The sequence below is a fragment of the Olea europaea genome, chromosome 4 (assembly GCF_002742605.1).
Source record: "Olea europaea var. sylvestris chromosome 4, O_europaea_v1, whole genome shotgun sequence".
NCBI lineage: Eukaryota > Viridiplantae > Streptophyta > Magnoliopsida > Lamiales > Oleaceae > Olea > Olea europaea.
In genome coordinates this window covers 1342213-1414129 of record NC_036240.1, presented here as the reverse complement: position 1 = coordinate 1414129, position 71917 = coordinate 1342213, and the positions used below count along the sequence as shown (strand labels likewise).

Below are 71917 nucleotides of genomic sequence, written 5' to 3'. Positions count from 1 at the left end.
TAAAATCTGCTCAATTATTAGGATTGTAATGGGATTTTATATTTCCAACTTTTCCGGTGCATCCTGGTTTTTACTGAATATCAAATTTGGATTTATCATATGGGAACAATGTGGTTGTTCAATGTGCAACAGATGCTAGTATGCAAAAAAAAAAAAATTAAAAAAAATTCAGTTTTGTTTTCACGTGTAGAATAATATCATAAACTTGGGGTATAATAAAGGGCAATTTTATCTAATAATTGTAAACTACAATGATTCGGTAGTCCACAAAATATTACCTGCATGAGAATTTTTGTCGAGGTATTTTGATATTTATGGATTAGATCAGTTCAGTAATCAGACGATAATATCATGGAAATGTCCTACAACAAAAAGAAATCATCAGAGACGGGAATTGTACATTATACTATTTTATGCCTGTAAAACTTATCATGAGATCTGAAAACATGTTGCGAGAAGTATCAAACCGACCTACATTCATGTAGGTGCAGTTCTGGTTCGTGGAGCACGTGAACCAGCCCATTCAAAATTGTAATTTGGCCTCGAATTGTCTACAGAATCGATAGACCAAACTGCCCGTAGCTCCACCTATAGTGCAGATGAGTCTAGCTTGGATTGAACAAGAAATGGTACAATGCTTGCCTGTCTCATAATAATTGGCAGGACGTGAACGAATTCGGAGCATGTTTCTAATGGGCTGGTGCCCCACTTATGTTAAACTCCACTGGGTTAGAACAGTCTTTACCCTTTTGGTAGGCCAAGTTGGGTGGGGATTAAACTGTCGCTTCTACACTCATGTGAGTGTATAAACACCCTTATGTACATCAAGCACATCCCAAAGGGGAAGGATTGGATTTAACCTTGATCACATTAGTCAGCAATCATAGTTGCATTTTTTCATGGAGTTGTTGATGTTGTTGATGGTTGATTATTAAGTAAGCCTAGTTTTTCGAAGTTCCTCCCACCTTACACTGATGGATGAGTTGTCGTGAAGATCTAGGGTGTACAATTTAAATTGAAAAAATAAAAATAAGAAATGAAGTGGGTTAGAGGACTTTCAAGTCGAGCATCACGTTCACAGTTTCCAACCCCTTCAGGAACGACAATGTGGGATGGGAAATGATGTCATTTCTACACCGGTGAGATTGTTTATTGTTGGAAATGTTGGAGGGATGAAAAAGAAACAAAAATAAAATTCACAAGTATGGCAACAATAAGAACAAAACCAGAAAATTGTAATAATAAATATGAAGGCTTGAACGTAGGATTATTGTTTTTAAATGTTATTTGCCCCCTCTTTGGTGTTTATGAGATGCTTAAGAATATTCCGACAAATTGTTTGAAGGATTTTAACAAGCCTTGTAAAGAATTTCACCAAAGTACAAAACGAAATTCTCCAAAACTTGAAGAACACGAAAATAGAATAAATATGAATGTAAGTCGGGACTTGATTGTTTTGAAACAAAGTATGGATTGCAAGATGTTTTTTTTAACATGTTTCCCTTGAACATGGCTCTCCTATATATAGCCTTGGACCAGAAGTACGAAATGGTGCTAAAAATTCAAGTGAAAAGTCACCAATTTCAAATTTGCAAAGGTCAAAAACGATCATAAATGGTAAAAAAATTGTACCATGTGGTCGCATGGTTCACACATGAAATGGTCTCAGCATACAGCTATGCGACCGCATGGCTATATATATTTTTTTATTTCTTTATTTTGATTGTTGTTTGTTTTGAACAACCAAATTCACAGCATTTATTTCGAAAGGCAGAGGGGTGATCATTTGTCCTTCTGCCCCCACCACCACCCGGCTGTCATGACACCAAACCTCCACCTTCTACAGCCACCTCTCATCTCCAGAGGCAGAGACACATGTCCATGCACATACAGAGGCCAAAAGAAAAAAAAAACAAGCACGTAGGTCACAAACTGCGTGTACGTTGTCCAAATTGATTATTGTAATATCGGGTAAATTATTTCACTGATATTTTATGGACAGGCGACGCCTAATTGTTGACGTATAGTCACTAACCATCTAAATATGCTACACTGTCAAGCTCCATCCACTTGAAAACGCATATTAAGGACACGATTTTTACGTATACATTCGCGAAACTCAATCAATTTGTTAATTTTATTCAAACTTGAGTGACAAAATAATTTCCCCTTCATAAAATGAAATGGTAAGTTTACGAATAAGTATTGTTCAGACTCTTCGATTGACTTGCTATTAAATGACGATATTAGTAATGCTAATTAAATCTATAAAACAGTTGGACCGTTTTCAAATTTTTAGATTTTTCTCTATTATGATAGTACGATTTAATTGTCGGTCCAAACATGTAATGAGTTTTTAGACGACGTTATTCGGAAAGAAGGGGTTAATTTAATGCATATGAAATGAAATACACGATGTCTACTTCTAACCATAAATGAAGTTTTAAAATTGGTAACAAGTCAATAGCATGAAATGTGGTGTGTCTCCCTTAATTAGGCCTAATCTATGTAAATTGAATAACAACTAAGTTTGGCATTAATATAAATTATATCATGGTGATTTTGAGTTTGATTTCAGGATATTATAATGAAATTTCATTTGAGTCACTAATCTTCAATTTATTTATTTATTTTGTTTAAATTTAGTTCATTGTTTTGTTTTAGTCACATCACCAACATCAATTCCGCTGTGCAACTGATTTGACCTTGACGGCTAAAATGGATAGGATCCGTCAAGGAGGACGGAGTCTACGAATTTCTTATAGGTTAGGGACTAAAAAAACAGAAAAATTAGTTAGGGACAACGTCACAACTTTCAGTGGCGAACAATGTTCTAAAAGACGTAATACGTGACGATGCCTTAAGGCCAAGATATGGGCTAAACGAGTTTAGGTGAGGCATATGTATAAAAATGTGTTTTCTTATTTTAATATTATTTTAGATTTTAATCAATCAAAAAAATTGTTTAATAATTAAAAATAATACCTACCAAATATCTAAAACAAATTATAGAAAATTTATACATTTTTTAAAGTTTCCAACAAAAATATAACTTTCAAATTTAAATACTAAATAGTAAATAAATAAGAATTTTTAGAAGTTTTCCTTTGTTCAAGGCTTCAAGCGACTGTTTTAAGTTTAAGACAGATAAAAGTGAAAAAAATCAGTCTTTAAATTTTAAACTAAAAGAATTGTAAAAAAAAAAAGTCAGTTTTCTTTCCAAAAAAAGGAGATAATAATGCCCACCCAAGCACACATAATCATGTCTAGGCATGCATTAGCGATCAACGGCAAAATCGTTGACTAATAAATAATGCGCAAAGCCACTTGGCTTGGCACAACACCTTGGCGTTATCTAGACGCGCCTTTTAAAACACTGGTTGTGAACAACATATACTTCATTTACCTTCTAGCAAATCTAGATCTCTACGTGAAGAAAAATGTCATGGTAAACATTTAGCGGTTTAACAATTTTGTCCTTCAATTTTAATTCTCGTGCCATTTTAAAATTCATATGAATAATATGTGGGATCCCGAATTCATAAATTTAAGTAGGTTCGTCGAAATCACACTTATTGAAAATGTTAAAAAAGCCCAAACATACTATGGACAAGTATTTTAGATCTTCTGCACAAAAGTCAAACAAAAAATAAGACTTCCACCCGCCATTAAGGCATGCAAATGCTATGTTTATTTCTTTGTATTATGTGTCTATCCAAATTTCCAAATTCTGCAAATATATATTTTATAAAAGTTCAAGCTAACTTATTTAAAACCCTCCCAGCACTCAAAATTTGAAGTTGTAACTCTAGAATGATATTCGTACAATTTCTAACCATATTTATTAGAAGTGTTTGGTAGGATATTTTGTTAGTACTTTTGAAAAAAAAAATAAAAAAAAAATCCCTATCTTTAAGCATACGTGTTCTTATTTTGATAGTTTGAGGATGATTAGATGTTCTTATTTGAAGGTTTGAAGCATTTTTTGCAAGTTTCACAATTCTGAGGATTTATTTGAGATTTTGCAAACTTGAGGGACTAAAGTAAATTTTTGATAAAAAAAAAAATACTATGAATTATGATTTTCGAGATAAATGTTATTTATAAGGTTCACGTTAAGAAAGAAAACATATTTGGTTAAGTTAAGAGAATTTTCACGAACCATTTAAATTTTTAGATCATATCTGGAACAATTCTAGTTAATTACTTGATGTTTTCGATTATTAAGCTATGCATTCTGATGTAGAAAAATAAATGATTTCAACGGTCTCAATTTCGTGATTATTCAATGACGAAAAATGGAGCAAATGATTTATTTTTACTTTAAGAGATAGTTGAGACATAACAAGATCATACGAACAAAGTTAGGGACTGTTAGGAAGCCTATGATCAATAAAAAACAGCAGAATTTAAAAAGTCATTATAATATTTTATATCCCCTTGTTATATTATAATATCATGGTTAATTTTTTGCATTTAAAATAAGTTGGAGGTTACAAACTCTTCATGTGGTCATTTTTGTGTATAATTAATCATTTTCCCCCTATAACATTACAAAAGTGTAAGTTATTAATTGTTTAATTTTATTAATCATTACAAAAGGTTATGGTAAGCACAATTTATTAATTGTTTAATTTTATTTCATAATGTAAATTTTAATGTGACATATGACTAGTGATACCCCAAATTTGAGATTATGACGATATGTAATGTGATTTTACGAACTAAAATTTTTTGTAGTACAACAATGAGTAATGATCTAAATGATATTGTAATTATCTTGCTTAAGAAATGATCGCTCTAATTGAGATTGAAATTATTGATCAACAATGTTATGTATGTCACATCATTAATATTCTAATTTTTAAAATGTGATCACAATTTATTAATTGTTTAATTTTATTTCATAATGTAAATTTTAATGTGACATATGACTAGTGATACCCCAAATTTGAGATTAAGATAATGTCTAATGTGATTTTATGAACTTAAATTTTTTGTAGTACTACAATGAGCAATGATCTAAATGAGATTGCAATTACCTTGCTTAAGAAATGATCGCTCTAATTGAGATTGAAATTATTGATCAACAATGTTATGTGAGTATTTCACATCATTAATATTCTAATTTTTAAAATGTGATATATAGTGTGTGGCTTACATGATATTTTTATACTCACTCAAGGTGATTTTATAATATTTAATGTGCATGATGTTGGGTAGGATTGAAACTATTGATCAATAATATTATTATGTCACATCATTATATTCTAGTTTTTAAAAGTGAAATATTATTTCCGTCTTACTTTATATTTTTATACTCATTCGAGTTAATTTTATAACATTTAATGTGCATTATTGTTGCGATGACATTGGTCGATGCGATGGAAGCTAGTGATTGTACTTTGTAAAACCGACAAATGATATTTTAATTTAATTAAATAAACTTTTGTTTTATTATGTTACAACGTTCATTTTCATGTTACAACATGTTATTTGATGAATATTATTTTAAAAAATTAGGTTCTGTCTTTACTATGTTGAAGCATGCTTGTTATCATGTTACGACAAGATATTTAAATGATTATATCATGTTTTAAAATATTCGTTTAGTTGTGTTACAGCAAATTACTTTAACACTTAAATTTTGTTTTACACTTATATTCAACTCTGTGTTGAAACAAAATATTTTCAGTATTGCAATATGTTAATGATCTGTATTAATTATATGTAAAACTATATTTAAATATATACGTTGCTTATTTCTTACTTTTGAAACAAGTTATAATTTACAAAACGATTAGCGAACTTAGCAAAGTAATGTTTGAGAAGAATATTATGTATGTATATTTTTGGAAATGTGTTAAGAATAATATGTTTTTAATAAGATGTAAGGATTTCATATTGTGATATGATATGACAAGACATAGTATTAAAATTCTATCTCGCAACATTATGGAAATAAATATATTGACGTGTGACTTTTAATGAAATATTTCTAAGTTTATATAAATGTTATAATTTGATAAATCACCTCAAGTATTTCCTAGATGAAGACTTTGAAATTTTAATTAAATCTTTATACAAATATGATTTAAAATATTGAAATTCAACAACAATTTAGGAATCAAAAAGAAATTATTACGACAAATTTCTAAATTTGTGTAAGAATTAAGAAGCATGAGTTTCTAGCAACAAATTTTTGAGTTATGAGTATTGTTTGCAACGCGATGAAACCCAAAACTTATAACTAAAAGTTTACTTATAAGTATAAATTACTTATGAGTAAATTTAGGTATAAGTACAATTTTTTTTTTATATTTTTCAATACTTATACGTTGTTTTTTCTAATACGATGTAACACCAGATGTCATATTAGAACAATATACCATAATCCACCTCAATCTTATCCTCTTTAATCTCTATCATCTCTAATCGTATCCCTGAAAATCCTATACAATGTACTAAATATGCCATAAATGTATGAAATTTAGGTAAATGCTGCTAATATTATTTTGCATATACTACATTAACATTGATATGTTGTGCTAGACGGTAATGTACAATAATTAGTAATTCACAAAGTTCCTTTTAATTCTTTTTCATTAATGTAATGCATTGTAACAGACATTTTATTAATGTCTTGTTAATAAAAAATTGAACGCTATCTTGCTTATTTAATTAATATTTGTATTTGTTTTATTATATTTTTCTTCAATCAGATCAATAAAACAATTGCCATTTTTCTTTAGATTACATTGTCCAGAATATTTAAATTTGATAAAATATTAAGCACGAATTATATTTATACTTTTTGCATTTATCACATTTTGACATTTAAGGGATGTATTTAATTTAAGAAGTTCTATTTAATGTAGACTTTATTACATTTAGATAAAAATTAATTTAATTTAATCTTTATCTTGCGTTTGGTGCAACTAATTTCCATATTAAATTCACCCACTAGTCAACCAGATGAAATTAATACGTTTTATGAGGTAGTTTAAACCGACTTATTTACCATGTTGTTAATTAGAAAAATATTAGTCGATTGAAATGCATAAATTTACTTTTAAGTAAAATATACGAGTTTAACTTTGGCGGTCAACCCAATTTGCTTCGTCGCACTCACCTTATTGAACGTAATGACTTTCTTATGTCATTTCAGCTATGGACATTTAATTGCGTTTTGATTTTGTTAAAAGTTATATTTTAATAAATTTTGATAGAACTGATGAAATGTATGATTGAAAGATAAAATTTGTGGATTTTATAAAATGTGTGGTTAAAATTAATTTCTGATTCTAACATAATTTTTTATCATATTTTTTTATTTAAATCAAAAGGGGGTTTGACAACTTTTATTTTAGTTTGTGACCATGCTTGCAGTGTATATTCCTTTTTTTTTTTTTTCAACTTGTAATCTAATAAAATTTTTACCAAAAATGCATTGAATCTCTTAAATGTAGAGATATGAGTCTCATTAATGACACCTAGAGTCACTTTTAAAATCTTCTAATAGTGAGCATTAGGTGACAATTAAGAGCATGCTTGGTAAAATTTATAAATTATAATTGCTTATACAATATCAAACTTTAATTTTATTTACACATTTAGTAGGTTCAACAACTTTTACCTACGCTTATTCACTTCTTTTCGAATGAGAATAATGTTATTTGATGGTCAATGGTTTAAGAGATAATTAAGTCATATAAAAAACTTTATTTTATAATTGCTCATAAACCGGTCAAATTCTGTCTTTATTTACATATTCGGTAGGACTCATAATTTTTACATACTTCTACTCACTTCTTATCTTCAAATTTTGTAAAACTTACAACTTATAATTTAATAAAAACTTTACGAAAATGCATTGACTCTCTTAAATGTGGGAATATGAGTCGCATTTAAGATGCTAATGACACCTATAATCACTTTTTCAAATCATCTGATGGTCAATAGTTAGGTGACAGTTAAGTGCACGCTTGACAAAATTTATAATTGCTTAAAAACTAATGAAACTCTATTCTATCCACACATTCACTAGGACCACCCTGCAACTTTTATATACATTTACTTATTTCTTATCCATACATTTTATAGGATCCACGTCTTATGATCTTATAAAAGCTTTACCATGCATGCTCTGAGTGATTAGACCTCTTACACATGAATATATAAGTTTCATTTAAGATATTCAATCTCTTAATTATTATCTAAATTGTAAATGGCCAACTATCTAAATAAATAACATTACTTTTTTGAAATTCATTTATCTCAATGTTTTTCAGGAGCTTTTTGATTAAATTATTAAGTGGTTAATTAAAATTTGTTATTTTATCAACTTTTTTGTCATGTAAATTCATAGACAGAAGGAAAATCACATCATTAACATGACATACACTTATAATAGACAATTTAAATAAAAGTGTATATATACCAAACTTAAAAAAATAAAAAATAAAAAATGAGATAAGATATTTGACAGTTGTCCATTATTGTGGAGCTCGTGTTGGGTGCAATAATAACTGGTCCATATAAAAAAATAAATATCTATCTTAAATTGTTATTAGGGAATGTATGTCGCTAACTGGTCCAATGTTAGCACGCCTTGGACTTTACTTCAATTGAAAAATCCTATCTAAAAGTTACGATATTTCCCGTATGTTAGAATTAACATTATTAGAGATAACAATAAATAAATATTTATGTACTTGTTTTTTAATCTCGTCGAATCTAGTAGATTGTCGTATTTAGGGCTTGTTTGATAGAATTTATTTGCAAATAATGAGTTATTGTCTAGTATTTTTTGAAGAATATGTAATTAAAAAGTAAGAAAACTTTATTGGTTTATGTGTAGAATATTTTATAGTATGAATGTATGGTGGAAAATGATACTGTAATAAATAACTTAAACTTTTAAAAGATGACAAACACGGGCTCAATATTGTCTTCTTGTTGTACTGAACAAATTACTACGACGATATACTTATTGAATAATATTGAACACATTAATGATGAATATTAAAATTTATCCGATTCAATAGTTTGTGTTGTTTGAAATTGTATAGCTTACCAAACCAAACTCCTATTATAACAAACTTGTACGTTAGATTAAATAATACTTCACGAAATTAACGGAAAAAAGAGTGAAAATCTTGTCCAATTCAATATATTATCTTGGCTAAAACTGTCTTGTTTCCGTAACAAATTAGACATTTTAATTATTGCATTGTCTTATGAGAGTTATGCATATTGATCACGTTCTTATAATATATTTGAGAATATGAATAGTATAAAATTAAAATCAATATTTTTAAAACTCTTGCTCTTATTGAATATTAGGTATCAAAGTTGAAACAATAGATATTGATTGGACACTTGCCATATATGTATATTAAATTTATATTTCCTCCAAAAAAGTCAAACCTACGTGACTTCTACCTGCCATTAAAGAGAGAAAATGAAGGTAGATTTTCTGACAAAAAGATTTTATATATATATATATATATATATACACATATATTATTAATTTTTTTTCTAAAGAGTGTATAATTAAAAAATAGAAAAAAAATTACTAATGTGCAAAATTATTTTACAAAAATGAGTTTGAGAAAAATTGAGTTATAAAAAATTTGTACCAAACATAGGCCTCATGTATACTTCTTATTCTATATTTTACCCATCATCATTGTTGCCTATCAAAATTTCCAATTTCTGCAAAGTTATTTATTTTTAAAAGTTTCCAATTTCTACAAAGATGTAATTTTCAAAATTTTCCAATTTCACTTCTTTATTACACTAACTCGCAATCCAATTGGTCCAAAATTTAAGATCAAGCCGGATTATTTGAAACCATATTGACTTCAAAATTTGGGTTGAATCGAAGTCGAATTGATGACAAATCGACATACATCAACTCGAAAAGAAAAAAAAAATATTTTTCCAATTAAACAAGTCGACTTAGTCCATCGTGACAATATTGTCACATAAAGAAAGCATAAAAGTAAAATATAAATATTTATATAGCAGTTAACACGTTATAATTTGTTATAAATCATAAATAGTATTGATCCCTTCTGAACTAATCTTGTTTGGTTTTTGCTATTAGTAGAATAAATTGATATTACTAGTAAAACATCGTGGTTTGTACTCAAGCCTCGATAAGAAAAGTCAAATTGGGTAAAAGGGAAACTCATGAGATTAGCCCCTGTTTGGTTGCGATTTTTTCCAAATTTTAATGATTGGAATAATGTTTTTTTGAAAAATATGTGATTGAAAAGGAATGAAAAGTTTTTTGTCTGTGCATAATATTATTTTATGAAAAATTGTGTGGTTGATAATAAGAGAGAAAAAAATGAGAATGCGGGTCAAACTAGAAAATTTCCCACAACGCATTTTAGTGCAAGTACATGTAATAATTATTTCAATACTGAATATGAGATCATTTTATTTGTAGATTGACATAATTCGTAATTGCATAAGGTCTAGTGTACAGGGCATTACTCAGAGGTGTTTTACAGAGCCCCTCACTGTGCAGGGACCTCACATGTATTAAAAAAAAATTTTACGTGGACCCCACGTATGTGTGGTGCCTGACATGGACTTGTGTACATGTAAGCCTAGCATTGTTCTTCGAAATTTTAAGCCCCTATTTGATTTCCATTGTTTCAAACTCTTTTTTCTACATAATCATTTTTAATCACATATTTATACAATAAAATATTTTACACGTAAACTCAAAATTTTTCCTTATTTTTTACCCACACATTTTCTCAAAAAAATGAGAAGTGCTATAAATACAGCACTTTTGACAGTTCTCTCACATGTATGAGTGGGGCTCATAATTATTTTAATCGCTGGCCCCACATTTTGTGAGTGTATTGTTTCCTCAAAAAATATTATTTAAAACTCTTTAAATTGAAAATAATGGTCACCAAACAAGACTAAGTTACCCACAATAGATTTAGAAAATCTTATTTGAAAAATCTCCATTCGATTTGCCACACGTGTATGCAATCTTTTGCCCACAAATTATGTTGACACCATGTCAACATTTTTCCACATGAAAATTTTATTTTCTTAAAATAAGTTGGGGACCAAAAAAATTTGTAGATAAAAAATCTATGGGACCCACATTGGTGTGGCACCATTTGTGGGTCCTCTGATAAAAACTAGTAATTTTGTGAGTGTATTGTTTCCTCAAAAAATATTATTTAAAACTCTTTAAATTGAAAATAATGGTCACCAAACAAGACTAAGTTTACCCACAATAGATTTAGAAAATCTTATTTGAAAAATCTCCATTCGATTTGCCACACGTGTATGCAATCTTTTGCCCACAAATTATGTTGACACCATGTCAACATTTTTGCACATGAAAATTTTATTTTCTTAAAATAAGTTGGGGACCAAAAAAATTTGTAGATAAAAAATCTATGGGACCCACATTGGTGTGGCACCATTTGTGGGTCCTCTGATAAAAACTAGTTTTTTTTTGTCGTACACGTCCTTCATTGACATACTATACGTGTAGAGCTAGGGTACGTTTGGCAAAAAATACTATAAATATAAATTCTGTTAAATCGTAAGATCATTTGTCGTTATCTAATTTATTATGTTACTTCTTCCGGTAACGCGTACTTCATTAACATATCATCTATGTAGATGTGTAGGTTGTCTGGCAAAGAATATGAGACAATATAAATTATATTTAACTCTAAGTTCACTTGTCAAGTTTGATCGATTTTCATCGGAAAAAAATCAAAACATTCGTTATTACGTGCTTAAATACTCAACACGTATAAGATTTTTTAAATTGTTAAAATGAGTGGATAAATATAAAGAAATTAATGTTGTGTGTGGGGTAGGGGGTGTGGGCCCGATCACAACGCGGTGACTTCCGTTTCAAATTGTTATTGTTTTTCTTCACTTTATTAATTACAAAATCCACAAAGCCGTAACCGAGCCCAATAAAATAATCTAAAACCCTTGGATCACCGCAAAAAACGACGACGTTTTTCTGTTCCCTATCCTCCTAGGAACAATTAAATATAGTTTTCTCATATCCTAAATCCCTTTCCCTCCCCTGTCTCCGCTTCCCTCTCGTCGCGTCCCGTCGACAAGAATTTCCATTCTTTTGCAGATATTTTTTGATTTAAACGAAAACCCAGAAATCTATATACAAAACTATATATATAATAATATTAATATGTAGACAGAGAGGAGAGAGAGAAAGGGGTAGGAGGATAAGGACAAACGAGTTCGCCTGCAATTAACTGAAGGAGGATGAGAGGTTTGGAGAAGAAGAATATAAATGCGAATAGCCCTTTTTGTCTTATCTCCGAATTTTTGGTTCTCTTTTTTCTCCTTTTTCCCTATAAAACTTATTTATTTTCTTCCCATATATGTATATGTATATGTCTAAGCAGCAGATTATTACAATTTGCAATAAATTCCGCATAAACCATTCACACAAACCCCAATTCTAAACCCCTTTTTCTCTCACTCTCTCTTCATTTCCTAGAATTCTGTTTTTTGTGTAACAACAATGGAAGCAACTTGATAAAAATGATGAACCAAGATAAAGCCCTGGAGTGAAATTTGTTTATAAATTATACATATAAATAAAAATAACATGGGTGATGTTGGAGGAGTGAGTTCGAACGGCGGCGTTTTGGTGGACGATGACCCTTTCAGCTCGTTTTCTGTGTCGGGTCGGAGGCAACCTGATCCGGCTTCAATTACCGATGAGTGTTTTGCAGCGGCAGAGGAAGCGGCAGAGCAAGTGATGAATTGCATACACCCAACTCTTGACTCAGAGGAGAAGAGAAAAGACGTAATTGATTATGTACAGAGGCTAATCAAGCGTCATCTTGACTGTGAGGTGATCACACGTTTTCTGATTTCAATTTACTACGTTTATTTATTTAATTTTTAAAACTTTTTACGATGATTTTTCTCTCTGGAGTGATTTGGTTAATTTCAGTTTGCTGAATCTTAATTGAATTTTGTGTGATTATTTATATACTTTACCGGTGCGTGGAATGTTGAAGTATATTCTTGAAAATGCGTTGCTTTTCAGGTGTACTGTGTAAAGTCTTATTTAGAGACCTTAAGGGCGTATTTGTCTTATGATCTATATAATTTGATGAGTTATTGAAGTTGTAGCAATATCTGATTGTTTGCCTTTCAGACTGGGACAAGGGGATTTTGAACTCGTTAGATTCTGCATTGTCTATTCACTTGTGCTAGATTCAAATAATTATACCTAATTTTGAATCACTAAACTTGCAACAAAATCATGAAGCGATAAAACTGCAGGTGCAGTAATGGTGTCGTGGCAACAAGAAGAATGTTAAGTTGTAAAGTTCGGAATTCTGTTTTAATTAATCGAAGATTGTCGTCTCTCTAAAGTCAAAGTCAACGTATGAGCAAAATCCCTAGATTCTGTACATGCTCATGGGTTGAAATATAGGGATTATTATTTTTTCTGCTCCTATTTACAATTCTGTTTATTTTAATTTCTCCATGGCATCCTATTAAACTTATGTGTTATGGAAGCCTCAAGGATCCTTACAACTAAATAATTCAAGATAATGGTTCATATGTATTAATTCTGAATAGTCTTATTCTTGTCATTCTTGCGTCCATCGTTGACTTATTGAAGTGCTTGGGGATTAATATCGTTAACTTGGATTTTATTTGTCATAGACTTTTCCCTATGGGTCTGTGCCTCTGAAGACATACTTACCTGATGGAGATATCGACTTGACTGCTCTTAAAAGTCTTAATGTCGAGGAATCTTTGGCACGCGATGTTCTTGGTATTCTGCAGGGGGAGCAGCTAAATGAAAATGCAGAGTATGAAGTGAAGGATGCGCAGTTTATAGACGCTGAGGTAGTCTTACTTGTCTGCTTATTTGCACCTTGATAAAGGCTGCATCTGATTTTTATTTTTTATTTTTATCGTCCAACTTGCATATTATTTTCTTTCTACATGTTTCCAAAAGCTGTCAGGAGGTGGCTCTTTCCTATTTACTTGTGTGGTACTCTGAGGTTTTGAACTGAGTGCATGTGCTTCCGATGGCAGGTGAAAATTGTGAAATGCCTTGTGCAGAACATTGTGATCGATATTTCCTTTAATCAGCTGGGAGGACTTTCTACACTTTGTTTCCTTGAGCAGGTAGAAATAAAGCCTTACTGCTAGTTCTGAAATGTATAAATATGCGAATTGGGGCACTTGGATGCCATTCATTTGAAGTACAATTAAACATTATTTCTTTTATATATACTAAACGTTTTGTATTTCTCTGTCACAAAGAAGCTGAAATTAGCTGAATGGAAAACCTTTCGTGCAGTTTCGTGGTGTACTTTTAATCGGTAAATTAAGTTTGGCACATATCGTTTATCTGTAACCCCATCAAAAATGATAAAAAGCGGTCTGTTTTCTTATTTTGTTTTAATTTCTTTCCTTTCTGATTTCTGGACTTAATCAATTCATATTGACCTATTAAATTTCTATAGTTATTCTCAAGTGAACCCCTTATTTTTTATTTATTTTTATTTTTTTTAATATGGTGGTTTGCAGATGGTATATATAATCTGGAACTTTAAATATGATGTTGTAATTTATTTTCTCTTCTTCATATTCCCAGATTTTAATTAGTGATATAAACTTGAAGTAGATGATAGATAAAACTTTCTAAGAGAGGACCAATTCCATTCATTTATTTCCTCATCAATTCTATAATAATTTTTTCCGAAAATAACTTAATACAATAAGAATGTTGGGTGATGCACAGCTTGAAACTTGTCAAGTTTCTCATGTGAGTAAAACTCTATAGGCACGCAGTAGTTAATGCTTGTTGAATATTTCATGATTCTGTTTCTAAATGCAGGTTGATCGTCTTGTCGGGAAAAATCATCTCTTTAAACGTAGCATTATTTTGGTAAAAGCTTGGTGCTACTACGAGAGCCGTATTCTTGGTGCACACCATGGTTTAATATCTACTTATGCCTTAGAAACACTTGTCCTCTATATATTCCATCTATTTTATTCATCCCTGAATGGCCCTCTAGCGGTAATTACCTTGACTATGAGATATTGACTCTGTATGCATATGTATTCATGAAGTTCAATTTATTAAAATTATGAGCATTTTTAGGTACTATATAAATTTTTGGAATATTTTAGCCAATTTGACTGGGAGAACTACTGCATAAGTTTGAAAGGGCCAGTTCGTATATCATCACTTCCAGATATAGTGGGTAAGCAATGCACTTGATTATTTAAAAATGTTTTCACTTCATCAATTACCCCTCTCTCTCTCATACACACACGCACGCACACCTACACCACATTTACTCCCTTAGGCACTAGCAATTTTCTTTTCTCTCCGTTAGTTTCAATCTTTTTCACAGCCTTCACTTTTCTGATTTGTTTGCAGTTATGATGCCAGAGGATGGACCGAAGGACCTGATGCTTAGTGAGGAATTTTTAGAAAAATGTATAGGAATGTTTTCAGGTTCAACTCAGAGTCTTGAGACAATCCCAAAAGCATTTCAGCCTAAAAATCTTAATATAATTGACCCGCTGAAGGAAAATAATAACCTTGGACGTAGTGTGCACAGAGGTAAGGAAAATTCTTGCTCAATTTGTTTAAGATTTTCCAGTGGGAAGTCTGATGAGATGTTATTAGGTAGAAATAATATATTTTTTCCTTTAATTTTTCAGTTTTCAGAACAATCCATTAAAAAAATAGAGGGATTATTAGTTTCACGTGCCAATGAAATGAAAACATTTCATTTGTCAATTTGACCCAATCTAGAGTAATACAAGATTGAACCGTGTTGGGTTTGCATTCTTTTGTTGGGAAATCCTTGCGCTCAAAGCATTGCTAAAATATGTTCTTCTGATGTCGAGGTGGAAAGTCTGAAAATTGAAATATTTATATGATAAATAGTTTCATAGTGAAAACATTCTGAGAAAAGCTCACTTTCACTTTACCGTTACTGCACTCTCCGACTTCAACATAGGTTCCTGAACCGCTTCTGTTTCAAGATACATATCTATGTCACATTTTCACTGCTGTGGTTGCTCTATTACCACAGTTGTCACTGCAAGAGCAGAAATTTTTCAAAACAAAGTTCATTGTTTCTTGAGCTCCACCTTCGCTTTCTCATTCTTGGTATGCATGAATCCTTAGTTTTTCTTTAATTAAGCTGCATGAAAAATTTTCACTTCTCTAGCTTCTAGAATTGCAGCACCCACACATCTTTGGAATTTGCTTGAATAACCAGAAGCCACAACAATGGCTGTTATCGTCATGCATTATTTTCTGATTGAAGAATCTGTTTAGTTCTTGGGGAAACATGAACACGTAATGTTGTAAGCATTAATTTCTTGTACTGCCTTCCTGTTATATTGGGACAAACTTTTGATTGTAAGAATGTGAAGAGTTATTCAGTTCAAGCTAATATTCTTGATTTTTCTCCCCTTAGGTAATTTCTACCGTATACGTAGCGCTTTCAAATATGGGGCTCGCAAGCTTGGTCAAGTTCTGTTGCAACCAAGAGATAAAGTTGTTGATGAAATATGTGAATTCTTCTCAAATACTCTTGCAAGACATGGGCAATATCACACTAGTGTTATCGAGCATTCAGCCTTAGTATTTGAAGATGAAGAGTCTTTGACGACGTCTTTAGTATCCTCGACCGAATTATACTCAGAGGATGACATGCTTCTAAAATCATCTATCAGTGATTTTGAGAATGATAGTCTAGGGGCTTCAGACAGATGCACTTTGGAGTTCAGAAATGAACTAGAGAGATGCACAATGAGAGACACTTCAGAGATGGAATCAGAAACATGCTCCTCAGCTGATGGACCCGCTTCAGGACACCACCTTGCAGGGGATGCATATGACCTTGCAACATCTAATTCAACTTTGAGGATTGAACATAACACATCAGATTATACATCAAGCAGCAATAATAGTGCATCCGTCTTGGGGAATCATTACCAGAAATCTCATTACTTCTCTTCCAAATCATCCGTAGAGAATGGAACCATGGCAAGTGGGAACTTGCACCAAGGTGACCTATCAAATAGTGTTCATCAGAAGTTCGGGTTAACTTCATGGTTGGAGAGCAGGGAGAATCATGTGGAAATGAATAATACATATAGATGGTGTATGGATAATTCTAAGGTCATCTATACAGTGCGTTCTGCTTCTTCTAGTCCAAAGATGAGTAATTTTGAGAATTTATCCAAGAGTTGTGCAGAAATTGATCTCTTTAGCATAGCAGGAGAGTCAGACGTACCTTTGAACCCTTTGGCAGACCTCAGTGGGGATTATGACTGCCAAATTAGGAATTTACTATATGGTCAGTTATGCAATGGGATTTATTTGTCTGCTTCTTTATCCCATCCTCCTTCACTGCCTTCTGGGATTCAAAATATGAAGTCATGGGATAATGCTTGGCAATCAATGCCCCTCAACAGGAGTCATATTCCCCAGATGAATTCAAACATGCTGTTTGTGGAACCACTCATGGGTTATGGTACCAATACTGCCTTAAACACTGCTGCTTTCGGTTATGAAGGAAAACAGAAAACACGAGGAACAGGAACTTACTTTCCCATAATGGTATACTTTTTAGCTAGTAATTTGAGTACATGTCCTGCTGTGCCTTTTGGTTTAGCATGATCTTACTTTCTGTCTTGCAGAATGGTTCTCCCAAGGAGAAACCTTCACATGGGAGGGGAAGGCATAAGTCACCCGGAAATCGCAATCATTTTCAGAAACAGAATCGCGGCAATGGAAATGTGTTAAGTTCTGCTGCTTGGAAGACAACTTCTTTTAAGAACGGTACTTATGAATTCCCACCAGCAAGCAACAGAGTTCTAGGCCAAGGGAAATCTGATGTGTGCTGTCAGTCTCCTCGTTTAGTGAAAGATGATAACCATACAAATGGTTTTGAAGATGCATCATTTAAAATCGAGTTTGGGTCTTTAGGGAGCCTGGCCGAGGAGGTGATTTCGGGTTTATCTTGTGCTTGGGACACGACTCTAGGCATCTCAACGGGACACCAGGATTCAACAGCAGCGACGAAGCACGAAAGGTATGTAAAGTTTTTTTCCTCATATTTTTCAACCATTTAAAATATGTGATGAATAGTTGTATCTGGTTTGGGCTTTCAGGGTTACTGAGCAGTCACTCCTCCACCTCAAGAATGAAGATGAGTTTCCCCCTCTATGCCAATAAAATGTCATGTAAAAAGAGAGAGAACTTTTAGATGTTAACAAACTACAGGACTTCAGGAATAGGGATAATGTAACTGGTTTTTATGGTTTTTGTGCCTTCCTTGGACACAAGGAGGTAGTAAAATAAAATAGCATTTTGCACATTTTTGGTTTTTGTTTTTACTTTCTTCTTCATCCGTGATTGATTTTTTAAATTGTTACTTTTTCCAAATGTTACTAAAATAGATTCATCCTCCTCATCATAAATAATCTCTGAATGTACACCCAATGGATTATTTGATTCATATTGATACAATGCGGCCAGATGAAACCTTGATCCACAAATAGATGGAATAACAACAAATAGCATTTTTCTAGCCTGCATATTCATGGAACTCAATCTCATTTTATCTTTCAGTTAGGAATTGATTGAAGTGTGAGAGCAGTCCAAGACTAAGGCCGAGCAACTAGTTGCGCTTTGCTTCTTTACTCTGTTTGCTTTGGCTAGATAAGTCCTTTAAAGGGCAGATCTTTCCTTTCCCTTTCCTTTCCCTTGGTGGCCTTGTGCCCTCAATCAACATTGATGAAGAGTTATATCTTCACTCTTGTTTGAAACTAGGTCTATATTCCATAGATACATCAGAATTTTTTATTTTTATTTTTTTTAAATGCTGTTCAACGTTTTTTATTAGAGAAATAGTGTCATATTTTTTAGTAACACGGTGTGTTACATACCATGTTAGGCTGTTGTCATCTTTGTCATCCCCACTATTAATGTCCATTGTTGGCAGCCACCTCTGCTAACACCATGATCACCTTCACCATCATCACTCGACCCATAATCCATCTCACCACCATCAACACGCCAAACCATCTCACCACTGACCCATCATCAATGCCACTAGCGCATGTCAACTACCATCACCGCCTACAGTAGAAATGCTATTGCAACCAGACCTGCACCAACAGCCACCAGATCTGTACCGCCATTGACATCTCATCTTCTTCATATGGCAATTACCACCAGCAGCCATGTACACGGGGGAACTAAGGGGTTTCTTCTCCTCTTGTTTTGGAGTTGGCCACTGTAAAGCACGCCGTTATAGCTACTCCTTCCATGACTGGTTCGTCGGTGAGATCGCGATGTCGTGGCTGTGAGATCGTTATGGATGGTGATATGCGATAAATAGAGTAGAACTGTCAATATTTATACTTAGTCGTAGCTCTTTTTTCTCTTTATTTTGTTTTCATTATCCCCCAAACCATACCACAATTCTTCATAACTATTCTTATTCTCATGATATAAGGACATTATCCTATCACTATTCCGACAATGTCATCATTCTAAACTTATAATTGTTAGTGTAATAATAAAATCTGAAACTTAGCATAGCATTATCTTAATATCGTATCTTTATGATATCAGTGACATTTATTTCTGTTATCAAATAGTGTCACAAAATCGTCTAGCACTTCCAAACCTATATCTTCTTGGAAGGAAATCCCTTTTTTGATGATTTTTTTAGCCCCATTTTTTTAAATGATGCGAACTCGTGAGAACAAATAACAAATAATATGGTGAGTTGTAATAGTTAAGAATTAATTTAATATGCATGTAGTAATGAAATGAATAGTAGTAAGAAAGAGAATTCACGTATTAATTCAAATTTATTAACAACAAGACTTAATTTATTTTAATTGTTGCATTTAAAAGTTGTTGAGCCACCTATTAGCAATGTTATTAGAACCACATTAGACCATTTAATTCGATTTTTAAAATTGGAAACAGTTTGAAATCTAGTTTGGTAATGTAAAATATAACAAAATTATAACTAGTTAAAATGACCTCGGAACAAGTTAATTCATCTAAGAATGGCCGTTTCATCCCAATTTTTTGTTTTTACAAAGAGATGATGAAACGTCTTAAAGGAATATTGTTAACTATGGAAATTGTCCCGTGAATACACGTCACTAACAAATGGCGTGAAGGTGATGCGCTCAATTGTAATTTGAATTTTAGAGTCACGTCATCGATATATACACGTTATTATTGAATGTCGTGAAGGTGATGTGATCAATTGCAACTTAACTTTTCGAGTCATATAGATCAACATCATCTCCTTCTAGTCATTATGACATATCTAAAACAATGTATAGACCATTTAATCAAGATCAAATTATTTTTCCTTGTTTCTTCATATTTGGCGTCTTGAGGCTGACCACTGATATTAACATTAACATTAACTAAAAATAAAATAAAATAAATGTATGGGTTCGATGCATTGTGTATTGCAATAATTGTTATTCAATAATGCACGTAATCCACCGAGAGTTGAAGATGTTGTACACCAACCCATTAAGTAGTTGGCAAAGAAAATAATAATGATAAAATAATGACAGCAAGAGCACGTGTAGAAGTAGGTTTGATGAAAGCATACTATTGAGAGATTAAATCATAGAAAGAAAATTAAAGATACAAGAACTTTCAAAATTTATAGAGCTTTGTCTCAGACTGACACGACGTCTTCTTTCGTCGATACATAATTCACTATGATGAAAAAAGTTTACAATAGAGAACTCGTACACCCTATTTTCTCTATCAACTCTATCTATTTATTGATAATATAAAATCCTAATGACTACTTTCTATTTACAGTATTAAAAATTATAAAAAAAAAAAAAAAAAAAAAAAAAACAATGTAAACCCTCTTATATAATAGTCAACAGTCCAAGTCATTTAAAAATTAAAATAGATAAAATTGTCACTCTCTTGCTCAAATTATAATATTAATATTTTGCAATACTCATTCTCTATACGCACACATCTCATGCAGTTGGGCGCTGAAAAGTAAACTATTTTATATTTGTCTGGTGTCAACGTTTATAAATTGATGTAAACTCTAAATTAAATGTAATTAAGACTTAATTTTTTTGTTGTTGTCGCCATGATGTTTATTTAAATTAAATTTTTTCTAATTTTTTTTGCCACGTAAACTAAAATTTACATATACTAATTCATTTTGTTGACAACAAATTCTAGTTAATTGATTGTTAAGTTGACAATAATGAGTAAGGTAAACCTATTTCTTATAATAACAATTAAGAGTAATGCTATTTCACCCCACCAAAGCTGCAATAGCGCTAATGTGACATTAAATGATAAATAAAATTAAATAATTTCATTTTTTTCATTTAGTTTATCATTTAATGTTACATAAATTAGGGTTGTAACTCCAGCGGAGCTACGTAATGTTACTCAACAATTAAAGAACTTGATTTCAATTATTGAATACTATAATCATGATTTAGGAAGACTATTACAACTTAAACATATTTGGCTGTTGACATATTTATCACATTTCTTTTTTTAAATTTTATCCTCCCATCTTTAGTTTAGTCAGTGGGTATTAAAATTAGTTTTTTAGTATGTTTTGGAAAACTTGATGAAATATGTGGTTGAAAAGTTATGGATTCTATAAAATATGTAGTTAAATTTAATTGTTAACTTTGACTCGATAATGAAGTACCAAACAAACCCATTATATTTTTAAAAATTTAATTTAATTGTAAAAGTAATATCTTAAGAATAATAGTAGAAAGAGTAAAAATTGAAATTGAAATAATAAAAATGTTTTTTAAGATTTTTTGAATGGTTTTATCCTCTCTCACATTGGAGAGAAAAGTTTCAAAATTTTTATCTAAAATTCAAAGATCTTAGAACTTCATGCTTTCATCACTGCCATCATTACTATAAGTACCGTTAAGACAAAATGTTAGTATAATGGTACCAATGAGAGCATACTTTTCTGATGCTAAGGATCCTCAGGAGGGACAATAGCAGAGCACACTTTTGTTACTGCTCAAATTGCTGGTTTAACATGACTAATATAAAGCCATGAAATCGTGATATCAGCATTAAAGCAAATTGCAACTTGATATGTCTCAAGAATATACGATAAAAAACACAGTCAGATTTGATACATACAAATACAGGGCCTGACTCTTAGGATTGCAAATCTCTCTGGTGGATCGTTTAGTCTGCAACACAATTTTTGATGCTAAGGTCCTCAAGAGAGACTATAGCAGAGCATACTTTCTAGCTCACAAAAAATTGCTAGATCTAAGGCATACAAATACAGGGCCTGACTTTTAGGATTGCAAATCTCCCTAGTGGATCGTTTAGTTTGCAGCACAATTTCTGATGCTAAGGATCCTCAAGAGAGGCAGGGAGATTTGCAATCCTAAAAGTTAGGCCCTATATTTGAATGCTTCAGATCTGGCTATTTGTTGTGGGCTAGAATCTTCATCTGAAGATTCATAGGACTTAGAGCTAGTTTCATCGGTTATGAGGATGGGTGAAGATTGTCTTCTAATCACTGACGAATAAAAAACTATCATGCTTACGAAATTAGTAAAAACAAAGTTACGAAATATTCTAAAAGATAAAAATAGAGAATATAATGGCCTGTTTGGCAGATTTTTGAAAAAGTCAAGAATTGTTTCTGAAACTAAAAAATTACTTTTAAACAAGTTTTAATTAATTTTCGAAAAGTATTTCATATAATTAAAAAGTGTTTAAAATAATCTAATCTAATGTAATTTTTTATGAAGGTTGTTTAAAATAAATCATACATATATAAAAGAGCCTAACTTTTGTTGAATATGTGTCACAATTTTCTAGTGTAACCCTAATTTTTCTTTTCATCTTCATTCAACATCACCTCATCTCTATTTTCACACGCTATTTTCCTTACATACACAACCATCACCTCATTCATTTTCACACTCAAACTCAAAAACTATCCATCTAACTCTTCAATCTTCAAGTGTTCAGACTCTTCTTAATCGATTGCCATACTATTCCTCCAGCCACTACTGTCTTCTCACACAAAAGAACCAAATATGGTGACAAAGCATTTGCTGTGGCGGTGATTGGGGCAACACGACCGACCTTCCGAAATCCTCATGATAAGGTGGCGTTTGCCTTCCATTCTTGTTTCTTCTTAGTTGGACACATCCTTCGCTCAACTGGTCCCACGGCTTTTGAAAATGACATCCTCTCATCCGCCTCCACCGGTAAAAATAACGTCTTTTAGTTATTTTGCTATTTTCCATCCATATTTTTACACCCTTGTATTACGTTGGATTGAATCTATTATATTGATGAGAGATTTGGGCTTTGTTTTCCCATTATTTTTTGTTGGTGAGTTATTTATTTATTTGTTTGTTTTTTTAAAGTTAAAATATAGTAGCGTGTAATTGGACTCTGAATTGGAGAGTGAAAAACTAATTTGAAATTGAACACTAGATTTAAAGTTTAATTCTGTGGCTTCCCAATGGAGTTGTTTGCTTTTACACATGTGAATTTGGTTAACTATATTAATATTTAGGGTCCATCTTAATAAGGTCAACCTTATTAAGAGGAGTGTCCCAATTCTTTATATATTGGTTATTATTTCGGTATTTTACCGATGTGGGATTATATTCCCTTAACATGCCCCCGCAAGATGGTGGCTCGTTTGAGCAGACCAATTTTGAAATCCGTGTGCTCATTTTTAGAGATTTAATCGGATCGAATCGCTCGTTGGAGCTTAATGGGCTCTGATACCATGTTAAGATTTGGGGTCCATCTTAACAAGGTCAACCTTATTAAGAGGAGTATCTCAATTCTTTATATATTGGTCATTATTTCGGTATTTTACCGATATGGGATTATATTCCCTTAACAAACTATGCATCATCTTTTTTGTTGGGTAGATGAGGTGGGACTTGAGAATTGGAACAAAGATGAAGATAATTATGCATTTGTCTATTCTAATTTCGACAAGGTTCACAGAAAGTTTTGGTGAAATGTTTGGTAAGAATGATAAATTGCATGTTGATACTTTGAAGGAAGGTGATTCTGAGCCTCTCCATCTTGAAATCAAGTCTGTGTTCTCTTTCAGATAGGAAAAGTGTTTGTTTTGTTTTATTGATTGAATTTGCTATACTTGAGTCTATCTACATCATCATCACTATATCCCTATCACTTCACTACTTATGTCCTCTCTATCAATCTCTAAGGAAGAAAGCAATTTTCTAACTCTTTGAGGATTTCCCATTTTTTTTCATCTCAGATCTTCGAGCAGCTCGGAGAGTACCGAGTACCAGCTCCCACTACATCTCCAACACTATCTTCTTCTTTGACGAGCCCTCTATCTCCCCCAACTGAATCTCCTGCATCGAGTATTCAGGCTCTTTCTCCATCTCCATCAACCCCTGATCAGGTAGGCTCTGTCACACTCAACTACACTTACATTGCGTATATTAATGATTATTTTGCGCTAATTGTACAATGTACACACTTGATCTATTACAATTTACATTTTTCTGGCATTCTCATATATCACAGAACTAATGTTCCTAGGTTTAGTCATGTTCTACTAGAGATGATATTGTTCTTTTTTAGATGCAGACATATAGGGGCACGTGTTGTTCAAGGTTCACGTTCATGTTTAAAATTTATATTTCATTAATCTTTCTAATCATTCCTAGATGATAACCATTGTAATCATATGGCCACCTCGTGAATTGAGGATTGATGCAGCCGATCTTTCTTTTGTTGTAATGTAAAATATTTCATTTGAGCAGGATTTTTAAAACGTGTTGATCTAAAAATAGACTAAATATTATATTCTAAATACATTTTGCAATGGTCTAGGGGTCTCATATAACCTTAAAATTGATTTTCGATCAATCGCTTGCTTTTATTACTTTTGATGTGCTGGTGAATATTTCTGTCACGTCTTTCCTTATACGCACACTTTTTGTTTGCAATTCTAATAGAATGGATTGAATTGGTGATACAATATATTTCATGATGTGAAGATGTTGTCTTATAATCTCAACGAAGCCCTGCCTATTTAAACTTTGGCCCAAATGTTTAGCACAACATTCTTTGCAGCTAAGGTTTTTTATTGCAGGGGGATTATGAATGTAAATATGATTGTTGATGACTTGATAAATTTTAGTCTTCCTACTTTTTCTATTTACAAATTTCAAGTCTGAAAGGGGAAAAAAAGCATTTATACCGTTAGCATGATTGATGATCAAAACTTCTTCCTATAGGTCATGATAAATTGACTTCTTTTTTATACCGTCTCCATTTCACTTCCTTGGAAGTGTACATAGGAAACATTTCAAATTTTGGTCAACATGAAGTTTCCCTATTACTAGAGGTATCATCTCATTTCCAACATTTTTCCGTAGTTTATAAGCTTCAAGCTCAATCATTTTAATATTAATGTGTTCTATATTGCCCTAAATTAGTGATTTGAGTAGTGAATAGTACAAGATGAAATATTCCCACAAAAAACTTCTCTTTTATTGATGGTTTTCCAGTGTCTTAGGACTTATTTAAATATCAAGTTTGTAGCTAAGCCACGGGACTTTTATATCTTGACTTGATGCCTACATTTTGTTGTTTCTTCCCCCATATTGAACAAAATGTGCATGAATTTTTTTATCATCATTACAAGAGATTTCTAGTTCATAATCTTGAACTACAGCATTTGGATACTCACTTTATTGTTTAACCAAATGCATTTTTGCATATTTGTGAATGTTGTCATCTACTTCAACTGTGCTTCAAAAGTTAGGCGAGTAATGAAATTACATCCATACTTATATTAAAAGGATAAATTGTTGATCTAAGTGAAAAAGGGGATCAATAGTTGGTACTTGCTGACTACTATAAACAGCAGATCGTGCAATTCGTCTTTCAGGTTTTATAAGAAATTGAGATGTAATTCTTTTTTGTTTTCCTATGCTTCTTGTTGTAGATTAGGCCTTTTCCTTCGACGTTGTCATCGTAGTGATTGGGTAGTCAAATTTTCCTTGTGTAAATATGGAGCAAGTTCAACCAAATGGAGAAAAATGACTCAAGTAGTAAGCTAAATAAACATTTGAATTTTTTAATGTATAGCATGCTTTCACTTGACACTTGTCCATCTCCATTTTAACTTCTACATCTACTTGGAACCGAGTTTTCCTAGCTCCCTTTTTCTTTCTTTTAGGTATAACGTTCATTTTCTTTGTGTTCATAATAGTTTCGAGAGCCTTGAAGGAGATGAACTACACTAATCTAAATGGAAAACCCATCCAAATATCATATTCTAATCAAAACTAGAGCTCGGGCCGAAGTAGTGCAGGGAATAAACTTGTAAGGTACTATTTTCCCTTAGTTTATCGTTTGGCATGATAGTTTTCCTTCATTTTGAAGAAATTAAAAAAAAAAAAGGGTTTGATCTTGTAGAATTTGGACAAAGCAATTGATGAAAGGTACTGATGTGTACAAAAATTATAGCCCGACCCCGAACTATCAAGCATGGCCCGAGGTCAATACCTCGACCACTCTCGTCTTCAAATATCCTCTAAAAAGTGGTCGGGCCTCTTCGAAGTCGGACCTAATAATCTGGCCCTACTAAGGTCAGGCCCACATGCCAAAATATTATCCTCGTCTCGAGCTTTTTACGTGTTTTAGTCCTCTTATAACTCAATTACTCTATCTGATGAGGATAAGGACTCTAAATGGTTGAATCCTTCTACAGCTCAACCACCAACGTCTATAAATACAAGACCTAGCGCCATTATTCAGGTATGTTTTTACAATACATACTTTTACATAATTTCCCCATCTGCCTTTGTTTCAGGTACTGAAAGGTTCCGTTCGTGCTCGATCTCAGTCCTCATCTCGAGAAATCAACAGGTACAATTTTTTGCATCATCAGTGGCGCTGTCTGTGGGAAGCGATACATTAACCATGTTTTTACCACATTCAAAAAGTCACCGGAAGGACAATAATTTCAGACAGTTCCTCAACCAAGAAGCTCGAAGAGATGTTTCTGCCTTCCGAATGATTTCAAAGTCCAACGTAGACAAAAAAGATGTATAGATCAAATTAAAATAGGGCCGAATTCAAAAACCCAGTTCTCAGATCCGATCTTCTCGCTTCTGATCTCCTTTTGAACAAACTCCATAATGAAGAAAGATCACTCCAATAAGCATCAATGGAACTCATAATTCATCGGGATACTTCCAACATCAGTTTACTGTTTATCTACACGATTGCCGACGGTAGTGTCATTCCGATCAGCATGTGCAAATCATTCATCCCTGCCTCCAAAGTTCTTGTGCAAACCCGATCATCTTCGTTGCATAATAAAGCCATCGTCAAAACGAGGTGTTTTCTTCATTTGTAACATTCGGTTCAATTTCCGTCCTCTCTTTTCTCTCTTCATTATCGCTCCTAACACGAAAGATAATACGGGTTTCATTTCACAATTGGAGTTTATTGTGAAAATCCTCGATTCCCATCTCTCTGTTGGCTTTTGGAGAAGAATTTTCGTTGTTTTTCATGCAAAACAAAAAGGACCCAAGTGGAATAACCATTGGAGAACCGTGTATCATCTTCTGCAACTCCAATTTGTCGATCTGGGAATATATGCCAAAATTCAACATGTTTTGAATAGTGAATTGGGCCAAAATTTTACATAAATTGAGCCCAAGAATTCAAGTAAAAATGCCTATTCAATGTTGGGCTGCACTAATTTTTTTGGGCCTACTAACTTTTCAACCTACCTAAAGATTTTGGGCCTATTGTCTGCCTCAATATTGGTTTTGCCTTCCCTAAGGGTGTCAACGAGTCGAGTCCGGCTCTCGAGCCCAAACTTCCGACTCGGGCTTTATCAAGACGGGTTTTTTTTTGCCCGAACCTCAACAAAAAAAGGCTTGACCCAAGCTTTCGGCTCGGGCCTTTTCGAGTTGAGTCGAGCCGAGGCAAGCTCAGTTTTTTTTTCTTTTCCCAATGGCTGCATCACGACAAACTCCACGGAGCCTGAAAGAGATTCACAATCAAACTCTTCTGTTTATTTGTTTGTCATTTTTCTATTAATATTTTATTATTTTAGATATTATCTTTAAATAGATGTTTCAGTATAATCAAATTTATTTTTCATTAAAAGTTTGACATGTTCCCAATTTTTATAAATAAATAGATTATGAGATCTTAATACATGTCTTTTGTGTGATTATATAATATTATTGAATAATTTTATCTAAAAGTTTAAGTTTCTATAAAAAGACCACTTGTATTTAGTTAAATTTGTCTTCGAAGTTCAATTAGTCAAACGTAATTACTTAATTTGACTAATATAATTTGAATTTGAACATAATTAAGGTTAATTTACTTATAAACAAATATTTAAAATTACTGTACCATTTCATAAACAAAACTTAAAGTAGAATATTAAAAAATTATAATATTGCAGTTGCCAACAGGCAGCTGCTGAAAGACTGCCTCAACAGGCAGCTAGAAAGCTGCCAAACTGGCACCAAATCTAAATCTGCTGCCAACAGGCAGCTTTATACCATTTTTTATTTTTTTCTGTTTATACGGGCCGGGCCGGGCCGGGCCGGGCTTGGGCAGACGCCCCATTTTGGGGCTCGGCCCGAGCCTAGGTTCGGTTGCTCCGAGCCACAAGTCGCTGCGGGCCGCCCGAGCCACCGAGCCTTTTTGACATCCCTAGCCTTCCCCCATTTTGGATCACAATAATTACCTTATGCTACATTGCTAAATTGGACATACCAACACCCTATAGTTTCTAATTCAGGTCTTCATTATGGGCTTTGCATTATTATTGCATCGTTGGGCCCGGATGAAGCATTACAGCTCCCTGCATGCTTCTTTTTCTCCTTGATCCGTTTTCTACTCCATTGGCTGCTACAATTACTTGACTTAGGCCAATTGATAAAATAAAATAAAAAATGCTTGCTGAAGCTGGATTCCCTACCCCTCACAATTACTTAACCGTGGCTATTCTTTGAGATAATGACATAAATTTAGTGGCTCCAAGAAGTTGTTTGCTATGGCCTAATGTGAAAGATGTTTGAAATGTGTTGCTATAACTTTTGATGGTACCGTGGATGGGATACAAATCTCAGTCATCTCAAAGGAATTATTTTTTTGCAAGTGCACACAAACTGGAAATAATGCGAATAAGTCAAGGTTTTACCATGAAAATACGTAGCACTCAGCTCTAAACCCGGGTATGTTTTCACCTAACAGTGGTATTCACTTTTTTATTCTGTTGCAAATTTATATTCTTCAAGCAATTCAACTATGGATATGTGACCATGCTAGACTTTTCATTTTCTTAACACATTCACATTTTGATAGCAAGCCATTTATGCATTGATATGGAGAGGAAAATATAATGTAGTTTCACCTAGTCTAGGGGAATATGCATACACTTAATTATAAAAGTATAAAAATGGAGCTTACCTTCAAGTAAAATTCTTTGCATTCATCCCTTGCCTGTTGACAATAGTTAACAAAATGAAAAATATCAATAATTCATGTGAAAAGTTTTACTTGGACACCAATTCAGGACATTTAAATAATTTCACTGAGTTTTACATCACTCGAAGGCCATAGCTTGAAGAATTAATCACCATTATGAAAAATGGAAACTTTGCAATTCTAAATTAATGAATGCACTTAAGCAATTGATTTGTTACGTTAAATAAGTGTTGGAACTTTTAATGATTTTATTGATTTACATTTTAATAAACAAAGGCTATGCATTGAAAATATTATAGAACCACTACTTGCCTATATCTTTTACATTGTTACTAATGTGGAGCAAACCATCATAATTAGTTGAGATTAGAATAGTAGCTCATGCGTACATCCCAAAATAAATATTATGGATATTTAAAAGACATTAATCACACAACATACATGATTTGTGTTTTAATCCTCGAAAAACATATATTTTGGTGTAATCAATGCTCATGCTTATGGTATGATTATTTGGTTATGAATTACAATAACATTTGGTTCACTCACACTAAATGCTCCATCAAAGCCCTGCTCCGCGCAGGCACCTAAAGCCCTACTTCGCGCAGGCACCTCAAAGCCCTATCCTGTGCAAGCACCACAAAGCCATGCTCCGCGCAGGCACACAAAGCCCTGCATCGTGCAGGCACCTCAAAGCCCTGTCCTGTGTAGACACTACAAAGCCCTGCTCCGCGCAGGCACACAAAGCCCTGTCCCGGGCAGGCACACCAAAGCCTCTTCAAGAGTAGGCACCTCAAAGCCCTGTCCCGCGTAGGCACCAAAACCCCTGTCACAAGCAGGCACATTAAAGTCCTGCCTCGAGTAGGCACATCAAAGCCCTGCCCCAAGCAGGCACCTCAAAGCCCTATCCCGCGCAGGCACCAAAAGCCCTGTCACAAGCAGGTACATTAAAGCCCTGACTCGAGCAAGCACATCAAAGCCCTACCCCAAGCAGGCACCAAAACCCTGTCATGAGCAGGCACATCAAAAGCCTTGCCCCGCGTGAGTACAAAAGTCCTGTCCTGCGTAGGCATCTAAGCCTTGTCACGCGCAGGCACAAAAGCCCTGTCCATCGTCGGCATCAAAGCCTTACCCCACGCAAGCATCTCTAAGTCTCGCAATGCATCAAGTAAAAAACCCGACTATGGTCTATCCTGAGCTTGCCAGGCTCGACCTATTCTCAAATTCATCAGAGCAAAGATCGGAATATTATTTCACGTTCGACTCAGGGGCCTATCCTCGAACTCAACGCATTGTCGAAAACCCAGCGACAAGAGCTCGGGATATTATTTCACATTGGACTCGGGCTATGTTCTGGAGCTCAAATTATTGTCAAACCCCAGCCAACAAGCTTGAGATAAATATGTTCAGAATAGGATTGAGCTTCCACTTAGCCTCCTATATGAAACTTTGTCTATTCGTCAAACTCATTACTTCCAAAACTTTTAACAAAGCTCGAGGTCGAGCTCGTTCTTTTCAACTTCTGAACAAGGTAGAGGTCAAGCTCTTTCACTTCAAGTACTGATAAAGTTTGAGGTTGAGCTCATTCATGCCAAATTCTTTTACAAGGTCGAAGTCGAGCTCAATTCTCTCAAAAATTTCAACAAGGGCAGGATCGAGTCCTTTCTTTCAAAATTTCTAATAAGCCTTAAGATCGAGCTCATTCCTTTCAAATTTTAAATAGTCAATACTTGCTATCCTAGACCTATGTGCTCGGGGGCCAATCGACTCGACATGAACATGTCTATTCTAGAACTTAATATACTTATGCATCTCACGCCAGAAACTCCCACATTGCGCATGAGCTCCTGACATGGATGCACGGGGGCCTATGATGTGTACAAAAATTATAGCCCGACCCCGAACTTTCAAGCATGGCCCGAGGTCAATACCTCGACCACTCTCGTCTTCAAATATCCTCTAAAAAGTGCTCGAGCCTCTTAGAAGTCGGGCCTCATAATCTGGCCCTGCTAAGGTCAGGCCCACATGCCAAAATATTGTCCTCATCTCGAGCTTTTTATGTGTTTTAGTCATCTTATAACTCAATTACTTTATCTGATGAGGATAAGGTCTCTAAATGGTTGAATCCTTCTAGAACTCAACCACCAATGTCTTCTAGCCTCATTATTTAGGTATGTTTTTACAATACATACTTTTATATATTTTTCTCGTCTGATTTAAGTATCGGAGGGGCGACGAGGACACACTTTGTTGCCTTTATTTCAGGTACTGGAAGGCTCCGTTCGTGCTCGATCTCAGTCCTCAATCTCGTGAAATCAACAGGTACACTTTTTTACATCATTAGGTGCCATTTGAAATATTTTTTTCCTCGAGGGGCTATGGTTTCATACCGTACTTTGATTGTTTTGTAGCATCATTACTTTACAAGAACCTAGCCATAAAACCCCTCACCTGCTTCAACACTATAATTGCAATTGTATTACATCAGAGAAATCTTCTTAACGTACAAAAATCTGTGACATCTCTAATAATTTTAGTTAATCATATGATTTTTGGCTTGTTCATTAAATTAATGCGATTTTTCAAATTAGTTCACTACAATATAAAATAGGCTAACAAAAGCAAAATATTCATAACTTATTCTTACTTTGCTCTCTTTATCATCTGTAGCTTTTAAAAAATTAAAAATTCTATCCTTCATAAGTATAGTTGCAGCATATCAACTACTTTATTGTAAAAACATAAGTACTACAGTGTGTGTGTATATATATATCCACAAAGATTTTTTTCGACTAAGAGTCCAATGTTTATGTTGTACAAAGTATGTCATATAAATGGAATTTTCATCCATATATGAAGTATATCGTTATAGTTGTACCTTTCATGTGTATTTAATATTGAAAATCTAGTTTTCCTTTTCAACATATGAACATTTGAGAACTAAAATCACTATAACTATAATTTTTAGCTTATTACCGTTCTTTCTTATAACTTTTTCTGTTATTTTTTTCTTGTTTATTCAACTGACTTTCAGTTGCTCATACTTATAATCTTGTCAAATAGAACTATTTTGGCTAGTATTTAATTACGATGATATGAAAAATACAATTGCAACGAGAATTAAAATACAATGAATACCAAATTTTCATATCGAAAATATAAAATATACAAATATACGAAAAAAATAAGTCGATTTTAACCAACTTATGAATATCTTCTATGTTTAGAAATGAATTTCTCTAAAATTTACATTTACTTACTTTTAAAATTAATCAATTAACCCCGCTAGTAACAGTAATTCTCAAAGAATTCTAATGGCTTACTTTTGAAGTAAATTAAAAGGAAAAAAAATTAAGAAAAACAAAAGAAAAGTCCAATTTCGACTACAATATTACACACCCAGTTCCGTCCTGTCCGTATGTAACGCCAACCCGTTAATACAGTCAGTCGTCTTTATTGAATTTCGACACTCTTCCTCCAACTTTTTTATTCTTAAATAAAAATCTCAGTTTGAAGTCCAACAATAACCACTCAAAATGGCAGCGGCAAAGCGGAGCCACAGATTCTTCAAGTTTAGGAATTAGGACTCTTGCTGAATCACATATTTTTTACTGATTCAAGATAAATCCTTAATTTCTGCCCAAATTATTCAAGAAAAATGAAGTCGGGCCCCCTTTACCTCCACTCAAAAGTACATGCTTCATAGTAATAATTATAATTCCCAATAATTGTTATTCTTATTCCCTGTCAAATCTTGCCTTGTGTGTCGCTGTTCATCATCAGTCAAATGGTCACAAAGAGCTACGACTCTTCACGCTTACTTATGGAGATGGCTTGGGTTATGTTGAAAGTTGACTTCTCCAGGCTCTTTTGGCTTCTATTTCGTGTCTTCTCTTACGAAAACCACGAGGGAAAACCTCGGATTTAGATGCCCTTTCTCTGAATTGAAATATTATAAGACTTGTTAACCTTAATTTTGTTCCTCAAAAATCTGAAGTTATATACGTATATAGTTCTAAAGGATCGAGTATGAGCAGGGCACAACACACAGGTGAATCAATGGATGAAAATGGATACGCTGAAACTGATCCAACCGGGCGATATGGACGAGTACGTTGATGATGATGGTTATTATTATTATTATTATTATTATTATTATCATTATTATTCTCATATATATATATATATGGCTCATAATTATGTATGACATGAAGAAATTTGCGAATAATTTATACAGTTATAATTGGGTTATTGATTATTGATTTCTTACTTCTTACTTGGAATTTGTTTGTCTTAAGTGTAATGATTTGTTTATGCTTAGTGGATTCTACTTTGCTTTACTTGGCAAAGTTGCTGTCTATATAATTTAATAGTTTAGCAAATTTTAAAAAGTTAAAATAATATAAACGAAGCCTTTTTTATGTATTATAAAGATTAAGATCGGACGAATTGTAAGTGTATTTAGAACATAGATATTTATAAGGTTAGTTGTCTATCTAATTTTTATTATTTGATTTGAAAATTGCATTCAAAGAATCTGAACTTTTTATCTACAAATTATGGATGGACAGTTCGATGAAGTTCTGGGGAAGGGGGCAATGAAAACAGTGTACAAGGCAATAGATGAGGTGCTTGGTATGGAAGTAGCATGGAATCAAATCCACCTCAATCACTTGCTTCAGTCACCGGAGGATCTGCAACGACTCTACTCTGAAGTTCATCTTCTCAGCACCCTAAATCACAAGTCGATCATCAAATTCTACACTTCTTGGATCGATGTTGAACAAAGAACCTTTAATTTCATCACTGAAATGTTCACTTCCGGCACCCTCAGAGAGTAAAATTTATTCATTCAGAACGTTATTAATGTAGAACACTGCGGGCCTAGGGACAACGAGGACTAAATTTTAATTTTGATTGAATGCAGATACAGAGCAAAGTATAAGCAAGTGGACATTCAAGCCATAAAGATATGGGCGCGACAAATACTTGATGGCCTTGTTTATTTGCATGGTCATGATCCTCCAGTGATCCATAGAGACCTTAAGTGTGATAACATATTTGTCAATGGCCATCTTGGACAAGTGAAAATTGGTGATCTGGGCTTGGCAGCAATTTTACGTGGGTCACATAGAGCACACAGTGTTATAGGTACATGTATCCTATTCTGCATTTTTACCTTATATCTTCAAAGGATCAGAGTCGAGAATCAAAATGAATAACAAGATCATACTGCATTTTCTGAATTCAAAGGATACACTTTTGCCATCCCTCTGCCCCACTTGAGCTAAGCCTTATCTTTCCCAAATGCCTAGAGTAAAGTGGAGAAATTTTTAAGCGTACTATGACCTTTGAGCTAGAATGATCGATTCATTTGATCTCCTGTTCTGAATAGTTACATCTTGAAAAGTTTCCTTTGAACTCAAGTGGAAGTGTAATTGAATTATACTTGACCCTTAATTATCGACTGCTGAATCTTTTCTTTGATTTTGCTAGGCACACCCGAGTTTATGGCACCAGAATTATATGAAGAAAACTACGATGAACTGGTTGATGTATATTCGTATGGGATGTGTGTTTTAGAGATGATAACTTATGAATATCCATACAGTGAATGTACCAACCCTGCTCAAATTTACAAGAAAGTGATATCAGTAAGATCATGTTACTATTAGGCCGAAATGATGTAAAAATTGGATCAGAAACTAATCTGGATGACTTGAATTTTATTTTTTTTAAGGGAAAAAAGCCAAGAGCGTTCTACAAAGTTCAAGATTTGGAAGCCCAAAGATTTATTGGGAGATGCTTGGAATCTGCATCAAAGAGATTACCAGCAAAGGAGCTAATGCTTGATCCATTTCTTGCACTTGGTGACTTTGATGATAAGCCAGAGTCGAGAAATGATATTCAAAAGCCTTTTCAGAATGACAATATTAAAATCGAGGATCTGCAGTTGAATGAGGATTTACCAAGGACTAACATGACTATTACAGGGAAGCTGAACCCTGAGGACGAGACCATCTTTCTTAAAGTACAAATTGCTGATAGAGACGGTAAATTTTGCCCACCCCATGTTCCTATGTTTTCGGCATTTTTTAGTCTTTGTATCCTGTGATTCCTTTTTTGATTACTGGTGAAAATCCACAATCTTTCTCAAGGATTTCCTTTTTATATGCTTTTGCCAGGTGATGTTAGGAACGTGTTTTTTCCCTTTGACATTGTTTCCGATACCCCCATTGATGTTGCGAATGAAATGGTGAAGGAGTTAGAGATTGCCGACTGGAAGCCATCAGAAATTGCAGATATGATTGATGCAGAAATTACTGGTCTTGTGCCGAATTGGAAGTCGGACAATCCTCAGTCGGCTCACTTCCATATGATGAACTATCAAGAGGATCATTATGATCACAATAATCCATTCTCACCTTCCTCATCGTCCCAAGTGTCACTCTTGGGCTCAATCGCGTCTCAGAAAATAGATGTAAAACCTCAAAGTGGTCATTGGATTCAAGGTATTTCTATTATAGTCAATAACTGTTTGGAATTTATTTTACTATCTAAAAAGTTAATGCTTTTGCTGATTTAAATTGAAGGGTGATATGAACCTGGTTCGTGTTGAGCTACTAACTTCCTAGTTGAGCTACGCATTCCTGATTGTGTCTTATTATGCTCGACTGGATTTTTGAATAGGCCATTTTCATTGATGAAGCATATTGTCACAATCTCAATAAATTTTTTTTTTTAATAGATGACTTGTACGACGATACTAGCTCGCAGAGCTCTTCACACTCCGAAAAGTATTCCAACTGGACTTACAATTCTGCTGATGAACATGATCCCGTGATGAGCCCAAGAAGACACAACCTGTACGTCGGTAATACTCCAACTTCTTCTCGATTCCATCCTGGAGAAAATTCAGGCACAGGGCAATATCTTGCTAAGATTTGCTACAAGCAGTGCAATGATGTGCTAGAATCAAAAGGAGCTTCTTCCACTTCTAAAAACAAGATGGAAATGCCTAGATTGACAAGGAACCGGTCACTAGTGGATACGCGCAGCCAGTTGCTTCACCAGTCATTAGTAGAGGAGGTCAATAGGAGACGGTTATTCAAGACTGTTGATGCTGTGGAAAGTATTGGGTTTCGAGCACCTTACGAGGTTTCTAGTAAATCCGCACAGCGACATTGTTCCGTGAGATGTTCAAGTGATTGTAAGAAACTAGGTCACAAAGGGAGAAGATTTTAAATATTGCCTTTCTTTTGAATTTGATCAGTCAGTGTGATGTAGATAAAGTTTGTTTGCATAAAATCAGAAACTTTGGATGTACATACAAATAAATGGCATTGGTGCAATCAAATGTCTATATAAATTAAATGCATTCGTGCCACTTTATAATGTCTGTTGAAAAATATTGTTTCATTTGGAGCTTTTAAAAATAATGAGTTAACAACTTAGTTTTCAATTTTTGCAGATTCCATTTTAATATTTTTCTACTTTTGTCAATAGATTGGTGATTTTATTAATTATAGCATATTTATTTCACGAGTCTCTGAAGATTTATTTTAGCCAAGGTCACATAAAAGGACTTTGTTATTTCAATTCTTATAAAAGTGGCTTAGTAATTGCATATGATCAAATATTGCAATCTCTCTCTTCCAGTAGTATGACTCAATGTTGGTATAGGTGCACAGAAGTTTAAAGGCATTATCGTAACAAGGTAAACATTACAATATTTTTCTGAATGTATAGAAAAACTCTCAACAGTTCTTGACAGCAGCCAATCACAGGGAGACAACTATTTTCATGTTTTAATTTTGTGAGGTTTTTTCTATAAGTGTAGCATATCTCAACATTTCAAAGAAAGTTTTTGATTTTCACGTTCTAAGGGACTAAAATTCCAACATCAAGATTAATAATGCGATCCCGATAAAGGGATACTTGAAATACTCCCAACCATAGTACACCAACCGGTAGTTATTGTGGTATATGTGTGTAGCAGGAAAAACATAAGCCACCATCACCAATCCTCTCAATCCCTTCATCAGCACTCAATCGTCAATCATTAATAAATTGATAATGTAAACTCCACTCCCTTCAAATGCAAGCTTTAGGATCCATGCTAAACAAAAAATATATACCAGTATTGAAATTCAGACTCCAAAACCAAGCCTATATAAGAGCCCTTCAGTTTATCCTTCAACGAACAAAAATCAGGAAGACTTCCTAAGATTTGGTCAGTTTGGTGTTCGTTAAGGTTATCAAGACAGAACAGATGGATCGAATCATGGAGCTCAAGAGCTTATCAAATGCCATGAATAATACAGCATTCTACCCCTCACCCCTTAGTCCAGCAAATGTAAGAAATGGTGAAGCTAATAAAAAGAAAGTCGTTGAAGATGTTTGCAGGAGCTTTGAGAACTATCTGATAGAGATGATTGTTGAAGAGGGTAAAATGGGGGACTTGAAAGACGTCGAAGAGCTTCTTTACTGCTGGAAGAGCCTCACTAGTCCCCTTTTTATTGATTTAGTATGCAGATTCTACAGGGAGATATGCAAGGATTTGTTTTCCACTACCAGCAAAGACGATAAGTGAATCACCCAAGCAACTTGCACACTAGAATTGGCTTCTACAAAAATGCGGATTTTATTATCTGGTTTTAGCAGCACAACCAACTACTCTTTCCTAGTCGTCGACTTATAGAATTTATGGAGGAGATGTTTCCTCTCATTGAAGCAAGTACTAAGATAACCGTGATCGACATATTTACATTTCATTGCAGTCAAAAGTATAGAGATGTTGCTAAGATTTATCAATCAATATGCAAGAATCAAAATTTAATAAATTTTATCATCAATTCATCAAACATCTTAGACATATGGTAGGAACTTGTACTTGCTCTACCATATATAAATAAATATCCAGACATCATTGGCGAGATAATATTTGAGACTGAAAAATGCAACAAATCACCATAATAAAATAAAAATATATTCAGATAAAATTACCATTAAAGTGCAGGCTTTGAGTACTTCACCATGACAGCGGTTACAGAATTAACAGTCAGATGCCAAGTTAAAATGCTATTTACAATTGAAAGCAAGAACTTCAACTGGAATCTGAATTAACAGCTCCTTCTAGAATGTTCATTGTTCCATTTGACAATCCCGTGAGACATAGACTTGAGACCTAATTAAACGCTCCCCTATTTTAAAACCAGGCATGACCATGAACTCAACTTTGTAGATTCCATGACCTTTATCCAACAAAGGTTTGTATTCCTTGAGCTCCACTATAAATTCCATGTAAACATCCGAGTATTTACTTCCCTGCTTAACTCCAAACATTTCAACTTTAGGCTCAATAGAAGCTGTAAATCCCAGCAAAAACCAAACCGATCTTGCCATTTTGACAAATGCACGATAAAAAGGAGTATGTGGATGCATCCCATTAGCCACAAAAGTCCTATGGTCCAAGTTGCCAAAAAAAGATATTTCCATCTCAGGATGAACTAATAGTAGATATTTTGTTCTGCAAAACTTGGCAAAACTAGATTGTGGGTCTTCAATCAAAGCATCAATTGGATCACCCAATTTCAAAATATTATCTGCATTGTTGGGTTGAGGCTGAAACCCGTGAAACATTCTCCGGACGACGTAAGCTTCAAATGCATACTTTTTATGAGATCTCTTGGCGTATACAACAGAATTTTCTATTGCATTTGCAGCCTGGTCTAGATCCCAATTAGAAACTTTCATCAAGGCAATTAAAGGCTTGGCGAAATCATGAATAGCCTTTCCAGCTGCCTTGACAGTGTCCTCAAAGGAGGAGTACGTATAAGCCTTAATTCTCTTCTTTTCTTGTTCCAGTATCTCTTCGGTCAACTCTTTGTTCCTCAGCACTAAGGCCCGTAGTCCTTGTTGCAAATCAACCACCTCATTGTCCTTATCTTTCAATTCATGCTTCAACTTCTCCAAAACCTTCTCTTGAACCTGAGTTTCCGCAAGCAAAAGAGCTGAGCAAGCAGGTAAGGTATTTGATTCCTTCAGTAGCTTCTCCTTGTAAGCCCTCTTAATCTTGCATAGCGATTCAAGCTCAGACACAACCTTCTCATCAGCAGCTCTAATCTTTCCAGGATTGTAAGGGATGTGAGCTTCTTGGAGCTTAACATATGCTAATTTCAAAGCTGAAAGAGCGCTAAACAATTTCAAGATCTCCACATGCCCACACTCTTTTTCTTCTTTTCGTGTCTCAGCAGATTGCGAATGGATTTTCTCGGCATCAAACTCAGCCTCCTCAGTGGCATCACTGCTGCTCTCTTCAGCTAATGATTGTGCAGTATTGTGGAAAAATTGCTGGTGACTGTGACTATGGTACTGGTTCTCAGATGTATTAAAAACACCAACGGATCTAAACTTACATACTTTGGCAAATTTACTAACAGTTTCGGAAATATTTGAAGGTTGATTAAAGGGTTCAGACGGACTATGTGATTCCATTCCCATCAAATCAGACAAAATCAAAGATCTGATTCTAAATAAAGAATCTTACAAGAAAAATGGTTTAAGGGAAAGCAGAAGCATGATTTCCGCTGAACAGATGCTTAAACAAATGGGTTTGTAAGTTTTAGGTAGCTCCGGAATTTAAGGGCTTAAAGTTCTACAAACACTCAAACAGTAAAAAGATTCAATTTTATCAGAATTAAACAAAAAGAACAGTACCAAAATCTACCCTATTGCAATTAAACAACCACACAAATATTTCACAATAAGTTGCGAGATTTACAAGATTCTTGAAATGGGTAAAAACAAAAGCTAAAAGAAGTCAAGAACCCTTACTGCACAAGTTATAAAAATGGCACTGACAGTTCTGAAGAAGACGCCGTTGAACTTGAGCAGCAAAAGCGATAGAACGAGAACTTTTTCTAAAGGGGTTGATAGAAAGAAGACAACTAGCTCTAGCAGGGTTTCAGAAAGTGAAAAGGGTTTGTGATGAGGCTCTGAAAAAAGGGAACGACGTCGTTCCAGGGAATGTACATTTTGGCTTAGCTAGTTTGGTTTGCCGACCTCGTGCTCTCTGACACAAAACAGCATTCTGAATACAGATTACACAGTCACTGTACGCGTGTGTGATTGTTTACTGTATGTGTGTGTGAGAGAGAAGAAAGAGACACGAAAATGGGTAAACAGGAGGGAATCTGTCTTCCTGGGGTACTGTGATTTTACAGAAACAGAGACAGAGAGAGAAGCCCCAGATTTTTTGAATTGTGAAAATTGGTGTCTTTTTGTGTTGGAGAAAAATGTGTACATGTATGTGTGAAAATGACTTGTTTGGGCCAGGTCAAGGGATGTGGGCCATTGTTAAGGCCCAGATCTAGTGTTAGTGATCCATCATCCATCTAGGCATTATTGAACTTTTAGAGAAGTAAAAATTACACTGGGACGAGTTTTTAAAGACTATGGTTCAAAAATTAGATATAAAGGTTACTTGTTCATAACTTAGGTATAATTCAGCTATTAATATTAATAATAATATTATAAAATCTATCCACCCCACCCAAACCTCACTATCACTCCATCCTAACCCATTTTCTTCCCAAACCCTAAAAATCATTTCCCTCTTGTCAGCCTCTCCACCTAACTCACACTAATTCAACATCGCTGCAACTGCTATCTAAGACCACTGTCGAGCTAACCGCGGCACTCATCTCTCTATCTTTTCTCTCTCACACATAGACGACGCTGGAGACACCATCTATCCATTGTGATACTGGGGAAATTGCCATACATTTGGTCTTGTACCCTTTCACGGTGAAAGGTCATGGTGTTCCTACCGGTTGATTGTTTAGGCCCAACTATTCCTTTTTCTTTTCACAAGCGTTCACGCCATCGCCTCCGTGCCGTCGGCACTCAATTTGTAGCTACGTGCGACGCATAGAGCATCGCTCAATGGCAATCTCAATGTGCAACGATCTGAATAGTGGTTGTTGTGGTGTTAGTGGTGGTTTAACTGTAGAGGTGGCGATAGGGATGGTGGTGGTGATGGTCACAAATGGAGGTGGTGGCAGTGTTGCGGCAACGATGGTGAGGTAGCATGGTGTGTCAGTTGGTGTGGGATGTGTTGAAAAGTTTGCGACCAACTATTGTGTGGGATGTGTTGAAGAGTTTGCGACCAACTATTTTGTTGATTTGTGACCTTGGTTGATTCGTGACCAAGTATTGTGGATGGTGGTGAGATTAGGGGTGGGGTGTTTGGTTAATTTGTTACCAACTATTTTAGTAATTGTGACCAATTATTTAGTTAATTTCTAACAAACTATTGGTGTCAGTAGCGAAGGGGGTGAAGAGTAATTTTAACCAACTATTCCGTTAATTTGTGAGCAACTATTTAATATATTACCTAAAAAATTGATAATTTGTTATCAATGGTAATTTGTGACTGAAAAATAACTTGAAACTATCTAATTTAATAATTGGTGACTGTTGTGGCCTTTGAATTTTGTTATTTATTATCGATAAATAAATTGTGACATATAAATTTTTTGAATTGTGATCGAGAAATAGTTTGTGACCAATTAATTTAATAATACGTTACCTATAAGTACGAATTGTGACTGGTTTGGTTTGCAAAATGTGCGAATATTGCTTGAAATGACAAATTTAATAGACCATTTTATACCTCAAAATTAGACTTTTGTCCACGTTGAAATTGATCCATTGCATCCGTCAAAACAACTCAACTTATAATATTCTTCCACAAGAATTTGGAAGTGTTGGATTCTGTGATTTTTGTCAGTGGTTCAGCCTCAACCCATTTCGTAAAGTAATCAATGGCCATAATTGCAAAGTTTGCACCTCCTCTACCTTTAGGTAGAGGACCTATGAGGTCCACACCCCATTTCGAGAAAGGCCAAGGGCTGGAGACAGCAGTCATCAAATCCCGCGACGATTGCCTTTGTACCAAAGAAAATTGTTGACATTTGTCACACTTTCATACAAACTCGAGGGCATCTCTTTTTAGGGTAGGCCAGTAGTACCCTTGCCTCAATATCTTTTGTGCCAAAGATAGACTTCCGGAGTGATTACCGCACACGTCCTCATGGACTTCTCTCAATATGTAAGTAGCATCTTCTTCCCCAACACATCGTAAGAGTGGGGAGGAGAAGCTCCTCTTATAGAGAACATCGTCAATGAAGAGGAAGTGGGCTGACCTCCTCCTTAGCTTGTGGGCCTCATGATTGTCAGTGGGAAGTACCTGGTCTTTGAGGTATGCTACGATTGGCTGCATCCAGGTAGGAGTTCCAGCGACCCACATTACATTGGGGGCCTCGCTGGATGGCAGGAGGAGGTGCTTTATAGGTACTACTGTGAGTAGTTCTGAATCCCCTACTACTAGCGAGCTTGGAGAGTGCATCCGCATGAGAATTTTCCATGCGAGGGATCTGGGTTAGTTCAAACTTTTCAAAGGATGGGATGAGGTTCATCACCATTTTCAAGTAGGAGGCCATCGTTTTGTCCTTGGCTGAGAAGTTACCATTTACTTGGCTAACAACCAGCTGGGAATCACTGCTGATGAGAAGCCTCTTTACTTGCATTTCCTTGGCCAGCCTGAGGCCTGCAAGTAGTGCCTTGTATTCTGCTACATTGTTGGTGGCCTTGAACCCGAACCTCACCGCTAAGTTTAGCTTGTGACCTTCAGGGCTAATGAGGACAACTCCAGCACCCGAGTCGGTGTCTCCAGCCGACCCATCAACGAATAAGTGCCACATAGGGGGCTCGGCGGGTTCCATGATTTCATCTACCCTGGGTAAGTTGGTGAATTCTGCCACAAAGTCAACCAAGGCCTGACCCTTGATGGCTGCCCCGGCCTTGAACACGAGGTCAAATTCACTTAACTCCACTGCCCACTTCAATAATTTTCCTGAGGCATCAGGCTTTTGGAGCACTTGCCTTAAGGGAAAGTTTGTCAACACGTGAATGGTGTGAGCTTGAAAGTAGGGTCTCAATTTTCTGGAGGCCGTGATCAAGGCCAAAGCGAGCTTCTCCATATCGGGGTAACGGGTTTCCGACGATAGGAGTGCTTTACTTGTATAGTAAACTAGAAGTTGGGTGGTCCCCTCTTTTCGAGTCAGAACCGAACTGATGGCCTCATTGGAGACGGCCAGATATAGCTGTAGGATCTCACCGAGCTTCAGTTTGAAGAGAAGAAGGGCCTGCCCCCAAGTACCTTTTCAGGCCTTGGAAGGCCTCTTCACATTTCTCGTTCCATTGGAACTTCTTCTCAACTTTTAGCACTTTAAAAAATGGGAAGCATTTGTCTGTAACATTGGAGACGAAGCGGCTAAGTGCGGCCACTCGCCCGGTCAAACTTTGCACCTCCTTTGACTTTTAGGGGGACCTCATCTTGTGGAGGGCCTCAATCTTCTCAGGGTTGGTTTCAATTTCACGTTGATCGACCATATATCCTAAGAATTTTCCGGAGGCCACTCCAAAGGCGCACTTGAAGAGGTTGAGCCTCATCCTATATCTTCTTAAGATTTGGAAGGTGCTGTTGAGGTGCGTTATGTGATCCTCAGCCTCCAAACTTTTCACCAACATGTCGTCCACGTATACCTCCATTGTCTTGCCAATGAGGTTCATAAATATTTTGTTGACGAGCCTTTGGTAAGTCGCTCCGGCGTTTTTCAACCCGAAGGTCATCATCCTATAACAATAAAGGCCTCGGTTTGTAATGAAAGAGGTATGCTCCTCGTCGGCCGGATGCATGGGTATTTGGTTGTAGCCGGAGTATGTGTCCATAAAGCTCAACAATTCGTGCCCATCCGTGGAATTTACTAGTTGATCAATCCTTGGGAGAGGAAAGCTGTCTTTCGAGCAAGCTCTGTTGAAGTTGGTGAAGTCGATACATACCCTCCACTTGTCGTTATTTTTCTTCACTAATACCGGGTTGGAGACCCACCTCGGATAGGTAGCCTCCCTGATGAAGTCATTTTGGATGAGCTTCTAAACCTCTTCCTTCAGAGCCTCGTACCTCTCAGGATTGAGGGCTCTCATTTTTTGTCTGTGTGGGGCAACCTTAGGATCGGCTTTCAGGTGGTGGCAACTGACCTTGGGGTCTATGCCTGCCATGTCCTCATGCTTCTGAGCAAAGACATCAATGTTCTTACTTAAGAAATCTTTAATCTTTTCCTTCAAAATGTTGGATAAGCCCTTGCCTACTCTCAGCATCTTGGATGGGTCTCGGGAGATCTACCGAGAAGCTCTTAAGTTCCTTAACTGGGGATGCTTGAGGTTCGTGTTCAATTATGCGGGGATCGATCTCATCAATGACTAAGACTTTCGGATTGGGTGGTGCATCAGTCATATCGATATCTTCTTGTTCAATGGGAGCATCACCTGGGATGTCAGCCATGACTATATCGGCTATGATTACATGGATGTCCAGGGGCTCTACCTTTTTGATGGAGCTTAGATAACACTTTCTTGATCCTCTTTGGTCGCCTCTCACCGTTGCCACCCCATTTTCCATCAGGAATTTCATGTATAGGTGGTGGATGGAGGTGACTACTCCCAATTCCTTTAGGGCTGGCCCACCTAATACTCCATGGTAAGCCGATCGACTGTCGACAATGAGGAACTCCATGAAGTTCATCGTAGTTTGGGGAGAATATCCCATCTCCACTGCAAGTGTTATCTTTCCCCTTGGAGTGATGCTATCTCTGGTGAATCCGTATAAAGGAGTTGTGGTAGGTGTCAACTGATGATTCAAATATCATCTTGTCAAAGGCGGATCCGAATAGAATGTTGACAGAGCTACCGTTGTCAACTAAAATTCGCTTGAGCCCATTTCGGGCTATGACGGCTCTTACAACAAGTGCATCGCAGTGGGGGTAGTGAACTCCTTCGACGTCCTCCTGGGTGAAGACAATGGGTGGAACTTGGTTCCTCCGGGAGCTGCTGTCCACAATGTAGCTTGCCAAAGGGGGGTGTTTAGCTTCCCAGGAGTAATTCCTTTTGGCGTTTCATGTCTCACCCCCGACATATAGGCCTCCAAATATGGTGTCTATCTCGTGGATAGGGGCCTCATCCTGGGCTTGTCCATTTCTTCGGTGCCTGCGTCCTTCCCTAGGCCTCTCCGTATCACGCTCCCTTTGTCGTGGGGAAACATCCCTTTGACGGGGAGTAGCCTCCTCGCGCCCACGTCGGTTGTCATGCCTGGGCGAGGGCCTATTCTCCTGGGGCGATTCATTTCTCTCCCTAGGGGGTTCCGGCCGGGAGCGGTGCGCATAGTCTCGGCAATCCGCTGTGTCGTGTCCATAGGACCGGTGGTGTACACAGTATCCCGGTGGGTTCTGATTTGATATATTTCTAGGTCCCGAACCCCGGCCTCGGCCTCTCTCCCTACGAGATCCTTGTGGGGTTTCTGTATGCTGGGTGTCAGTAATTGGATTGATATCCTCATATGCCAAAATAGGAACCGCGTTCAAAGTGGTGGTGGCAAGTGCTTGGCCAAAACTCTCATTTCCAGTCTGGTTCATTTGGTAGTCCATCAGGTGGGAAATCGACCCTCTAGCACGCTGCCTTTGAGGAGGTGGGAGGTCTCTACTTGCCTTGTTACTATGCTTAATCAATTCTTCATTGATGATTTCCTGCCTCATAGGTGGTGGGATCTTGATTTTGCACGTCCCTCCAGAATATGGTATTCATGTTCAAGCCTCCTCTTAATGCGGATAGTGCCTCACGGTCGGTGACTTGCACACAATACGTCATCTCATCGGTGAAGCGTGATAGGAAGCTCTTTAGGGACTCCCCATGTGCTTGTCTCATGTCTTGGAGACGTTGGATGGGGGCCTCTCCCTCTTTACTTACCGCGAACCTCTTGAAAAATGTTGTCTTGAACTCGGGCCAGCTTCTTATGCTCCCAGGTGGTAACCTGCTATACCAAATTTCAGCTGCTCCACTAAGTGTCAAATGGAAAGCTCTGCACTTCATAGCTGGGGTGGTGCCCCTTAGGCTCATGTGAGTTTTATAAGCATTCAGGCGCTTCTCTGGGTCGCCTCTCCCGTCATACTTTGGTATCTTTGGCATTACATAGTGGTTTGGAACCTGGGCACTCCTTAGTTCCCTCGAAAATGGCAGATTCTCATCGTCGTCGTCCAAGTCACAGGATCTCTGCTGTTCATCTGAATCATATTCATCGACCTCTTGCCGTGGTTGTTGGTGAGAGGTTCTGGGATGGTTTCTAGCCTCTTCTTCCCTCCTCTAGCGCCTATTTCTAGGTGTTGCAACATGGGGGGCAGTTTCATACCTTTCTTCCGGCTGCTGGGGCATTGGAGGTGGAGGAGGTGGCCTTGTCCAAGGATGGTAAGTCTACTGTTGCCTAAACCTTGGTTCAGTGGGGCTGATTCTGTCAAATACACTGCCTGCCCTCCTATATCTTAACTCCTGCTTATAAGGAGGTGGGAAGTTATCATGGTTCAATGGGACCTCGGCGGGTTGGCCAGAAGTGTATTGGAGGAAACATCAACTTCAACTTCAACTTCCCTTTCAAATGGGCTTCCACCTCGGCTATAGTCCGGCGAGGCAGTTCTATGACTTTGAATATCATCTTCTTACTGGTAGTGCCCTTGAGGGGCCTATGGAGGAATGGAGAAGCCTCATTGGCCCTGCATTTGGGCCATGAGCTCCTTCATAGCCAAATTTTGGCTAGCAATATCCCTCATGTTGGTCGCCATGACAGCCATGCCGTCGCCCTCATTCCACCTCTTCTTTGGTGGTGGTGGTGGAGTCTTTACCGAGCTGTTGGGGCAGCGGGTGGAAGAGGCACATTTGCATTTTCTCTTACCCTTCTGCGGGGTGTGTCTTCGTTTGAACTCATTTTCTTTTTGTCTGACTCTTCAGATTTTGCTGAGTTGTAGGGCTTCCTCTTGTTCTTTTTCAAGAACAAATCATTTTTCAAGGGGGATGCCCAAATGCTCTTCAATAAGCTTTCACCACAAGGTTGTTCGTGGTTATGATATGGTTTCCCACAGACGACGCCAATTTGTTGACCCTAAAAAATATTGCCAACAGATGCCGGACCCAACCTCGTACACGTGAGCGAAGGTCCTGCACGCTAAGACACGTGCACGGTCTAGGACGAAAGAATCAGGGGCATGGAAGTAGCTTAACGACGCGGGACGAGAGCGCTCGGAATTCGACGGGATGTTCGTAATTCGATTATACAATAATTACCAATCGGTGCTCATGGATGTGCATGTAAATGTGTATGAACTCGTATAGTGTTGTAAGATAATATGAAAGAGAGATAGTAAAGTGTGGTTTCTTGTCTTGATTCTTGCATTAGCCCTTCAATGTTATACAAGGGAAGTATTTATAGTGTTACATGTGAAATGGCAGCCCTTAGATGAGGTGGCACGTGGCCTCATCTCCTTAATTCAAACATCCAATTCTAGGCATCATTCTTGACTTGATAGCTTGCTGCGCATTTATTGCTTATGCAAAACCCCCATGTGATAAGACTTGACATATGTACTCATGATAAACGTTCCATCAATCATTCAAACAAGATCTTTATGTAGAAGATTTCTTGGGAGAGGTGATCATGGAAGACGTTTTTTCATGGTTCGAAGGCTTCTGCCACTCACGCAGTACTTCCGCTTCAGGGCTTCGGCTATCTCCGAAGGCCTCGATATATGGAGTTCGGCTACTTTCACAGGTCTCGGTATATCTGCCTCGGCATGAAGGGCCTCGGCCATACATGCCACCTCGGCTGGAGTGCCACGTAGTTCGGATTGAGTGGGCCATAGGCCCAAGTAGGTTGGCCAGGTATGACAACACGTAGCAGATATAACTCAGGCATTGCTCAACAGAGGTGGTTCTAGTTTTTGAGACTAGATCGATGGAGTTATATTCTGCCTATTCCTTTGATCCAAGAGTAGAAGACTATGCTGTGGCCTGTCCTATTTTTTCGAAGATAGTCTGTTCGTTCTCAACTCTAGCCTCGAGCTAGAACAGCAGCTTCGTGAGCAAGAGTAGCTTGTTTATTATTCAACCCTATGTTTACACAGTTTTTAAATTGTCCCACACTATAGGGATATTTGAGTGAGCTGCTCTTCTAGCATTTACTTTCAATATAGGACCCAATAACTATTGGATCGTTGATGATGACTCGAAGGAAAATTGACCTGAGTAGCTTAACAAAAGGGTTGTAGCAAATCCCAGGAAAAAGTCGAGAATACCTTAATTACACTAACTTTTTTATATTTTTTCTCTAACAGAATAAGAATATCTAGGGCTAGGCATGGTATGATTCTATTCGATTCTAACAAAAATCGAATCGGATTTGAAATTTTCAGGTATTTAGTAAGTGGAACCGTCGGGTCCAAATTTAATTAAGGAACCGATCGGGTTCGGTTCGGTTTCATTCGGTTCCCAAGTTTTGCATTATAATTAAATTTTTTAAATATTTACAAGGTTACATTAATTCAACTATTGGCATGTTCAATCTTAACTCTTACAAAATAATATAGTCCAATCTCATATGTCTTTTACATCTCTCTTGCCGAGTTTTTCATAGATCTGATTGTTAAAATCACAGAAAGAGGAAGATAACGAGCTCATAATAATTAAAAGAGGCGCTGTCGAGTTTCAACTCGATTTTTTCAGAACGGTAAAAAAGGCACTACAGTAGACTAACAAATTTGGGTAAAACTTGGGTCAATTTGATTAAATTGGGCTTATACTGAAACTTAGAAATAGGAAAATCATATTTTTGAATTTGAGCTCAATGTAATTAGCAAATTTATTTTAAAAAATAAAATAATTGGTTTATTTAATATAAATAAATTAAAAATTACTGAAATTCGTTCTTTAGTTCTTGATCTAGAACCGAGAACTTTATCGAATCCGTCGGTTCTCAATTTAGATATCCGTTCGGATATTTAACTTAAAAAGAATCGCTCAATTTGGGTTCGATTCGATTCGGTTCGTAAGTTTTGTCCAACTCTAAAAATATCCACCGTTTAGAAAAATCCTATAGACAAAATATTTTTCTCTTTTACACTCTTTTTAATTCTCGACTTGAATAAAGATTCAAATCAAGAATTAAGCACTGTATAAAATTTCTACACCAAATTAACTAAATATTCACTCTTGATTACAATGGTAAAAACTTGGACGTCGAAAACTTACGACATCCAACCCTTTTAAGATGCACAAAGGCTAACCACTCCTCTCTCCCCCTCCCTCCACCACGTTCAAACATAACACACCAACATAAATGCACGAGCAAACACACAAATATTTCTATCATACAGGCACAAAAGTAAGTGAAGAAACGATTCTTGTCAAGTTTTTTCAAGTAACATCACAATCAATTATTTTATGTATGCTATTTTTGTATACTACACATTAAAAAAAATGATGCAATGGTAGAAGCTATAAGTTGTGTCGAAAAGTCTTACTGATTAATTGATTATAGACAAAAAGGTCAAAAGTCATGACATTGTATTCCATGTGCATGTACAGACTTGTGTTTTTGCCTTTCTCTTGCCATACAAGAAGGCCACATGCTCTCTTTCTATCATTTTCTATTTGAGTTTTTCAATTCACCCTTATCCCACTTTTCTAAAGCTTAGATGTTCATGTTTTATTAGAGGTGAGGGTTGAGTTTTTCGTTAGTTTATTTCGACTTGACCAATGAACGGTTCAGACTTGTTTTGGAATGAACCATGGTTGAGTCGAGCTAAATTTTTTGGACTTGTTTTATTATTTTTTTAAGAAAAATGAACGGTGCAATGACTGGTCTAATGTTAAAATGAGAGTTTGTGCACGAAATAATTAGGTGCAAGTATCATTACTGTTCCTACAAGCCAACATGAAAATAATTATAATTATAATTGACAATGTCTTAGCAAACAAGGATGTATAAATTGGACACCTACACCCCGAACGGGTCCCATGTCATTTACAACTTTTTGCACTCCTTTTGTTTGCTTCTTCATTGATGCATCTACTTCACATTCATGTAATAGAAATTTTTTCGTTGGAATATAAAAGTTTTAGTCTATAAAATTTGAATTATTTCTCTTTAACAAAGTTAGCGTTTTAAGACGAAATCTATATACTAAAGTCAGAAATCTCAAATAAGGTCGAAGTCCAAGATTGTTATCTTTTTCGATAGGGTTATCATCTTTTACGAGCACGTTAAGCATAAATATGTGACATCATTTAAACATGAAAACTATATTCAACATCTTAGGTCTGATAATCAACATACATGAATTTGAACTGCCAAAAGTTTAGCTAGTTTGTTGGAATATTATCGACCCGACTTTCATTTATCGAAATTATAGCACTAGTCTCTCACACACTTCATTTGCTTCATTTATTATTTTCTTAGGTTGGTGGAATAAGCACATATGCGAATTCAAACTGAAACTCCTTCCTAGGAGCTTGTTTGGGAGTGATTTTGAGAATTGATTTTTTGACTGTTAGGAGAAAAGTAAAGTCTACCTGTAAGAGAAGAAGTCAAATATGATGGCTGAAATAGTGAAATAATAATCAAAAAATCAATTTTTGGACCAAAAAATCACTCCCAAACAAGCTGCTCCAACCACTCCGAGAATTCCATACGAAAAGTGACATTTCATTGCACTTCAAAGTCAATTTTGATCAGTTTTAATTTTCGAACAATTCAGGATTCCGAAGACTTCTATGTTCCTTTAGTATTATTATTACTTTTTCTGTGGTTGAAGCATTCTTGCAGAATTTGACAATATTAGAGCATGTTTGAAAGTAAAAAATTTTTTTTTTTTTTTGAAAAATTAAAAAATGTAGTTGAAGATGAAAGTCAGGATTTTATTTTTTTTTTTTAAATCACTTTCAAACAAGAACTAAAAACAAGAATACCCGTCTAAATCTCTTTCGAGAGTGAAAATGGACTCAACAAATCAAATACACTCATGATAAAAATATATAATCACTTCGAATAAAATTCCTTAAAAACTTAAGATATCTTTTTGAACTTGTACAAACATTCTATTGTGTATCAATAGCTTTTTGTAATTTATAAGTTATTGATTCGACGGAATGTTTGGATAAAAAATTGACGTAAAATGTGAGTTCTATAGAACTCATTATTGAAGCTTCTAGATCACTAGATGCATATAAATATTAAGCTTCAATGATAACTGTGAAACAACCTATTTTTCCACTAAATTGCCCCCGTTTGGCCCTCGTTTTTCTCTTATATTTTTAACAATACAATCTTTAATAAAATGATATTACACGTAAATCGAAAATTTTTCCTTTTTTTTAACCACTCATTTTTTAAAAAAAATATTATTCCATCCATTTTTATTTCAAGAAATGTGGGCCAAACAGGGGGCTAATAATGCAAACATTGTATGTACTTTGTAAAGCTGTATTTGCATCGAGCAATCTTAGTGAATAATTCAACGATATAATTTTTTTAGAGTACACTATACATGCACAGATTATCAGAAGGATCATGCTACATGTATAAATATTTTTCACAAACTCCCTTACTCACTACTCACAATAGGGGTGGAGGACCACTAGCCGACATTTTTTAAATTCACATGGGATCCGTTAATTTTGTGAGAGTGAATATATCATTTTCTCAACAAGATTTTGTACAAATACTTTTATCCTTATCATAACCCACAAATTTGATGTACCAAAAATAGGTACCAAATTCTTGGTTTTAATGTTTTGTCTCCTTGCCTTCGGAATCTAACAAGTGATGAATGGAGGAACACAAGAAATTATTGACCTGCCTCGTCAAAAATTATTGCGTTCAGATCTTGTCGTAGCTCATTTTTAAGAATTATAGCATATAATCATAAATATATCAAGCCTTTAATACAAGTTAGGAGGAAAAAGAACCTGTACATAACATAAACTTATTGAAGATTAAATTAAGCTCATGTTGGTACAAAATCTTTATAATTCATTTTTTTTTCAAACTTATTTTTCAATCAAACATTCTATCCATAAAATTATTTTGTATGGGAACTTATGATTTTTTAATACTTTTGAACCACATATTCTCAAAAATAAATAAATAAATAAATACTTTTCACAAAATTTGTTCTTAAAAGAATATACATGCTCTAAATAAATATACGAACATGTAACACATTATAAATTAATTATATATATTTTTTGTTCTTTCCTTGATATTCGAATTTGGGACTAGTCTTTTTTTTTTAATGTCATTATTGATAGTTTATAACATTTGAAAGATATTCTGAGACCCCGCTCTGAGCCACATTCCTTCAAAAAAATACATTCTTAAATAATGATTCGATATCATTTTAATTACACATTTTTCAATAAAATAATATCACATGTAAATCGAATTTTTTTTTATTTTTTAATTACACGTTTCCTATTAATACACTATTCAAAAATGCATTCTTAAAAAAATAATGTGACTCAAACAAGGACTTAGTGTGAGATATCGCATTTATTTGTATAATGCAATATTGTAATATTAATACTATAAGTTACTTCTATGTTCGGTCTACTTTTATTCAAGCACACGCCTACATGAGCTTAGCCCCGTTTGATTTGGTCAAAAAAAATGAAAAAAAATGAAAAAATTATTTTATAATCATATTATGGGACATACAATTTCTACCTACTTTTCAATCACACTCTCGATCAACTTTTATCAAAATTTACTAAAAAATTGATTTTTAGCAAAATTAAACAGAGCTAATTAGTCAATCTTCAAGCTCAGGGGCGGATCTAGGGATGGGCCGAGCTGTGCTAAAACTCGTCCATTCAGCCCAAATGCTAATTAAAAAGAAAATTTTAAGTAAAAAAAATAAAATTATGTGTGATTTATTTATTTATTTATTTGACGTGTCAACCTGTGTCAAATAATTTCCTAGATTCGCCACTGTTCAAGCTATAATTGCTTTCTTGGCTAAGTACAAGTCAATTATTAATTAAAATTGTTAATTTTTTAGTGATCATTGTTAAAAATAAGTACTTATAATCTATTGGTAGTTGGTACTAAATGGACTCAAATTCATTTTTAACACTGCATGATTTTCTTTGACTAAGTTCCTTTTTTGGGGATGAATTTAGGAGTCTAATTAAAGTTGTATGTGGTACATTTTTTCTTGAAGAAGTAAAAGAACAAAAGAGTATTATTTCTATTTGAAGAGACTTGGGGAAAGGAGAAAGCAGCAGAGGTTTCTGCAGAGAGTGTGAGACTTGTTGGGTGTTACTGGGTTTGGAAGACACTAAGTAAAAGCCTGCAAGAGAATCTGTGCTCTAAACATGGCAAGGCATAGGAATTAGGAAGTGACCACCTACATACGCTCATCTACCCACCCTAGCAACCCATCTCTCAATTTTGTGTATTTGGCACTGCAAAGTGCATATCTTTGCATATCTGTCCTTGAAATCTAGTTTTCTTGGCACCATTTTTGAACCCCAATAACTACCCACACCACCCCCAGAAAGACACGCACACTTCACAGAGTCCATATTCGGGTTGTCTGTAAAATCTGAAAAAAGTGTAGTCTATAAGGGTATGGTTCTCCAAGTCTTGCCTGGAATTTATTCTTGTTGCATGGTGCGTAAGAATTTACAGTCAGGCTGGGGCTGAAGACTTGAAATAGAATTTGTCTAAAAAGTCGTAAAATAAACTGCAAGAATTTCATCTTTGTTCGAGATCTCTACTACTTGTTTTTGATAATGGAGTTTTGCTGGAAGATTATAAGACGGAGGTTTATGGGCAAATTCAGATTCCCTCTTCAGTTTCTTTTTTGCTGCTGCTTTTTCTTCTTCAGCTATTCTTGTCTGCGTGGTATTTACAGTGTCAAAAACCAGGAAGCTCCTTTAGGTAATTGATGAACAATATTTGTCTCTTCATAAGTCAAAATCATAAAATTTATCTAATTTGTCAAGAATTCCACTCCATTTTGGTGTTTGTTTTGCAGGAACCAGTTGTGTTTTGCCTCGTGGAGCTGATATTTACTTGCAGGTAAGTATTATTGCTTATTCACATCTACACGTATCAATCATGTGTAGGTTTTATCCTCTTACTCTCTCTCTTTCTCACACACGCACAGAGAATTGATTATGAGCCGAATTTTGTTTTTAATACAAGTGGATGTATCGATTCAAACCTCGTGCTCAAGTCATTATATTTTAAGTATTGTTTTTGCTTCAAGAGAATATATGTTCATTTTACTTACGAATTTCTTTAACATCTCTAGAATTCAAATTTAAGACTTTAGTTTGTCTTATGAAATACTTAAGTTTAATTTTGGTATCACTTGGGGTCGTGACAAAAATTCCTGAAATACTCTTTCAAAGCAGACAATACGAATGATAAAACGACTCGAACATAGAGGTCTAATGGTCAAAGTATGTGTTTAAGTAATTATGTAAAATAGTTAAATTGTCGTAGGTACAATTTTCATTTTCCTTTTACTAAGGCTTCACAATTTGGATCAAACGCTACAATTACAAAAGCGCAGGATAGCTACTAGCACCGCGAGAAATGGGTGTTTGTCGTCTACATACGAGTACAATGTAGAGTTCGATCAGCGTAATGAGAAGAGCCATGTTTTCTGCAGCACCCTCGTGAACCCTGGTCCCTTTATGGCGGACATTAGCAAATATCTTCTATAGTTCCACTTCTGTCGGTTTCTTTTAAACTATTTTTCTTTTTATTTTCCTAATCGATTTTTTACATCTGAATTGACTGGTGGCAGAAATTAGAGAAGAATTTAGAGGAAAACAATAATTGGGAGATAGCTAAATGGAGCATGGGTGGGGCTAGAAGGCTATTGGGTGGGCCGGGATCGTCGCCACCGCGTTGCACATCCAAATGTGGTAGATGTACGCCGTGCAAACCGGTTCATGTGCCAGTGCCGCCTGGAACACCGGTGACTACCGAGTACTACCCCGAGGCGTGGAGGTGCAAATGTGGCAACAAGTTATACTTGCCCTAATTCTTGAATGCATCAATTACCATCTACCATCCAATTTGAAATTCATTTACTTGCAATTATTGTAATTATCCACCATGACAGCTAGCACATATTAGCATCATATCGACCGAATTAATGCGAATTATACTACACATTATATTAGCTATTACTTATGACACGACATTGCACTTTTAACGATTATACTTTACGTGGTTGAATACATTCATCAAAGACGAGAATATATTAGTTGTTAATTCATTAACTCCCTATTCAGCTCCATTTTTGGATTTAATAGATTTTGAACTAGAGACTTTTTGAACAATGTGTGGTTGAAAAGTAGAAAAAAATTGAATTTTCTTATACTGGGCTTTTGAGGTATGGAAACCGACTTGTAATTTTCTTTGTTTTCGTAGAGGAAGTCGCGTAGCCATTTTCTTCGCCACCTCTCTAATCGGCACGTTTGTTTTCTTGTCATCAATCAAAATTGATACGTGTTATAAATGCCCAATTTTGAAATGGACCACGCTTTTTTCTCTAGATGTTTAATATAATTTTAATTTTAAAGTAAATATAGTTGAGCTAATTATATAAGAAAATTATATTTGTACATAATTATTACATATAATGGTATCCATAATGTGATGTGACAATCATCCGATTACTGATGTGTAAGTGTGAGATTTGAATTAAAGGTTGAATTCAGTGCCACGTATAATTATGTAAACAATTATCTACATGTAGCACTTTCAAATTATATATTACCGTTTCAAAATTTAATTATTGTATTTAGATTTCAATATGTTCATAAATATTACAACATGCCTACAAACTAATAGTGAGAGCGAGACCATTTAGTAATTTTATGTAAACATTACAGTTTGGTATATTAAAATTGGATAAGATTAGCCAATAAATTTTATTTGAAAGTCCACGTTGAATGACGAGTGCCTCTCCATCCTCCACGAACGTTTCCCTCAGTCGAGCCCCACTTGTCTTGTTATGATCAAGTATCAATGTATCACAACCCCAAAGCTCATCTAAAAAGTTGTCCCTCGGGGTTTAACCCAATGGTGCAAAGGATATGAATAAGGTAGTTTTAGCTTTGCTGGCAGTCGTAATATGAGGGTTCGATTCCTGAGATATGGAATTGAACTCTTTATGGACACCAGTGTACGAACAAGTTCTTGTTTCTCGACTTGTTGGGGTACATCCCGCAATTTACCTCCCTCACGATGCTCTAGAGACGGGGTGGTAGGGATCTTCATGGTTAGGGTTCGACCTTTTTTTTTAGACTGTCTAAAAAGTTTGTTATTTTTAAAAAATAAATAAAAATAAAATTTTAATCGATATTTTAAAAGTTGGACACCTAATACTAATAATTAATTAAGACACGAGTTGATTAAAAAAGGGAGAAAATTATAGTCTCGATACCAAATTTTTCATTATATTGCAGACTTGATCCAAACCTTTTGTTTGTATCACTCATGGTACCAAACCTATAAAATTCGCATTTGGAGTCTAGATGAATGAAAACTGTTAGAATGTATTTGATTACATTTATTTTTCATGGAAAATATCAGTGTTCCATCCAAATTTCTACTTGGAGTGTTTGATTGCTATTTTTTTCCATGGAAAACATTTTCCAACTTTTGAAAATATGTCTAATTTTCCTTGTTTTTAAGGAAAATATTTTCTTTGGGTAGAGATGGTTTTTATTTTCCACAAAAGATGGAAAATATTTTCTTTTCTAGATGATATTTTTCATGTCAATCAAACACACTCTTAGTTCATCTGTCAGTTGACATAAAGTCAACGATTTGACCAAAATTTTGACAAATTTTAAAGGGATAAAAGGGTAACTTTGTATTTTTCAAATAAAAAAAATTTATATCCCCATGCCCACACCCACCCGATCCCCATCCCCATCCCCAACCCAAAACCAAACCCAATAAAACAACCAACCGTATCCACCACACCACCACTCACCACCATTACTTTCTTCATCCCAAAAAGTTATCTTCCGTCATCACTTCCTTCTCTCCTAACACAGACGGCACCGCATCCTATTGCTAAAAACCGCCACAATTAAGTAAGCAAGAAATGGGAATGCAAATGGAATCTTTGAAAAGTGGTTTTGGGTGAATATGTATTCCATTTGGGAGTGATTGAAGAATCTGCCCATGGATTAATTTTGCACGTCGAAATTGGGTCAAATAACCTATCTGATGATATAATTTTCAAATATAGCCAATTTCGTCGGGAACGACCTATTCAAGCAAACAATTTCCCAATCACATTTGTCACTTGCATCGACGAACAGGTAATTTCCTTTGCACCTTGTTGTTCATTCTTCTGATCACAATATAATGCTCTGATAAATTCATTGCATTTTGATTTTGTATGTTATGATTCGGAGAAATTATATTGAAGGGAGCTATGACCTGTTTGTTGAAATTCCAAAGTGATTGGTGGAACTTTGTTACTCTTTTTCCTTCGTAATCTTTTCCATTGGGTTACTAGAATTGATAATAAATGGATTGTTGTGACTAAGAATCAATAAAGAAGCGTTGTGGGGATGATGTGAAAATGGTGAGATATCTTTGAAGGAAATAAACAGATTATTTGCACACAAAGTAGGAAAAGATGATTCTTTAGGACATGACTTAGCCATACAAACGACCAAAATCATTCAGCCCTCTTGTCACTATTTATGTAATTGTCTTTTACGTTGGAGTCGCAGGCGCTGCTATTACTAAGCAACTCTATAAGTTATGTTTCATTGCTTGTTCCATTTGGCTCTATGGAATTAAATTTTAATTAGTTGTTTAATTTTGTTGTAATAAAACAAAAGAATTTTGAAAATTTGATTCATTCATTCACTAAGCCCTTTTAAGGTGGTTCATATTTGATGGTGCGAGCTTTGACTTAATTTCCTAAACATAAGGTCCATGTTGATTATGACTTTTGATTTGAGGGCCTATACACACACTTTTTTCTCTCTTGTATTCCCTTATTTGAAAATTTACTTTTGTAGGAGTATGCATTTAGTCAGTAAGTAGTTGGCAGTTATCTCTTGCACTTGGTAGTTGGTACTGAGGGATCTACTTCCATTATCATCAAGTGGGAGCTTCTTTTTTCTTTTCCTTCAACAACATGGTGTAACATTTAGCGATTTTTTTTTTATTTTATCACCTGAAAGCCATGTCTTGCAATATCGAATGGTTTACGTGCTTTGGTAAATTCTAATGACAATGATCATGTTTAATTACAAAATAAAGCAACTTTTGACTAGATGTATTCAAGGCCCATGAAAGGAATGCTAAGGATACCCTGTTGTTTTCATTGATTCTACAAATTAGAGGTGTTAATAGTCCATATGCTAAAATAAGGAAATTCTCTACCTTGCTTGTGATTCATGTCTGATCAACGATGTACTAGTAAACAACTTGAATCATACTTTTCATTTCACGCAAATTTCATTGGTCAACTAGTTCACTGGTTTGTAGATTTGTAGATAGGCGTTTTCTATATTTTTGAAGTTTGGTAATTTTCTATTAAACCTAGTAATATACCTGTTGCTAAATCATTCTTTCTTGCTTTTGGCATTTATTTTTGGTTAAATTCGGTGCTAGGTGCTTCAGTAGTAGCTTATTCAAAGTTCAAATGGGAATATCTTGTAGATGTTGCTTTAGAACTATTTTACGTCATCTTATCTTATTTATGCTGGTGTTGCTATTCTTTAAAGTATTCTGTTACCTAAAATTTTAGTCCGGCGATGTAGACGTTGATTGAAACATTAAGCATATCGGTGAGAATTTTCATTTGTGTTTACTTTGACCAGCATATCTATGACAATATTATCTAGTAGTATTCAATCCTTTTTTGCAAAACACACACTTAAGTCTCCAAATTATTATTTGATTTTAATGATATTGTAAAACTTACACAGGCAAAGACATCAAGAAACTGAAGCTCAAATTTTTAAGGAAACACATCGGATTGGTACAACAAGAGCCGACTGATTTTGCCATATTAATCCGAAAATATTCTTATGGCTAAGAGGGAGCCACAAAAAGAGATTATAGAAGCAGCAAAGCTCACTAATGCACATAGTTTCATCATTGCCCTTCCGGAGGACTATTTGACTAAAATTGGTGAGCGATGTGTTCAACTTTTTGATGGGCAAAAGCAAAGAGTTATGATTGCACGCGCTATTACACGAGTGAAAAATGGACACGATATTAGTAGATACGACACCTATACTTTTAAAATTACTATATATCATTCACTCTAAACTAGTAAATGAATGTTTGGAAGTGATAGAAGACTTGTATTCTTGAACGAATAGATGTATTATATTTTTCGTTCGTTGTCGAGTGTGGTGTAATTTCCAAAAAAATATATAATGTTACTTACTATTGTTTGAACTTTGTGTAGATCGTCACATCAAAATTTAGTCAAAATTCTCATCCTTACACTTTCAAGTGCTAACGAGTGAAAATGAAGTGAAATAAATACGAAATTAGTATAAATGATACTCGTTCATTTAAAACGATTACATATCGTTTTGGGCAATAGTATCTCGATTTCATGTTTGTGTGAACTATATATTCAACATATTGTTCAAATTTTCACGTGCCATTTTAGGTAGCGGATCGATTTCAGTTCGAAATGTTCTATGTTTTATATACCCTAAACGGCAATCATACTTGTAAAATAATCATATGTCGTTCCGAGTAGTAAGGTTCGAATTTCACTTATACATGTTGAATGATTACATATTCGATATTTTTTATATCCTATACCCTAAATGGCACCCCTACGAGCAAAACGACAATATATGTTGTTTTGAGTCAAAAAGTTTCGATTTCACTATAAAACTAGTAAACTAATGTTCGGAATATCATCCAATACTATAAATGTAACCATATATCCAAAACTCTATACCCTAAGCCCGAAACCCTAAACGACAACGATACTTTTAAAACGACCATATGCCATTTTGAGTCACAAGATATCAATTTCAGTCCGAGATTAGTAAAACAATATTTGAAACATTATACATGACTTGTACACATTGAACGACTACACGTACTATGTTTTGCATACCACACTTTCTACTTACATTTTTCTTTATTGTCAAGTGTAGTGTAGTGTAGTTTTCATCCGAATTATAGTAGGACTTGCTATAGTTTGAATCAATGTGCTGATGAAATATAGTTAAAACTTTCATCCTTAAACTTTCAAGTGGTTACAAATATGAATAAATCAAAATGAATACGAAATGAGTAGAAACATCACTCATACATTTAAAATGACAAATGCCTTATTAGGTCACGAGGTATCGATTTCACTCCGAAACTAGTAAAATAGTATTTGAAACATCATAATGTCTTGTACACATTGAACAACTACACATGCTATGTTTTACATACCATACTTGCAACTTACGTTTTTCTTTATTATCAAGTGTAGTGTAGTATAGTTTCTAATCGATTATAGAGTGACTTGCTATAGTTTGAACCAATGTGTCGATGAAATGTAGTTAAAACTTTCATTCTTAAACTTTCAAATGGTTACGAGCATAAATAAACCAAAACGAACACGAAATGAGTAGAAACGTTACTCATACGTTTAAAATGATCAGACACCTTTTTGAGTCATGAGGTATCGATTTCACTCCAAAACTAGTAAAACAGTGTTTGAAATATCATACATGACTTGTACACATTGAACGACTGCACGTGCTATGTGTTGCATACCACACTTGTTACTTACGTTTTTCTTTATTGACAGATGTAGTGTAGTACAATTTAATCAGATTACAAAGTGACTTGCTATAATTTGAATCAGTGTGTCGACGATAATGTTGAAATGTAGTTGAAACTTTCATCCTTAAACTTTGAAATGGTTATGGATGTGAATAATTCAAAACAAAGACTTTTACAAGCTAAACAAACTAATTTATTGAGTATTTTAAATCATAATAAAATATAACGGAATTGGAGTTCCTTATCTTCATTCGCAGTAAAGTCTATTGTAATTTTTTTATGAAATAATATTGTTGGTCACTATCACGTGAACTTTATATCGATACGTCCAAATGTAATGAAAACTTCTATTCGCTCATTATCATGTGCATACGAGTGAAAATAAAGTAAAATGGATATGAAATTAGTTGAAATGACGCCCAATCATTTAAAACAATAGCGTTTTAGATTACAGGTTCTCGATATCCAAATGTAGTAAACAGTTGTATTCATTCATTTTATAAAGATACAAGTGAATATAAAGTGAAATGAATATAAAAATAGTTGAAATGACACCTAATCTTTTCATTGATATCATGTCATTTTAAGTCACGTACCATGATTTCACTCTAAAACGAGTCGGTAAGACTTGGAACATTTTAGACTACTCATACAAGTTAAACGAGCCAACTTGTTGAATTTCTTATCTCATGATTAGAATATAATGAAATTTACTTACTTTCGTTCATAGTTAAATCTAATACAGTTTACTTATGAAACAATATCGTTGGTCATTATCGCATGAACTTTATGTCGATACTCAAGACAAATATAATGAAAACTTCTGTTCGTTCATTTTCATGTGCATAAAAGTGAAAATAAAGTGAAGCGGACACGAAATTAGTAGAAACGACACCCAATCATTTAAAACGACATCATGGCATTTTGGATTATAGGGTCTCGATTTCACTCCAAAATGAATCGATCATATTTTGGAACATCATATAAGACTTATACAATTTAAACGAGCTATTTTGTGAAGTATTTTATCTCTTAATTGGAATTTAAGTTATTTAGCCTTTTAAATATATCATGTTATTTTGGATGACGAGGCCTTGATTTCACTACAAAACTAGTCGATTAGACTTGGAACATCTTAAAAGACTTGTACAAGTTAAAGGAGCCAATTTATTGAATATCTTATCTCATAATTAGAATATAATCAAAATTAACTTGCTTACTTACTTTCGTTCGTAGTTCTATCTAATTCTCTTTATACATGAAACAATAGTATTGATCATTATCCTGTGAACTTTGTATCGTTGCTCGTGTCCAAATGTAATGAAAACTTCTACTCATTCATTGTCATGTGCATACGAGTGAAAATAAAGTGAGGCAGATACGAAATTAGTTGAAACGACACTCAATCATTTAAAATAGCAGTATGACATTTTGGATTATGGGGTCTTGATTTCACTGTAAATTAGTGAAAATTGTTTACTTTAGTTAAAACGTCATCAAGTGGTTTATAATGACAACATGTCATTTTGGATTACGAACACTCAATAGAACTAGAAATATAGTTAAAACTTGTTTTAATTAATTTTTATGTGGATACGAAGAAATATAAAGTGATACAAACATAATATTAGTTAAAACGACATTCAATCGTTTAAAAGGCAGTATGCTGTTTTTCCTGTTGGTTTAAATTGTGTACAAAAAGTTAGAATAAAAATGGGCATTTAAGTTTGGGGAATTTGGTAAATTTTTGTTTCAGATTGAATATTTTAAATATTTCAAATGAAGGGTGCAAGATTTTTAACACATGATAAAGTAGATTAAAGGCTAATTAACCAAAAAGTATTGACATAGTCTATTTTACCAAATATTATTGTTGACTAGGCTTTTTAAACAAATCCCCCATTTTGCACTGGGGTCAACTAAAATTGTGTTAGCAAATGTTTTGCACAAATTTGATTGAGAACATCCTGATGGAGCAAAAGGGAAAAACTTGGATTTCACGAAACAATGAAGTCTCATAATTGGTAGAAAAAATCCACTCACTGTTGTTGCGATTCTTACACTAATTTGTCTTCAAGTTCAAATATTCCCTAGGCAAAGGTTCTCCGACCACTCCCAAACTAAAGCCCAACAAATTAGATTTGATTTTGTTCACAGCATTTTCTCTTCAATTGTTTGCAAACATTAATTAATATGTATGTATGTGTTTGGATTTAGCAGCTTGAGGGATTTTGGGTAAATTAATTGTTTTCGTATGGACAGCTTAATGATTTTTTTCCCCTTTGGAATTTTGAAGTTGATTGCAATTTGTTGAGGTTGCTAATCAAGGATTTATAGCAAAGATGGTGGTAGGGTGGCGACAACTAACAGATGAATATAAGATTTCCATTCATTTAGACTCTGGATGAAATTTTTTTAAAGGGTTTGTACCGTGAGTGATATAAATGAAAGGTATGAATAAAATTTGTAATGTAATGAAAGGTTTGGTACCGTGGTTGCAATTTTCCCTAAAAATAATTTTCAATGGATAAACGCCCAAAGTACAACTCTATGAAGCCGCCGTCCTGCGCCAGCCTCACGTAGTAAAATAATAGATTCGACTACTGGTACAGAAGAGGCCTACAGAACGATTTGGCAAAAAAATGACCCGAACGATGGAAACCGGCCCAATACCATTCCAGATACAGCGAAAACCATTTTTCCCCAAATGGTTGAAACCCTACACTAGGCGATCCGTCGTCTCCCCTGACTTCATCCATCTTCTCCAACTGTACTTAAGAACTCAACACTCCTGACAGAAAAAAGCTTGGTCTAGTTTCCTTGTTTTGCCAATCATCAGTTGTTCGCCGATATTATTTCGTTTGAGTTCGCGACCACCGTGTTTGCTGCCAAAATCGACCGCAAACTTTTGACAAGTATGATGTTTGATTTACAAAGGGGTGTGAATGTTGTTGAGCATGATCACACTGAGGCGTTTAGCTAAATTGAATTCGAATTTGATGTTTACCAATAATGCTAGTCTCCGTTCCTTCATTGTCGACTTCGTTTTCGACATTTTGACTTGAAACATGAGGACTGGAAAAAAATAAAAAAACAAACCTTTCTGGAATACGATCTACCTTTCAAAATTCTTCCAAGTGCTCGTTTTGCTCGAGAAATCAATAATATTTCATGTTTTAGCTCTTAATTACCACTTCGAAGCAGCAAATTGCTCAAAGCCAAGTATATCATTATTTATCTAAATTTGATGCACTGTACATGTAGAGGCCTTCGAAATGGTAATTTTGTTTTGGTTTGTTCATTTGTTCATCGAACTGAGGTTGTGATGTACATTTGTAGTATGAAATTTGTGAGATTGAACGGAGGCTCTGTTCATTTGTTCATTGGACTAAGGCTATGATGTTCATTGTTTTGTTATTTTTTTTTTGTTTTGTTCATTCTCTCTTCGTGGTTGAATGGCAGCTTGTAATGGACGGGCGAAATCAAGGAGTATGTCATAGTTGTAGGCGTAGCAGTCACTTCTTTGTAGATTGTCCAAACAAACGACCATGTCCCTCATGCAAATATTCATTTGTGAAGTGTTTTGAGGTGGAGAAGGATATGAAGAACAAAGGGAAATGGTTCAATTGTTGCAGCACCAACTATGGGTATTGGGCGTGGGTTAAAGTAGGAGAAACAAGCGGTGAATCAAAGAATGTTTGCAGTACATCTACTACGCCTTCGTCCAACAAATTAGATGAAGATATATCTGGGGTGTTCGAAACCATGTGTCGCCTAAGCCACGAGAAAGATGTGGATATTTTCGTGAATGTGACAATACGTAAAGGAAAGTCTGTTGCAGAGGGGAATAAGAAGTGAAAAGGGTGGGCCTACTTTTGTTGTTGTTGATGTGTTTGCCTAACATTTTGCATGTTTGGAGTCTGTAATGGCATGCCTAGCACTTTGTTACTTAGTTTATGTGGTCAATGTAATTGGATGTCTGTCATTCTGTTATTTAGCTTAGTGGTGAATGTAATGGGATGTAATCTTGAGTTTTTCAGCTTTTATATTTTGTTGCTTTATGTCTTGGCAAACAATGCTGAAGTGGAGATGTTTCTGTCAGTTAAGTCACCATACGTGATATTTTTGAGTTCAAGAGTCAACTTCTCTAGGGCGAGAATAAGTGACATGTTGGTCTTAAATTCATGAGAATATGATTTTAGAATGAATCTAGTTTCATTACAGTTAGTTGAAAGATAATATTGATAATGCCTTCTTTGAGGTTATTCCAAAACTGACATTTTCTCGACTGGACTTGGTGATTTTGTGGCCGAAAAACCATTTCTTTTCTATTTGGTCTTTTTCTAAGTTTATCCTATGGTCTTAATTCACTTGCATGCTTGTTTCTATAAGTGGAATTTGTTTTGGTGGGGTGATGCGCTGAGTGATTACTAATTTTGATATATTTGTAGTTTCAGTTCTATTTCAGACACCTTAGATTATTTGACAATATAGAATACCTATAATATATACAAGAAACAGCAACTCATGGTTTTTCCTTTTAATAAAAACCTGAATTTGTATGACTTGTTTCTTTGTCTATGAACGACTTTTCTCTAAGAGATTCACCATACTCATCCTCATATTTTCTCTTTTCTACTATATTGTACTCATTCAAGCAATTTTTGTTGGCTACAGGAGATGCTAAATCTAGCTGTCAAATACAATAAAGCAGTTCAAGAGGAGGATGAATTGCCCCCAGAGAAGTTAGCTATTGCTAACGTGGGAAGGCAAGACGCGAAGAAGCACCTTAAGAAGCATGTCTCAAACTTGATGTCTTCTAACATTATCCAGACGGAAACAAGGGTTACTTGGATGTAATGGGCTGTTACTTGGACTGTCGTTTTGTTTATGAAACTTTGAGGAGGATTCGTCGTCTTAGAATTTTGGAGAAAAAAATCTTGTGACCGTAACATCACGACGGAAACAAGGGATGCCCTAAGCAATATAGAGATCGGTTCAAACTAGTTTGAACTTACGAGTTTGAGAAGCACATAAAAGGCAATGGAGGAATCTGGTAAAATGCAACAGAGACATGTAATTAAAACAAACCAAGCTTAAGCACGGTCAATCTTCTATAACCTGGATCAGGGTAAAGTTCAAAAGAAAATTTTCCATTCATGGAAGAACGACTAATAAAACCTTCCACGGAATTTGATCATCGAAATAAAACAACACAAATAATAAGGTTGATAACCCGAATTCTCAACAACCAAAAACACACACTAGATAAACAAGCTCCACCCTCCACAGAGACAAATACCATCAATGAAGGGGATATACAAACCAAAAAATAATCTAATCGACCAACATACAACTAGAACGTCAGCTTCTAATCATTTTCAAAGGATATAATGCAAAACCATTTATGTGAGTCTTTACGGGCTCGATATCAAGGATTTCTGCCTTCTCGGTCTCATCCATAAGGAAAGCCGTAGGCCGTGGCTTGAAACCTTGCGATGTACTAACATTATTAGTCAAACACGGAAGATGCAATTCATGGGGGAAACATGCTTTAAAGCATGAAGTACCTTTAGCACTGAGCATGCCTTGATCGGTAGTTTCGGAGACAAAGTTGGAGGACTGTAATTGCTGTGCAAATGCAATGCTTTGGTTGTCACCCTGTATGAAAAAAGAAACCTTCGTTAGACTAAATATGTATTGAGAGAAGTTAATCATATGAATATGCTTACCATTAATAGTTGCGAAAATAAGAAGGGCATGTGCAGATTATATGGTGCTTGTTGAGGCGGTGGAAATACTTGCACCATTCCCCATTTCACTTGTACGGGACTTCGGTCTTTTTCCTTTGTTTGTAGATGAACTTTCCTACATGATGTCATAAGTTAATAAACAAATGCTCGAAATTTAACATTATTCGTAACAAAACTTGTGAACACACCTTTGCCGTAGTTTCCAATGGGCTCTTTTTTCGAAGTTTCCTAGGTGAGCCCTTTCTCGTCACTGATTTTGGATCCTTCAAAACAGTGGTACTACTATCGTGTGATGCTCCGCACTGACGATCCGTCTGGGTTATGTGTGAGGGAATGACATTGCTCCCACAACTTGATTTCGAAGTCATTATCTGACACCATTTCCCCCCAGATAATGCGCAATGTCCAAAGTTGCCGACAACGAAAGGGGCCGGTGCAAGTCCGGTGTCTAACAGTATACGACGACGGTGGAGCGGTGGAAAATGGGGAGAATTACGCTGTCCAGAAGCAATGGACTGGTTTGGGAAAAAATCGACCGATTTTCATGACATCTTTTGCCGATCAAGCGGTGGAAATTCTGTCCCCTTTTCGTCTTAGTATATGACCGTCGTTCGCTGGAAATCAAGGAGATAATGGGTCGGTCGATTGCTGTCAAGAGTCATGGAGAACTTGGGAGAAAATGGGCTGAAAGTGGCGCCTAAAATGAATGACTCTTGCCGGTCGAGCGGTGGAAATTCTAACCCCTTTTCGTCTTAGTATATGACACTTGTTCGCCGAAAATTCTGGAGATAATGGGTCGGTCAATTGTTGTCAAAAGGTCATGGAGAACTTGGGAGAAAAGGGGTTGAAAGTGGCGCCTAAAATGAATGACTCTTGCCCTCTCTCTCGTTTTCACCCTCTTTTTTAAAAACGAGAAAAGCCACGTGAAAAAACCACGTAATTCTGTCAACATTAGTGTTAAGCTAAAAGTACAAATAATATACAAAAAAAGGTACGATACGCTTAGAGAAATAATTTTCTTTTAATTTAATTTTTAAATAAAAAAGGTTTGCATCTTTACCGCTGTTACGTATAAAGGCCACGAAAATTTAAGAAATAATTCAATTCCTGTTTATAATCTGAGCCACTCTTGAAAAATCGAACAATAAACAGCATTTTAAAGCAATCATTTCCCCAATTTTCTATATTTCGATCTCTGGGCGTGCCGGAGATCGAACAGATTTTGGCCGCGCCGCTGTCCGTTGCCATGGCTTTCACGTCGGAAAATGCTTTGTTTAACAAATACGAGCTCGGAAAATTACTGGGCTGCGGTGCATTTGCCAAAGTTTATCATGCCAGAGACCTCAGAGAAGGCCAAAGTGTAGCCATCAAAGTGATCAACAAAAAGAGGCTCAGCATTAATCTCATGGGGAATATCAAGCGGGAGATTTCGATTATGCATAGGTTGAATCATCTGCATATTGTGAAGCTATATGAAGTTCTGGCAACGAAAACTAAGATTTATTTTGTTATGGAATTTGTTAAAGGAGGTGAATTATTTGCGAAAGTGGCGAAAGGCCGTTTCAGCGAAGATCTCAGCCGTATTTATTTTCAACAGCTGATCTCCGCTTTGAGTTACTGCCATTCACGCGGCGTTTATCACCGCGATTTGAAGCTAGAAAATCTGTTACTAGACGAAAATGGTGATTTGAAAGTCACCGATTTCGGACTCTGCGCCGTCACCGGACAGATCCATCCAGACGGGCTTCTACATACGCTATGTGGAACTCCAGCTTATGTAGCGCCGGAAATTTTGGCCAAAAAAGGCTACGACGGTGCTAAAATTGATGTGTGGTCTTCCGGTGTAATCCTGTTCGTGCTCACTGCCGGTTATTTGCCTTTCAATGATCCGAATTTGATGAATATGTACCGGAAGATTTACAAAGGCGAATTCCGGTGCCCGAAATGGATGTCGTCGGATCTAATACGGTTTTTATCTCGAGTTTTGGATACAAATCCCATGACGAGAATTACCATCAATGAAATCAAGAGTGATCCTTGGTTCAAAAAGGGTTACAAAGAAATCAAATATTCCCCAATTGATGATAATATAAAAGAGGAAGACAAAAAACTGTTGGATTTAAACGCATTTGATATAATTTCCTTCTCCTCAGGTCTGGATCTTTTAGGATTGTTCGATGATTCGCACAGCGCGGTAAGGGATGTGGAGCGGCTGACGGTGACGGAACGGCCGGATAAAGTCATCGAAAAGGTGGAGGACGTGGTGAAGGGGGAGAAGAAAAATATTGTTCGGTTGAGGAGAAAAAAGGAATTTGGAGTGGAACTAGAGGGGCAGAATGGGAAATTCATCATTGGTTTGGAGTTTTACCGTTTGGGCGACAATTTGGCGGTCGTGGAGGCGAAAAGGATATCTGGAAATGCAATTGGGTTCACTGAGTTATGGAAGAAAAAAATTAAGCCGGTCATTTTGCCTCAAAAGGAGCAGCAGGTACTCGGTAATTAGGTTTTCTTGGTGAATTTTGTTTTGCAAAATATTGTCATCCGTAAGTAAAGAAATTTAAAAAAAATAGAAAATAAAATAAAATAATATTCATAATGTAAAGCTGGGATTTAAAAATATTTACCCGGATTGTTTGTTGTAATTTATTCTGCCTTTTTTTTTCCTTTTTTTTTTTTTTCCAAATAAACAATTGTGGTATGCATGTAAATAAATGTATATGAAGCAATTGAGTTGGAAATAGAGTGGATCAATTATTCTTTAATTCTTTTCGTTTGGTTCTTTTGGGGATTTATAAGATTCCCAAAATATGCTTCGATTATATATACTAACAGGGGTGTCCCCATTTCAGAGTTTAATAGATTTCTTAATAATTATAAATTCTCATGGATTGTGTGAAATTTGATAGAATTTAATAGATTTCATAAAATTTGAATGAATTTCTATTTTGTAGATTTTAAAAAATTTTCATGGATTTTATAGATTTTGGGTAAAATTTATAAATATGCTTAACATAAGCCACAAATTTTTACTTCTTCTTTAACGACTCATTTTTACACATATACACGTTAATAAATCACAGAAAATGATTGAATCCTTGTTCAATTAATTGTTAAACATTGAATATTATAACAGAGTTTCAATAAAAAATACACCCAATATTCAACAAAAATGCGAGAATGGGAGAGGACAAAAATATGTAGTGTTAAACAATCAAAGTCGTAATCAATATGAATTAGTTCAAAAGGCCACAACCTTGTGAGATACAAACACACAGATGTACACATACATGACCACAAGGAAATTAATTTCATACCCCCAGAATTCTTATCAACCATGCAGACACAAAAGAAAAAATTATAGGATACCATCCTCATATGTTTTGGCTAGAATTTGCAGGTATATATAGAAAACACACAGCTCTTTCCCAAGAAAAAGGAATAGGGTACAGAATTTGAAAGACGAAGTTGTTCCAGTATGCATACTAGAAATCGTAAATTACTATGATAATTTCCAGCACATCTATAAAATAATAAACAATATATAGCTTCAATAGGAAAAAATAAGTTCAATAAAAAATCACACCCAATATTCAACAAAAAATGGTAATCTTTCATAAATTATCATCAATTGAAAAGTTCTCATACACAATCTTTTCACAATAGAAAAATGTGAGATAGAAAGAAGAAGAAAATTTTTTTTAAGGTGGGGGGGGGGGGGGAGGGGAGAGAGAGAGAGGGGGCAACAAATATGGAGAGATGTGAGAAATGTTGTGAAATTTTTAAATTTGAGTTAAAATTGTTACTGATTCTTTGTACTTATATTTTTACCTTCAAATCCTTCAAAATCTATCTACTTAATAAAATATTTTAAAATCAACTAATTATTGAGAAAGTCCAAATTTCAAAACTACCTATTAAAATCTATGTTGAGGACATCTAAATTTTTAAGTATTTTTAAAAATCTAGATTGGAGACACCTATATTTTAACGAATTATATTTAAATTTGAATTGAGGATACTTCAATTTATATGGAGTTTTAAAATTTATCAAACTCTAAATTGATGATACCCCCCTAAATGATCAAGTTATCAAAATGCACGGATTAAATTTTTAAATTTTTTAGTTCGAAAGTTTACTTTGTGAGTAAATGATTAATTGTTAAATATTTATACAATAAATATACTATTTTTAAATAAATATATAATTTAAATGAAGTGCTCAATTGATGAAAAGTGTGGAATTTGTGTGAGAAGTCGGGGATCCGGGTCACATCTCACTCAATAATTAAAAAGTTTGAGCCTTGAGCTTCGTTGATTAAAATAATTTTTTTTAATTATTTTTTGGAATTATTCAATGGGTTGGCCAAACTAACCAATATAATTTGACTTTTTTTCTACAACCCATTACTTACAAGTATAGTACTGATACTTAGGAGATCATTTTCATGTATGTGTGTGTATATATGTCTCACACACACATAAGTGGTTGTTACATAAGTGGTTTCTTTGATCGTTGCATCATAAAAGTGATTGTCCACGGAGGTTGCAGTAGATAATGACGGGCAATTTTACTTTAGGACATCATACTGTCATGAGATTCGACTAGTCGATAAATTTTATTTTCAGCATTTTATTGTTCTGCAAGTTACTATAACTAGTTATCTTTCCAATACTAATTTGATCTTATTAGAAGTCAAGTGTATTGTACAATCATTATTTTCCCATTGTCTTTATGCAGTTCTATGTCTTTCTTCCTTTTCTCAAACAAAAAAAAAAAAAAGAAAAAAAAGAAGGGAGTTAAACCCTAATTTTGAGGGCTCCCATCGTCCC

The 71917-nt window shown here is 35.1% G+C and overlaps 7 protein-coding genes across 10 annotated transcripts in view; 6 read left to right on the top strand and 1 right to left on the bottom strand.

The window, feature by feature from the left end:
- The window catches only part of LOC111393214 (40S ribosomal protein S26-1-like), a 2286-nt gene extending 2129 nt beyond the window's left edge, over positions 1 to 157 (top strand). Inside the window, exon 5 of the mRNA XM_023018640.1 lies at positions 1 to 157. This exon is cut by the window's left edge and continues 63 nt beyond it. Within this exon, the coding sequence (XP_022874408.1) occupies positions 1 to 3 (3 nt within the window). The 3' untranslated portion in view covers positions 4 to 157.
- An 11899-nt stretch (positions 158 to 12056) lies between these two features.
- LOC111393212 lies at positions 12057 to 18410 on the top strand. 4 transcript variants are annotated; one of them, XM_023018636.1, is made up of 9 exons: positions 12057 to 12886; positions 13714 to 13899; positions 14092 to 14184; positions 14900 to 15082; positions 15167 to 15269; positions 15449 to 15634; positions 16503 to 17650; positions 17731 to 18125; positions 18182 to 18410. In XM_023018636.1, the coding sequence occupies exons 1-9, from the start codon at positions 12638 to 12640 to the stop codon at positions 18297 to 18299; spliced, it is 2661 nt and encodes an 886-aa protein (XP_022874404.1). In that variant the 5' UTR covers positions 12057 to 12637; the 3' UTR covers positions 18300 to 18410. The 4 variants fall into 4 exon arrangements, with proteins under 4 accessions (XP_022874404.1, XP_022874406.1, XP_022874405.1 ...); XM_023018637.1 differs by having other exon boundaries at positions 12068 to 12886; positions 18205 to 18410; XM_023018638.1 differs by lacking the exon at positions 14900 to 15082 and having other exon boundaries at positions 12059 to 12886.
- A 14765-nt stretch (positions 18411 to 33175) lies between these two features.
- Positions 33176 to 36979, top strand: LOC111393211 (probable serine/threonine-protein kinase WNK4). The gene is made up of 7 exons (XM_023018635.1): positions 33176 to 33694; positions 34156 to 34421; positions 34512 to 34735; positions 35081 to 35238; positions 35325 to 35637; positions 35770 to 36096; positions 36333 to 36979. Exons 1-7 carry the CDS (start codon positions 33614 to 33616, stop codon positions 36827 to 36829), a joined length of 1866 nt encoding a protein of 621 aa, XP_022874403.1. The 5' UTR covers positions 33176 to 33613; the 3' UTR covers positions 36830 to 36979.
- A 748-nt stretch (positions 36980 to 37727) lies between these two features.
- LOC111393210 (transcription repressor OFP17-like) lies at positions 37728 to 38450 on the top strand. The gene has a single exon (XM_023018634.1). The coding sequence runs from the start codon at positions 37857 to 37859 to the stop codon at positions 38175 to 38177; it is 321 nt and encodes a 106-aa protein (XP_022874402.1). The 5' UTR covers positions 37728 to 37856; the 3' UTR covers positions 38178 to 38450.
- Positions 38451 to 38592: 142 nt separating this feature from the next.
- LOC111392140 (protein GRAVITROPIC IN THE LIGHT 1) lies at positions 38593 to 40081 on the bottom strand. The gene is made up of 2 exons (XM_023017404.1): positions 38772 to 40081; positions 38593 to 38665 (listed from the first exon to the last, which is right to left on the bottom strand). Exons 1-2 carry the CDS (start codon positions 40079 to 40081, stop codon positions 38593 to 38595), a joined length of 1383 nt encoding a protein of 460 aa, XP_022873172.1.
- A 13564-nt stretch (positions 40082 to 53645) lies between these two features.
- Positions 53646 to 55741, top strand: LOC111393209. Its single transcript, XM_023018633.1, has 3 exons — positions 53646 to 54467; positions 54565 to 54608; positions 55345 to 55741. Exons 1-3 carry the CDS (start codon positions 54320 to 54322, stop codon positions 55582 to 55584), a joined length of 432 nt encoding a protein of 143 aa, XP_022874401.1. The 5' UTR covers positions 53646 to 54319; the 3' UTR covers positions 55585 to 55741.
- Positions 55742 to 68185: 12444 nt separating this feature from the next.
- LOC111393208 (CBL-interacting serine/threonine-protein kinase 11) lies at positions 68186 to 69645 on the top strand. Its single transcript, XM_023018632.1, has one exon. It carries the CDS (start codon positions 68334 to 68336, stop codon positions 69588 to 69590), a length of 1257 nt encoding a protein of 418 aa, XP_022874400.1. The 5' UTR covers positions 68186 to 68333; the 3' UTR covers positions 69591 to 69645.
- Positions 69646 to 71917: the final 2272 nt, after the last annotated feature.

Excerpts from the sequence above, each read along its gene's own strand:
- LOC111393210 (XM_023018634.1), top strand. The coding sequence starts at position 37,857 with ATGGATCGAATCATGGAGCTCAAGAGCTTATCAAATGCCATGAATAAT.
- LOC111393208 (XM_023018632.1), top strand. The coding sequence starts at position 68,334 with ATGGCTTTCACGTCGGAAAATGCTTTGTTTAACAAATACGAGCTCGGA.
- LOC111392140 (XM_023017404.1), bottom strand. The coding sequence starts at position 40,081 with ATGGAATCACATAGTCCGTCTGAACCCTTTAATCAACCTTCAAATATT. Across the intron at positions 38,666-38,771 it reads ATAGGGGAGCGTTTAATTAG|CATTTTAACTTGGCATCTGA; the intron begins GTCTCAAGTCTA and ends AATTGTAAATAG.
- LOC111393209 (XM_023018633.1), top strand. The coding sequence starts at position 54,320 with ATGGAGTTTTGCTGGAAGATTATAAGACGGAGGTTTATGGGCAAATTC. Across the intron at positions 54,468-54,564 it reads AAACCAGGAAGCTCCTTTAG|GAACCAGTTGTGTTTTGCCT; the intron begins GTAATTGATGAA and ends TTTGTTTTGCAG. Across the intron at positions 54,609-55,344 it reads GAGCTGATATTTACTTGCAG|AAATTAGAGAAGAATTTAGA; the intron begins GTAAGTATTATT and ends GACTGGTGGCAG.
- LOC111393212 (XM_023018636.1), top strand. The coding sequence starts at position 12,638 with ATGGGTGATGTTGGAGGAGTGAGTTCGAACGGCGGCGTTTTGGTGGAC. Across the intron at positions 12,887-13,713 it reads AGCGTCATCTTGACTGTGAG|ACTTTTCCCTATGGGTCTGT; the intron begins GTGATCACACGT and ends TATTTGTCATAG. Across the intron at positions 15,083-15,166 it reads CCCTGAATGGCCCTCTAGCG|GTACTATATAAATTTTTGGA; the intron begins GTAATTACCTTG and ends GAGCATTTTTAG.
- LOC111393211 (XM_023018635.1), top strand. The coding sequence starts at position 33,614 with ATGAGCAGGGCACAACACACAGGTGAATCAATGGATGAAAATGGATAC. Across the intron at positions 34,422-34,511 it reads ACTTCCGGCACCCTCAGAGA|ATACAGAGCAAAGTATAAGC; the intron begins GTAAAATTTATT and ends GATTGAATGCAG. Across the intron at positions 35,638-35,769 it reads ACAAATTGCTGATAGAGACG|GTGATGTTAGGAACGTGTTT; the intron begins GTAAATTTTGCC and ends TGCTTTTGCCAG.